The sequence below is a fragment of the Nicotiana tabacum genome, chromosome 10 (assembly GCF_000715075.1).
Source record: "Nicotiana tabacum cultivar K326 chromosome 10, ASM71507v2, whole genome shotgun sequence".
Taxonomy (NCBI): Eukaryota; Viridiplantae; Streptophyta; class Magnoliopsida; order Solanales; family Solanaceae; genus Nicotiana; species Nicotiana tabacum.
Genome location: NC_134089.1, coordinates 154,334,624 through 154,406,317, shown reverse-complemented (window position 1 = coordinate 154,406,317; position 71,694 = coordinate 154,334,624). Strand labels below are relative to the sequence as shown.

The window sequence follows — 71,694 nt, the reverse complement described above, 5'->3', positions numbered from 1 at the left end:
ATCTCATCAACAGGCAACCATCCCATCGTCCATTGTATTTGGCTAGCTGTAAGAGCTTGAAAGAACGAGGTCCATGCCAGGACTCCTTTGGGCAAACTGATCTCTTTGGCTCTCGTGTAAGATTCTTCTATGCAAGTCTTTTCCGGGGAAACATGGCTCAAAATCTCAGAGTGACGGCAGAGGTGCTCGGTCATCCATATCTGTAGGAGCAAGTTACAACCTTCGAAGAAATTTTCCCCAGCTTTACAAACTGTAAGAGCTCGAAAGATGTCAGATACCACCATGGGTGCGAGAGTACTGTCACTTTGCGTGAGTAAAGTGCTGACGACCCCGGATATCTTCAAATCAATGTTTCCGTCTTTCCTTGGAAATACCAGAAGGCCCAGGAACATCATCATGAAAGCTACCCGTTTGTGCTTGTCCCACTTCTGACGAACACCTTTGCTGCACAGTTTGTTGATTGGATTATTGAATCCCCCTTCATGACCGTACCTATCATATATGAAGCATGGAGTACAAAATCCGGCTGCCAGATCCGGGTTGTGGGCTGTTCTAGGTATCTTCAATGAATCTAGGAACCGATGTACCGTGACGACTCTTGGGGCGACCAAGTATTTTTCCCTCAAGGGAAGTTCAGTATTCCCGATGTATCCGGCCATTTCTTCCAAAGTCGGGGTGAGTTCAAAATCAGAGAAATGGAAAACATTGTGCGCCAGGTCCCAATAGGTAACCAAAGCTCTTATGATATCTCCCCGAGGCTGGATTTCCAACAAACCCACAAGACCTTTCAGACATTTCTTAACCTCATTTTGTCCTTCAACACCTAGATCATTCCACCATAGCCGTAACTTGACAGGGATTTTGGTCATTATTGAAAAATGTTCATTTTGCATTGTGCTCGTCCTGCACATTTATTAAGGTGATTTTAAAAAATGACTTGACTCAGAATATTTTACAGAGGGGATCAAGTTTTGAACACGGCCTTTAAACACTTTGGAGACGAAGATTTTAAGGCTGTGCGGGTCAACTGGACAAAAATGCTAAATAAGACCCAAAGGTGGCTGTTTATGCAAAGTCAGCCTCCCGGCGTCCCTTTTCGGAATCATTTGGCTATTTATGACAAAACAGCGTCACCTGACTTATTTACGACTTTTTTTTAAAAATTGGACACATCTTTTTTTATTTATTTATTGATTTTGGCTATTTTAGCAAAATGGGGGTTGAACCCGACGAGGGTTGCCTACGTATCTCACATCCGGTGAGAATCAAACCGGCGTAGTTCGGGTATATCATGAATAGAAAAAATCAAATAAACCTAAAAATCAAGAATACGTATTTTCATTATTTTTGAAAAGGGACAAAGATTAAAGAAAATATTATTATGTTTTTTTTTTAGGAAATATTTGGACTATTAGCCTGAATTTACAAAAGGGGTATTACGAAAGAGACAACATTTTTTTTTTTTTTGAATTAATGAATTTGCGTTTTTTTTTTACTTTTAAATAAATACCTTCTGTTTTTTTGATTTTGGAAGTGATAAAAAGAGAATTTTTATATTATTTTTTTTTTTTGATAATTCAAACTAAGAAGACAAATTTTATTGGGCGAGGCTCGACTCATTTTATTTTTAAAAGGGCAAGCCTAAAAGCAACTATGATTTTTATTTTTTGTTTTGTCTCTATCAAAAAAAATAATCCTAATTTATTCACTAAGATTATCTAGAGCCATTATAATCGGGTTACATGAGATGCACCCCCGAAATTTAGAAATTAAGCATCACAACTACGTCACGGGAACTGTACCCGTAATCACAATGATTTATTAATTGCACCTAATCAACGAAACTTGATTAATAACATCTACCAATTCAAACAAATCTAGCTTTCATTTAGTGACTTGAGAAAATAATTCTAATCAAACACACATAAATCAAAACAGAAACAAAAGAAACAATAGTAAAACATTTAGACAGATCTAAATCAAAACTGAAACATTCATCTAATGCAAACAAGAAATTAGAGGAAATGAACCTTTGATATGAATATTCTATCAATGGACTGAGAAGACAACCTTCTTCATGAAATGGATACAGCTCAACAATCGTTACTCCAAAACGAAATAAAGCCAAGCAAAACCATACGGACTAGAAGGAGACTCAAACGGAAACCTGGACTAGCGACTTTGACCGGCGACGAAAATCCAAACGCATCTGTTCCAATTTCTTTTAGCCGATTTCAGCAGATCTTTTGGCTCATTTTTGGTGGTGTTAGGGGTGGATTTTATGGCTGTTTGCAACAGGTTTTTGCTGCTATTTTAGAGGTCGTTTTGACTGAAGAAACGGAGCTATTTTCAAGCTTGTTTTGATGTGTTTTGAACTGATTTTGATGGCTGAAATACTGGAGCTTCAAGGCTGGTTTTGATGGTGAAAAGTTCGTTGTTTTCTGGTTTGAGAAGAAAGAAAGAAGGAGATACGTTAGGGAGGGGGTGTTCTGCCCGTGTATATCCGCGGTATATTGAGTGTATATCGAAGGTATACCCTGTCCGCGTTTTTGGGAGGGGGTGTTCTTTTTCCAGAAAAATGGGTAGTGATTTGTCGTTTTTCATTTAATTGTACAATATGGATCAAGATCCATGTCATTTTCGTCAAGTCAAACAGTACCAAAAGGTTTCATTATGAAGTTTATGTCTTGAAACAACAACAACAACAACGACCCAGTATAATCCCACAAGTGGGGTCTGGGGAGGGTAATATGTACGCAGACCTTACCCCTACCCCGAAGGGTAGAGAGGCTGTTTCCAGGAGACCCTCGGCTTAAAAAAGCCACAGGAGACGATATATTAGTACCATAAAAATGCATAATAAAATAACAGCAATATAAGAGATATGACATACAGAATACGAAATACGAAATAGATGGCTGGTATAGTAAAAACTAGCAGGTAAAGCCCTGCATCAATAGACGACCAATGACATTCTTAGTCTAACTCCTAACTGGCTAGTTTCACTCTATTGTGCTGTAGAAATATTAACAGTTTTCCCCTAACCTACAACCTTAATGCTCGACCTCCATAATTCCTTGTCAAGGGCCATGTCCTCAGTAATCCTAAGTCGCGTCATGTCCTGTCTGATCACCTCTCCCCAATACTTCTTAGGTCGCCCTCTACCTCTCTGCGTGCCCACTACAGCCAGTCGCTCACACCTCCTCACCGGTGCATCAATGCTCCTTCTCTGAATGTGCCCGAACCATCTGAGTCTTACTTCCCGCATCTTGTCCTCCATGGGGGCCACGCCCACCTTCTCTCGAATATCTTCATTCCTAATCTTATCCATCCTTGTATGCCCGCACATCCACCTCAACATCCTCATCTCTGCTACTTTCATCCTCATAAGTTTATGTCTTGAAACTGGTCGATTATATTTGTTCTCTTATATATTTTGATCTGACTATAAGCTTCTGCCGATATATATGGTGACTCAGACTGACTTATGTGTGCATGTGTTTACAGCTCCAGTACTGCAATGAAGTGGGAAAGAAACTAAAAGCTAGTGGTATTCGGGTCGAGGTCTGCAGTGGCGAACGCCTACCAAAACTCATTAGGAATGCAGAGAAGCAGAAGATACCATTGATGGCTGTAGTTGGGCCCAAAGAGGTAGAAACACAAACTGTAACTGTTAGATCTAGGTTTGCTGGGGAGTTGGGGAACATGTCCATTGATGAATTTATCAGTAGAACAAAGAATGCAAGTGAAAACCGGACATTCTTATGATCAGGATTCAGGAGCATGGTATTTAAAACGTTTGGGAGTGGCTCTCCTAAATTATAAGTCATTCTTGTATGATTTAAACATAGTTTTGAACCACAGAGCAATAGAGAGAGGAAAATAAAGGAATACAGGAATTCTACTTTCTACTTGAATCTTTTATTTTGTATTTCCTTCTTTTCAACTTATATCCCTACTGTTTTAAGCAGGTCATGACATTTATGTGACAATAAAAGCATGTCACATAAAAATAGCCTCTTACAGAAATACAGGGTATAGCGGCATACAGTAGACCCTTGTGGTCCGGCTCTTCCCCAGATCCCGCGCATAGAGGGAGCTTAGTGAACTGGGCAGTCTGGGCTGCCCTTTTTATATATAGCAAATTGAAAATTTTAAAGTTAAATTATTTCCAAATACAAGGTGTCATTCTTCTACTCATATATATTCAATTTTAACTAGCTAATTTTCTCTAGAAAAATATATTTAATTATTCAAACACAATTTCAACTATCACAAACTTTTTTCTCACTTCAACTTTAAAGTTTGAAATTTCTATCAACTTACTGAAGAAGAACTTGCCCCCCCATGTTGAGTTGGGGTATCTTTAGTGATAAATAAACTATTTCTACTTTAGTTGACCTCTCCAAAATCTCATAAAAAATGGGTTTGTTGAGATCTACAGTTACCAGTCTTAACAGCTCACTGTCTCTTTTGTTTTACTATCATTGTTTACACGTGAATTAATTAGATTAATTGGAGGCCATGTGATTCCAGTTGTAAGATTTTAAAGAAGTGGATGGTTGTGTGTACTCCCTCAAATTATTGTCTTGGTTTCTAAAAATAATTATCTTAAATTATTTGTCATTTTAAAAATTAAAGAATAAATAAATTATTTTTTTCTATACTATCCTTAATATTAATTGTTCTTGAAAACTAAGGGTAAAATAGTTTTAAAATAAATTCTATTTAATATTTTTTAAAGAGAAATATGACGGATAATTTGAGACGGAGGGAGTATTATTTTTCAGTTTCCCTGTCTCTCTCGTCACTCACATAGTCGCATAGTAGAGAAGCTGTATTAAAGTATGTTTTTTAAGATTTTGTCCTTCTCTCAAGCTATTAAAGAGGTCGGACATAAAATTAATGTCACCTAAGAGATTAACATTAAAAAATCCTGGGGATTGTAATCAGGCAATTTAATCAAGAAAAGACTAAAGATAAATTCAGAAAGGTTGTTTTGGGCCACTAAGTTTTCTGCATTCGGATTTGTTTCCACTGAATCTAATGCAATAAACACTTTGATCCCTACTTTTGTGTTTTAGAAGTAAAGTTCGATTTGTCACTCGACCTTGTGATTTTTTTTTTTCCTAATATTGCATTTGAGTGTCTTCTTTGACATGTGGGATTGTTATGAATATGATTCCTCCTAAGTCCTAATATTGGTGAAGTAGGGTAGGAAGTTTTTGGACATTGTATCCGATTGAGATGTGATACTCCCTCCGTATAAAGTAGAAAGACAGAAATATGAAATACGAGAATCAAACTGTCTAATTTCCGTATTATCTTATGTTTATTTCTTTAGTTCTGTCCGGAAAAAGATAGATATCCAGAAACTACAAAAAGTAACGTATACTTTACATTAGAGTAGACTACAAAAAGTAACGTATACTTAGACTGCCTACATCGCATACTCTTCCATGGATCCTACGTGAACACCCAAAGAGACTCTTCCATGGATCCTACGTGAACACGAAATAAAGAAAGCTGAACTGAAGAAAGCTGAACTGGCAGCACTTTGGAAAAGAATCCACAATGATAAAACTAAAGAATAGAGAAAGATTGAGAAAGAATATAAAGTATCAGAAATGAAAATGATACATGAATGTATACAAAAATATTGTAACTAATAACCAATACTAAATCACGAATGGAGCATAACAAAACCAATAAGAAACAGATGTACCATTTTCAACATAATTTAACAAAATTCCCCCATAAGATCATTTTCCTTACAATAACATCAAGAATCCACCAGCAATTGCCAAAACCAAATGATTCAATATACCCCAGCTCATCATCCTGTGAGAAGCCGATGGCGATGAAGAATCTGGAGAGGCTGCAGCTCTAGCTTTTCCTGTTTGATCAGCAGCTGGACTATCAGCAGTAGGGGCGATATCTGTTTCTGGCGCTGGTGCTGGTGCTGGTGCTGGCATTGGAGGTAAATCTGTTCCGAAAATGGCTTCAGGAAGAAGTACCTTGTCCACCTGATAAACAGCAACCGGAAAAGTGGCCCGAACAGCGCTACTAACTTTAGTTCTAGACCATCCTGAGTTAAGGTGAACGGTCCCTGAATCATCGGTGAAATTCAAGGAATATAAATTTCCTCCAGCAAAGGTATTAATAGGGCTCATGTCACTAAGGTTCTTGAAGTCAGCTAGACTGTAGTAATGTGGCAATGCATGGAAAAGGCAAAGGGATTTGAGTTGATCTGAGGTGAGGTTGGAAAGGGAAGGCTTCTTGAGTGAAGCAAAGGCGGAGTCTTTGGGAACAAAGAGTGTGATCCCTTCTTCTGTGTCATTGGCTTGGCTTTGGAATGTATCGATGACTTTTGTCGATTCAAGGTAGTTAAGGAATGTGTGGAAAGGGCCAGCAACAGAGAGCAAGTCTGTTAGGTTTGTGTATTCGGGGCCTGGTGCTGGTGCTGGAGCTAGGCTCGGAGATCCAATTATAGCTTTGCCTTTCCCGGCTACAGTTGACAATTGAAGGACTAAAAGTAAACTACAGACAATGAAAACAATAGAGTAGCTCATTTTTCTCTTAGTGCTGATATACACTGACCCCTACAAATTCAAGATCCATGATTAGAACACCAAAATCAGAGCAAATGGGCACAAAGTTAGCATCTTTAGTTAAAACTAAACCAAACTGGACCGATCCAAGTGAATTGCTGCTCACATTTAAGCTCATTTTTCATTTGAGATCACAAGAATATGTTATCTAGACAGGGGCGGATCTAGAGTTTGACATACAAGTTCACAAGAACCTAGTAGCTTTTGCATAGACTCTGTCTATATATTCCGAAGTTCACTAAATAACAACAAAATATTTGACCGTGAATCCAATTATTATTATAAATTTATTTAAATTCAATGCAAGAGCCCATAAGCTTCAAATCATGTATTCGCCTATGTATCTAGACACCCTTTTACTTAGATCTCAGCATTTCCACTTCAGAATTTCCTAAAAGCGTACGTTTTATCTACCCTTTTGGATGGATGGTGTGGTGCATTTTCACACTTACATTACAAAATCATACTAAAATTTTCTCGAAAAACTTGAGCATAAAATGATCACTAATTAGTAAAATCATAACTCATCAACTCAAGAACTAAATCAATAAATAATTGAATTCAACATAAAGTAGTAAGTACATACAGGTAACATGCAGTAAAAGACAAAGATAAAACCAGATATAACAGTAAAAACACCATTTAAAGCAAACTTCCAGATGTTACAATGTCAGTATATCAGCTTTAGATATCTTTGATGAAAACAATGCAGTACATCAACCTGACTAAACATGAACACAGATCCAGATCCAGTCATTCCGCCCCCCCACCCCACCCCACCCAAAACCCAACAAACTCCCACCACCCTTTTACACAAACATAGAAAAAGGACAAGTAAAATGCTTCAAAATAATGCAAATGTTAAGAAAAACAGAGAATTATGAGAAAGAAAATGCAAGGATTAAAAGGGTGATTATGAAAGAAAAATACCTGAACTGAGCAGCTCAGAGAGAGAAAGGGTTTGAGAGCAAAAGGGTATGAAGTTTGGTATACAAAGAGAGTATTTAAAGAAAGAGGAGTGTAAATTTTACAAGTTTTGCGCTGGCATCTGGTCCAAGGGAAAAGGGATTTTGCTTACGTATATGATTACTATGGGCTTTCTTTGTCCTTATTATTTTATATTCATATATGTTAATTTGTCTTTTGAGTGGAAATAACTTTGACGACAAGACTTTAAAGCAAAGAGTTGCTGTGCGTTGTTGGCCTTTCAATGTCGCACTTGTATTTCATCTCTAATTGTTTTCTTTATAATGTTTCCATGTTTATTCTTGTGTCTATAAATTTGTTATCTGCCTAAAATGTATAGTCTTAAACAATCATGTTATTTTTATAAGGGAGTTAATTGTATAGTCTTAAACATCCATGTCATTTCTATAGTACAGTGTCATTGAGGTTAGTACTGAGCATAATTTGGTAAATACCGAATTACCGTACTGAAATCAAAAATTTTGGTATTTGGTATACGGTATTTTGGTAGCTGGTATGGTATTTGGTTTAAGTTTTTAAAAAAATTAGTATTAGGTATAGTATTTGGTATTTTGAGATAAAATACCGAAATACCGATACCATACCGAAATATATATTATATTACACAAAACACATATTATCGGTGAAATTTTAATATAAAAAATCTAAAATTTTACTTTTCTTTATTCTCAAAGTTCATCAATTAACTCTAAACAAGTAACAAGATATTTCTAATGATCAAATATTCTTTTATGTACAATTTTCTATATTTGGGTCGATATTTGTTAGTTTTGGACAAAATATTTGTCAACAAACATTTTCAGTTTTGTATTTTTGAGTACTTTAATTAAGAGTATTAGAGTGTATGGCTATATGCACTAGTTAGTATTCAAACCGAATAAACCGAAGTTACCGAACCGAATAAACCAAAACCGAAAGGAGAAAAACCGAACCATACCGAATTTAATTAGGTACGGTATTGGTGTAGGATTTTAAGAAACCGAATACCGAAAATACCGAACCGAAATATCTAAATACTGTACCGTAATGACCGACGAATACCCCTAATTGAGGTTAAAGCTAAAATATTATGGCCTAGTGATCAATGAAATAGGTGAAAAACATGAGGTCTCGGGTTTAAATCACAGCCAGTGGCGGATCTAGAATTTAAAATAATGGGTGCTTGGCGATAAAGACTTCAAAAGAAAAGGAAAATGAATTTACTTTGGGTGCTCACTCAATATTTATCTAAATATTTGTACAATTGCCTATGTGAATTTACTAAATGTGGTCAAAGTTAATGGGTGCTTAAGCACCCACAAGTGCCCATGTGCATCCACCAGTGATCGTAGCGGAGGCAAAAAACATTAAGTGATTTTTTCCAATCTATCCAAACTTTAGTGGATAGAGTTACTTGGCATGGACACCACGATAATAAAAAAAAAATATTAAAATTAAGAAATTACTAAATATAGAAAGATAACTCATTTCAAACAGATTAAATAGGAAAGTAAAACACAATAATTAAAATCGGCGAAGTATTTTTTTTTATACTGGTACTTTTTAAGTCTTGACCCTTCTATGTTTTTACTTGTAAACCGATACAGTTAAATTTACATGTGGTTTATAGACAGACAAATCGATTTGGTACAAAAAGGATACAAAAATTAAATAAGAATACAAGACATAGCGTTCAAATCGAAATAAGACAACGGATAGCTTGGCTCCGAGAGCAAAGCTTCTGGGGCGGTAATAGCAATATTAATAAGCAAGAAATAAAATGTTATTGAGCTTTTGAGTAAGTGTATAATATAAATTTGTTAGAATATTATTCCCTTACAATGGCTGTTGAACTCACTATTTATAGTTGCACATAGGGAACAAGGCCCTATGATCAAGCCCATCTTAAATGACAATTACGAGGGTCATTGAAAAATATGTAATGGCAAGTTATGAATGTCATATTCTCTATAACGAACTATGCATTTAATATTGCAGAATATTCTTCATTGAATGTTATCGGGTAACAAGCATTCATGAGTAACATTCCCTTCCGGTGTTATCGAGATTGTTGCCCTCAGACTTGATTTCCACCCGTCTCCTTTCCATCTATCTTTGGTTTCACGTATCGCTCTATTATGCGAGAATTTATTATGAATATATTTTTTCCTATACGCTATATAGCTGATCATAATACCTATTTGTAAATTGTATTAGCTAAATAAATCTTATATTAGGGCTTGTAGATATATATTCTTCAAGGGAAATAAATACGGAGATATAGGTGTCATGCAACTAGATCGATCTCTTTTGATCTTACGACCATATTATTAATATATTACAGTATCAACTTTAATTATTTTTAGTTAAAGCTTAAGCAAACGACAAGGTTGCAAAGATATGATCTTACCTGAGCTGTTTTGAGCAAAATGACAACCAAATAGCTAAGAATATGGGTCCAACATGAATTGGCAGTGTCCTACTTTTGCTTATTGCTTTACATGATTAACAATCTAATGCTTGTTTAGCGGTAAATTTAGCTTAAAACATTAAGTAATGGAGTATATAGTTTGATTTTTTTAGTACTTAAAGAGTAAAGTGTAAGTTCAAAGAGAGAGAGGGGGAGAGTGTTGGTCTGTGTTTATTCACAGCTGTCGTATCTGATTTCTTCGTAACCAGCTAATAGACGTCTAAATTGGATACACAACAAACTTTGATTTTGACTAAGTTGAGATAATACGACAACCTACTCAGTGTAATACAATAAGTGGGGTCCGGAAAGATAATATATAAGGAAACCTTACTGTTTGACTCAAAAGATATCGGAACCTTTTTGAACAAATTAATCAAAGAAAATGAAAGGGTAAATCCTAGTTAAAGATAATTAACTCTAGATCCGAGATGAATAATATGAATAGAAAAATATAACCGAGTATAAATATTGGTCGTGATTATAGCCAGGTTTAATAGCATAAAGAAAGATGCATTAAGTAACATTAAGTGGCAATAAAATATAAATAAAGAAAAAGATTCACCCAATCTTCAATGAGACGGATCTCCTTTCATTTAATAAAGACGAATGATAGACAAATATGAGAACCTTAGGACACTTTTTGGATCCGATGAAGGTATGGGATCACAGATCCTCCAGAGAGGTGTGTTTACATATTTTCTAGAGAGAGAGAGAGAGCCTCCATTTTTGGGAAGTCCTCCCCTCCTATTTATAAGGGGGTATCCATAGAAAATCCTAAAAAATGTACAATTTAGAGGGAATATTCGGTAGAATATTCCTTTTGAGTATTCCAAAGCAAACTAGCTGTTTCATCACTGCCCGACCTCGGCCTTATTGGTGAGTGTCCGACTTCAGCCAATCGGTGACTGTGCGACCTCGGCCAATTGGTGATTGTCCGACCACGGCCTGTCCGACCTCGGCCTTATGTCTCCGCGTACCGAATTTCTCTGATCTAATTTTGACCCATATAATTAGTCCTTCCGCTTATCAAGGTCGTCTCTTGGTCGAGCTCGGTGAGCGGACTTTATTAATCATAGTTCGAGAAATTCGGATGGGGAAGTCGACTAGTATGGATTGCGTTTGAGGGTGCCGATGCCAAAGAGAATTTCTTGGAGATTGTGGTGAAGAGAGTGGCGATGGTGACGCCGAGTGAAAAGATAGCTGTCTTTTTTTACTATTGATCCAGGTCGTATGTAATTTGTGACTATTTGCGCGGTGACTTTGTATAAAGAAGAATTTTTCGTTGTTATTCGCCTTGTATTTTTCTATGTTTTTGCTTTTCGCGACTTTGGTGCGAGGTAGATTCCCGCATGGCGAGTCCCAGTCTTTCTTTCCCTTTATATTTTCAGACGGCACTTGGCCTTAGGTACATTTCGAATTCTCTTTGGCGAAGGCCCATGGCCTTAGAGCGTATTATTTCGATCTTGTCGAAATATTGACCCGTCATCGTTCGATCAAGGTCGAACTCTTCTTTTTAGCGAAGGCCTTTGGCCTTAAAGGGTGTTATTTCGAACTTATCGATATATTAACCCGTCGTCATTCAATTAAGGTCGAACCCTTCTCTTTGGCGAAGGCCCTTGGCCTTAAAGGGTGTTATTTTGAACTTGTCGAAATATTAACCCATCGTCGTTCGATCGAGGTCGAACTCTTCTTCTTGGCGAAGGTCCTTGGACTTAAAGGGTGTTATTTCAAACTTATCGAAATGTTAACCCGTCGTCGTTCGATCGAGGTCAAACTCTTCTTCTTGGCGGAGGACCTTGGCCTTAAAGGGTGTTATTTCAAACTTATCGAAATGTTAACCCGTCTTCGTTCGATCAAGGTCGAACTCTTCTTATTTGGCGAAGGCCCTTGGCCTTAAAGGGTGTTATTTCAAACTTATCAAAATTTTAACCCGTCGTCGTTCAATCAAGGTCGAACTCTTTTTCTTTAGCGAAGGCCCTTGGCCTTAGGGAGTTATTTCGAACTTATCGAAATGTTAACACATCGTCGTTCGATCGAGGTCCCGTCATCGTTCGATCAAGGGCGAACTCTTCTTCTTTGGCGAAGGCCCTTGTCCTTAAAGGGTGTTATTTCGAACTTATCGAAATGTTAACCGGTTGTCGTTCGATCAAGATCGAACTCTTCTTTTTGGCGAAGGCCCTTGGCCTTAAAGGGTGTTATTTCGAACTTATCGAAATATTAACCCTTCGCCGTTCGATTGAGGTCGAACTCTTCTTTTTTGGCGATGGCCCTTGGCCGTAGGGGTGTTCCCTGGTGGAGTCCCAGTTTGCTTAGCTTCTGCATTTCTTGGTGAGTCCCGGTTTGCTTAATTTTGCTTGCATTGGAGAATACGACGCGTTTCTCGGATGACTGCCCCTACTTTTATTCCACTTGGAGAAATAGTTAGTTAAAACAAAATAAAACATTCGTTACCTCAGTTTGATCATGTTACCTTCTCCGATTATGCTTTCAATGGCCACTACCAATTTGGCAAGGCCGTCTGTTTCGATGTTTTGTGCTCAGGGTATTTGATCGAGTTGACACTCGTCAAACTCGGGCAGTAGCTTATGAATTCCTACCTGATATTTTCGTAGCCTTTGTTCTTTTATTTGGAAAGTCCCTATGACTTGGTTGACGACGGGTTGTGAGTCATATCGGAGGATGATTCGCCGTGCTCCATACTTGAGAGCTAGTTTCAGTCCTTGTAAATGTCAAAGAAAAAAGTGAAGTTGGCATGGCAAAGCACACGAAGGCCTGAAAAGGACGCCACTGTGCAGAACCACACCTCTCAACCGTGGTAATTTAGCTGCCAAATGTAATGTTGGGCCACTGTAAAGAAGGAATAAACTAAAATTTGCAAGGAAGACATCAATTGTTATGGATAGTAGTGGAGTGTACTTAATAGAAAAAAGTGAAAAGTGTAGAGCATTAATTAAATGATAGAAATGTGTGTTGTTGTTAAGCTTTATTTCATTGACGTTTGCGGGGTTGTCCTTTCACATCATCAAAAATGGCCGAGGACTAGGAAAACAGTAGTAGTCGTACTGTAAAATTTGGGTTGTCATTCACAAATAAGCACTTATATATAGAAAGAAACCATCTTTTCATCTTTGCGAAGCGAATTCAAGATTTGGAATTAGTAGGATATATAACCTCTGCTTCTCTTTATAAAAATCCTGTCGTCTCCTTGATAATGCAAGAAGTCATATAAAAGTGTCTTTGTTTTCTCGTTCTTACACCCCGAAAATTAACAATGTCTAAAGTATGATGGCAACAAATTAGAAGTATGCTGTGACAGAATCAGGTTCATCACTTCTTTTATACAAGAAATACAAAATCTACCATATTTTTAGCCAAATCGAATGCACTCCCAACCAAAAAATATCACAATATTTAAATGTGTAGGACTATCAGCATTTCATGATACTTGTGTGCTAAATGCCCAAGAAATCCAGGCAACAAACCCTTGGCTAACGTAATATTTAATATATAATACTCTTTAGTATCTCATTTGCACAAGCACCAAATACAAAAACTATTTGGTGTATCAAATTCGTTTGGCTTCCCTAAAGACGCTCCATAGTTGGAAATGAATTTTAGATCTAAAGGAAACTAAAATTTTAACTAGAATATCCCCACAGATGGCGCCAAATTATTTGACTCAAAAGATATCGGAACCTTTTTGAACAAATCAATCAAAGAAAATGAAAGAGTAAATCCTAGTTAAAGATAATTAACTCTAGATCCGAGATGAATAATATGAATAGAAAAACATAGCCGAGTATAAATATTGGCTGTGATTATGGCCAGGTTTAATAGCATAAAGAAAGATGCATTAAGTAACATTAAGTGGCAATAAAATGTAAATAAAGGAAAAGATTCACCCAATCTTTAGTGAGACGGATCTCTTTTCATTTAATAAAGACGAATGATAGACAAATATGAGAACCTTAGGAACCTTTTTGGATCCGATGAAGGTATGAGATCACATATCCTCCAGAGAGGTATGTTTACATATTTTCTAGAGAGAGGGAGAGGGAGAGCCCCTTTTTTGGGAAGTCCTCCCCTTATATTTATAAGGGGGTATTCATAGAAAATCCTAAAAAAAGGTACAATTTAGAGGAAATTCGGTAGAATATTCCTTTTGAGTATTCCAAAGCAAACTAGTTGTTTCATCACTGCCCGACCTCGGCATTATTGGTGAGTGTCCGACCTCGGCCTTAATTATGACTGTCCGACCTCGGTCTATCCGACCTCGGACAATTGATGACTGTCCGACCTCGGCCAATTGGTGACTGTCCGACCACGGCCAATTGGTGACTGTCCGACCACGGCCTGTCTGCCTCGGCCTTATGTATTCTCGTGTCGAATTTCTCTGATCTAATTTTGACCCATACACTTACCCCTTGTGAAGGTAGAAAGGATATTTTCGATAGACCTCTTGACTCAAAAATAGCATAATAACAACACTTATACGTAGAAAAAATTCCTTCTTGTTTTTTTTTTAGGGTGCAGGTGAGCTTTTAGTGTTTAATATATAGCTCCGTCAATAATGAAGAGAGAAAAGTTCAAAGGAAAGAACTTATAAAAAAAGTATAATCTTACACTCAAGTGATACGTAGGACAAAATATACAACTTAATTTTTATATAACTAATAGTTTAGATTTTTTTTTGCATTAAAGGTATAATTTAATCTATTATAGTAGTTATTACTCTTTTTTTAGTTAGTATACCGATTTTGTTATAAAATTAATATATTAAATATTATACATCAATTGACCTAATAGTGTAAAACAGAATCTTATACACTATTAGCATATAAAATCTCATGACAATTCTTGATCTGTCGGCATAAATAGGAGAAGTAAAGTGTGTGAAAACGGAGATGTGGAGGTTGAGTTGTTGCTGTCGGATACAATAGAAACCAAATTCTTTGAAACGGAATATATATATTCTTTATGTAATATGTAGCACTAGCACCCAAATGAAATTTGGGATCTTTACCTAAATAACAAGTTGCATTCACGGTTTATTTTTGCGAGTAAGCATACATAAATTATATATTAATTAAATATAATTATATACAAGCTACAAATAAATTATATATTCATCAGTTATATTTAGCTTAAGCGGTTAGATGAACGATTATTTCGTGAAAAATCTTGTAACCGACAAGTCATTTGGCACTTATGTAAAACAAGTTTGGGAGCGTGATAAAGAAGATCCCATACATCACCAATTTGATGTATTTTAGGCATTTAGCTGATAGTTTTTTTCTCTTTTTGTTTAACCATTTTTTGCATAGTAAAAACTGACGTTTAAAATTTTTACGAATCCAAAACTGTTATTAAAAATGGAGCAATATTAATATTTCACCATCCTCCTTGGTGGTAAAAGAATTACCTTCCATCTAGGTTACTTTTAAATTTTAAACTTACGATATAAATTGTGGTCTTTTGAAGAGTAATTCAAATGAAATAATAATTTTCATTTGCAAACTTCAATTTTTCCCAATAAAATTTATACCCAAATACAACTTCAAATTCCATATACTAATATTATCATATTGCTTTCTGTCTCCTTTCTTCTGGCATACCCCTTTCATTTTCTTGTTCACATTTTTGCCAGTAAAGTTTGCGTTTTTTTTTTCACCCACATCTTTCCAAGCATTTTCTTCACTTCCTTCTGCTTTAGTTGAAGACAACGAAATTGGTAATAAACTTCCAAAGTTGGTCCATTTCGTACTTCATCTTTATTTTTTTTAAGAGAAAATATTTTAAAAAACATCCTCGAAAAAAGTCTGAAAGTAAAATTAAAAAGAAAAAGAAAGTGTAAACTGGGCTTATTGGGCCGTAAAGCTAGCGCGCTAACTCATAACTTGGCCCAATTTATGTGTAAAGGCCGAGGCCCAATGCAAAAGTCCCCCTTTAGGTTTTTGGCGCGAAGAAAAACTGGCGCGGGTTTGTGCATTTTTCTGCTCCTGCTCACAGTGATAGCTCATTGGGTGAATAGAGTAGAGTGATTGCATTCAATGAGCTTGCTAGGGTTTCGTCCTCCTCAATTCTCTGAGGTATGCCTTCCAATCCATCACTATTTTTTCTTTCTTTTTTTTTTTCGCGATTTTTTGAAGTTTTATGCATACTGAAAATTCAATAAGCTATGCCTATACCAAAATCAGAATCTATGCGAAGTTTCAGTTTCAATCACCACTCGCAAGCTCAATAATTTGAAAAGAAATCGAAATAAAGTGAAAAGGGGGATTAATTGACTTGAACAATTGATTGATGTAGGAGGCTGCTTGGCTTCCCGGCTGGCTTCAGCAACATGATGTGGAAATTAAATTATCTGACCAACATGTGGAGGTACTATCTTTAAATTTGTCTCTCTTTTTTTTCTAAATCAAAAAGGCTTATTTGTGGGGTTATTGAAAAATCAAGTAAAAGAAAAGTATCAATATATATATATATATATATATATATATATATATATATATATATATATATATATATATATATATATATATATATATATATATCTTGTGAAAATGATACAAAGTATTATTTTGATAAAAGTTCACGAGCTGAGCTTGCCATCTAGAAGAACAATGCACTGCCTGAAATGTAATATTTTGGGTTAGATTTTTATATTACTGAGAACTTAAGATGGTTGGAACAATACTAAAGCTTTTAGCTTGTACCATATAACTAATGCATAAACATGGAGAAAAATGTAGATGTAGTACCTTTATCAGCATCATGTATTGCACTGTAAACTAAATGATGAACCAACGTGAAAGAAAGAAAGGTGCAAAAGTGAGGTGCAATAAGTTTCAATATTAAGCTGATGGTTTTGATCTTGTTTGCTCTAATAATCATGTTGTGAGGTAAGACAAATTGATTATTTGCTTACAAATTTACTAGAAGTGTATCATTAGTTGTCACTTCATATTTTTTACATGGTCTACAAATTTCTAATTTTCCCAAATAAGACTTGTGTGCCACAGGAAAAATCAACTGGCTCCTTGGTCTATTTGTAGGAATTGATCCAGCAACATAATGCAGTAGCGTCCCATCCACAAACAACACAAGAAGGTGGATATAAGAGTTGCCATCTATTCTTATCCGGAGATGATAGTTCACCACTCAGTTTGGTTCAATCAATTGATAATGTAAGCTGCAGGGAACTCTTGATTTTAATAAATTGCTCGAAAGTTCTTTGCATTTAATGTGAGTTATTTCATGGTGTTAGTTTTAGAGACCTCCCAATTTGTCTTACAATCGGAAACCAAATTGGCCACAACTGGAGTGGAATGGATATAGAGTATTGATATAGGCGACCAAACTAGTCTGCAATTTGTGGTTGAGTTAGATTATTAGATTGATTCATATTCTCCTTCTCTCTTCAAATAAACAAGATAGTGAATGTTGCAGAATTGGTTTTTGGCACCACTTGCATGATGCTTAATCCAACGTGTTACCAATCCAGTCCTTAACTAGCTCTATGTTACTTTGTTTTTTAAGGTGGTTCAATTTCATCTTCATCTGTCATTGGATTGTAGCTCAAAGAACCTGCCAAGTACACTTGAAAATATATCTGAAGCAGAAGCAGAAAGGACTCAGTCCAATCATGCTCTGTCAGTTCAGTGTGTTCAAATCCCGATTATTCCTGAAGGGAAGGCTAAGGAATTGAAAGTGGACAACTTTGCTGCATTAGGCAATGGATCTAATGATATGAACAAAGGGGATGGGCAAGGGGGAAATGTCAGCTTATGCGAAGTCAATCACACGGATGATGCAGTTGAATTGTCGATTGCTGCATCTGAAGCACTGGTTATTCATGAGGTGTTCAAAACTGAATCATTTTCAAAAAGAATTCCGGCTTCAACTGTGTTGGAAGCTGCACTCCAGGTGAAACAAGCACGGCTGGAAGCTTGGAATGAGAGTCATGAAAGCTGTCATTGTGATACTGAGGAGACATCTGAAATTGATTTTCTTTCAGACTCAGAAGATTTGAGAATGGAAGCTGCATTTCAAGATGTGGGGCTATCTGCTAGTGATTCTGCTGATCTGCATTTCCACGACTTAAATGTGTCTTATGTTAAAGATACTCTTGCCTCACAAAATCAAAGACGTAATGGAGAATTCGGAGACGAAGGAGCAGTTCCTCATGGAATAGACATTCTTCAGCCAGGAGATGGCTTTATTAAGCCATACTTAAAAGATATTGAGAGTGAGTTCCAGTTGAAAGAGGATGAAAGATTTGGATCTTTTAGCAATGATGGGCAGAGAAAGCTAACTAGGGATCAGCATTTGGGTTTAGAGATCACCCCTATGGCACGTGGGAATGATCACTTGTCAGATAGTTTGAACCAGGTAACCCCTATTGGTTCAGCTTCAGCAGTGACAAAAATGGGAAACTACTTAATAAAGATAGAACATACCTGAATTTTGGCAAACTGACCTGAATATGCTAGTAAATAATTAATCACACTGCCGTAAGGAGAGTTTCCTATCTTCATGTAGTTTTCCATATCAATGATTGTTCCGTTTCATTTTACTTGGTTGATTTTCTTACTTTTTAGCTATGAATTAGTTTGGGCCTTGACATTATCTTGTTATGTAGATTGTCAATTTTCCTGTCTTGGAAAGACATGCATTTAAAGCATCTATGGATTCACCCTCTGTTAAGAACTATAATGTTGCAGGTAACATATTTTTCGTTGCTTCCTTTGCATTCCATTGGAAGCGTGTTCATATCTGATTATGCATTTCATCCTTACAGGAGAAGGTGATGAATTACTTAAAGTAGTTCCCAAAAGATTCGAAAGTCGTTGGTTTGGTGGTTGGACTTGTTTGAAGGTCAGTACATTCAAGTACATCCCGTATCACCGATTCCTTTGTCAACACTTTTTATGTGACATATTCTATAATTAAAGCAGCGCTTATTTTTTCGTAAATCCAAAGCCTCAGTGATCCTTCATCACTTGAAAGAAGCACAAGTATGCTTAAGAATTGTCTGTTTTGTTGCATAATTTAGTCTCTCTCTCTCTCTCTACATATTCTCCTTGTTATTACCAATGAATGAGTTGATTATTGGCGTTGATACAGATGCAACAGATTAAAGAATACTACTCTGATTCTGTTTCCTAAATTACTAGATTTTATGTCAGTTGCCTTCAATCCATTAGTCAATACTAACATTACTCATATAAATTAGGGTCACACCTCACTGCTGTAGTGATGGTCTAGGACACATCTAGATAGCAAAATTGAGTCTCTTTTTATCTTCTATTTCTTTTTATCCTTACGTTCTCAAATCAGATCACTTTTTGAACCCGATTTTCAGAATCCAATGGAAAAATGAGGGTATGATCATTGGACATGATAACATTGATAAGCATGAAAGACATACAGTAGCGAAAATTTTCTTTTTAATGAAATAAACCATAATAATTTTCTTAGTAGCATAGGAAAAGAAGAGCTTCACTAGTACTAGATGCCATGCCACTGCCAAAAGATATCATAGCAGTGCATGTCCTATCTGAATTTGGGGTTTGCCTTTCAGCATTGCATCTCATCTCTTGGTCTTTCTTTGTTATCTTGCTTTGATTGTTAATTTATCTTCTCTTCACTTTCTGTTCGCTTTTTCTTGATAAGTAAGATCTCTTCACTTGCTGTTCTTACCACTAATAGATTAGGGAAAGAAAGGAAAGAGGAAAACCAGGGAGAAGAGAAGAAAAAGGAGAAACAAAATTTAATTTAGCTTGGCTCAGGGTTCTACTGCACGATATTAATGACAAATTCATTTTTCTTCTTTTTTACGTTCTTTTTTCAATTTTGGACTGTAAAACCTGCTGACACGCTGAGAATTGCCTTGAGTATCCAGTCATTTGAAAGTTAATGCCCAAGGAGTGCTTTCCTTGCTTGTCATGAAGTATGCCTTTTCAAACACATGCAATTATACTGGGTTGTTTTACATAATTTGATGATTAATTAAAGTAAAATTATTTTTCTTAACAGTGGGAGTTTACATTATAGGTGTTAAACGGGTGGGCCGGGCCGGGCCGCTATTTTTTGGACCCATACGGGTTACGGTCCGGGCCGGTTCCGGGTTGGTTCTTAACGGGTTTAACGGGTTCGGGTTCAACCGGGTAAAAATTGAACCGTAAGGGTTACGGGTTGAGGGGGCCGGGCCGGGTTTAGTGTATTTTTAATTTTTTTTTTGGAATTTTGTATAACTATTGTAGGTTATATTAGTACAAAGTATTAACATAAAAAATACAAGGAAGATGAGAAAAAAATGCACTTGTTGCAAGTGCTACATTTATTTCATAATTTAAACTTACAAATTGAAAGATTTACATTTTTAACAACAAGTAATTCAAAGGTTTTGCATTGCCTTAGTACTTCATAATCAATATGAACTGATTGACCTTCTTCTGGAGTGTTAAATTCGGATGGGTTACCATGTGTTAATATATCTCCAAGTTCCTCGTCTTCTGGGCTATCAACATCTTCACGTCCTTGATTTCTTCGTTCCGATCTAATCCAATCTCTGAAACATACTAAAACTTCCAAAACATTGCTTCCCAAAGAGTGACGGGTGTCTCCAAGTTGTTGTCTTGCTTGGCTAAATGCACTCTCCGATGCAACAATAGAAATTGGCACATTCAGCACGTCCCGAGCCATAGCGAAAAGAACAGGAAATTGCTTTCCATTCTCATGCCACCATCCCAACAGTGAAAATTCCTTTGTGCGAGACTCTTTTTGCTTCTGCAAGTAGAATTGAAGTTCATCAATGTTCCTGCTACTGGTTTGAGTGTTAGAAAATGTAGAAAAAATATTAAAACTATCAAGGCCTTCTTCATCATCCACAGTAGCAGAAGTGGTACAGTGCATAGTGGGATTAACATTGCCTACAACACGAGCATCATCATCAATTACATTTGCATAATAATTATATAATTGTTGTAAATAATCATTTAGCTTGTTCATAGAGACATATAAATTTGGGGTTTCAATTGGTCCAATCTCCATATAAGTATATAAAGCATTCATTAATTGGTGACAATCAGACATCTTAATAGAAGGATTTAAAACTGCACCAATTAAGTAAATCGGAGGAATTGGAAAGAAATATTTTTTGAATTTTGCTTGCATTTTTTCAACAACATCCTTATATTTTTATTTATTCTTAAATTCAGAGAGTAGAAAAGAAATTTCAGCTATATGTACTAAAGCCATAGTAACAATAGAGTAATATGCTCCAGAAAACTCAACAGTAGCTGTATAAAATTTATGTAAAAATTTAACATCACTAATGACCTCCCAAGTACTAGTTGTTAACATACGGTTTGGATCAGTACAATGCGCATTAGCAACTTCAGTTATTGGGAATCTATATTTGTGGCAACATTTTAAAAATATATATATGTATAATTCCATCTAGTAACAATTTCGTCTGGCATGAATCTGGGTTTAAGGTTATACTGGACACACTTATTCTTAAATTCATTTATTCTAGATTGTCTATTATTTTCTTGAATAACACCAACTGCTCTTCTAACATGAGTAATCTCAGTTGAAAATAAATCAAGGCCTAACAATTAAATTATAAACATGACATGCACACCTAACATGAAAAATTTGATCAAGAGGTGGTTGCAAATGCAGTTTTAATATTGAAATTGCGGCATTATTGTTAGAAGCATTATCAAAAGACATACACAATACCATTTGCTTTAGATTATAAAATTCAACAACTTCACAAATAGTACTACTTATAAACGCAGCAGTATGACTCTGATCTTCATCATATCTAAAAGCGATAACGTTTTTGCATACAAGTAGTATCATCTATCCAATGACATGTAATTGTCAAATAATCATTTCCATTAACAGCATGGCCAATATCAGAAGTTAGAGAAACTCTAAAAGGAAGGTGGCTAAAAAAATAGCGTATGTATATTTGATATTGTCCATGAAGTCTAAAGATATTAGCTCTATAAGTACTTCTAGGGATACCTTTAAATAAAGGATTGTAAATCCTTTGAATATACATAATAAGATATGATGAAGAAGCAAAAGAAAAAGGTAGACAACCCAAAGCAATCATTTTTGCTAACTTCTCACTATCCTTCATTTTATCATATTTCACTAGACCTCCAGTAGTGGGGTTAATAGTTGTTTGATTTCCATCACCATCAGCGCCCCATTCTATGGGATGCTCAGTTCTCATATGTCTACTAAGCGTCCCAGTCCCCCCTAAATTTCCTCCAGTCAAATGTTTAAAATCACATTTACAAATTTTGCATTTAACTCTATCAGTACCTTCTATTATTTCAAAAAAATTCCAAACCTTCTTTTTCTACGATTAGTAGTCGGAGTCACAGATGGTCTACTACTAGTGGCACGACCACCACTCCTTGTAGCAACTCCAACACTACCAGCTCCAGCACTAGTAGGTGTAGCTGGTATCTCATCTTCCATTCCTATTTCATTATCTTCTATTCCAAAATCTTCTTGTAATTGTTCATAATCTATATCTATATTATCATTAGGCGATGTTTCGGAACATGTGAAAATGATAATGGGTTATTACTATTACTACCAGATGCTGAAGGACTACCTCTTTTTTTATTTTCCCTACCAGTAACTCTTTTACACGTTCTTTTAGCAGCATTAAATATATTGTAAAAATTAAAGTATAAGCTAAAATTAAATATGCAATTAAAATAGTAAATAAGAGAAAGAGTTGGAGAGAGTGCACCGAATTCGACAATAAATTGAGCACTTGATTACGCAATTCCGATGTTACCACGAACAAACATCAAACAAGTATTTCAATTTTGAACTTCAATTGTTCAAACTTCAAATTCCGAATGATAAAACACGATAAATTAAATTCAAGAAAAGAGAGCCAAATAAAATTAGAAGATGAATTGAAGACTTGAAGTCTTGCAAATTGGAGAATGAGAGAAATTGAGATTGAGAAATGAGTATTGAGTGAAGAAATGAAGAAGAGGGGGGGGGGGGGGAGGTATTTTTTAGAGAAGGTTAGTTTTGTAAATTGAAAAAGGGTTAAAAATTTAAAAAAAAGGCTATTTGTGCAATTTTTCCATTGGCCAACGGACCAATTCAAGGTCTGACCATTGCCAACGGTCAGTGGGGCCCACCTATTTCGATAATTTAAAAACAAAACAAAACAAAAAATTCTAGCTGTTGTACCGGGCCGGTTAACCCGGTAAGGGTAACTGTTCATTGGACCGGGTTCAACCGATCCGGTTACCCGTTTTAAAATTCTAAACGGACCAACCCCCTCTACCCCTCCTACCCAGCCCAGCCCCCTTTAACCGGGCCGGGCCAGTTTCGGGTTTAACCGGCCTGGGCCAGTCCGGAACCGGGTCAACCCGGCCCGTTTAACACCTATAGTTTACATTTGCAGGCTATAGTTTATGCTACATATTTTTGAGGGTCATCATTTATTTGAACATGTTCATGTAGATGTCACTTCTTTGTTACGGCCAATGTTTTACATTAGTGTCTTGTCTTTAATATTGTCACCAATCTTGTTATAATGAAGAACTCAGGACTTACATTATAATGGCTGCTTTTATAATGGCATGTTCTCGAAATTCTTATACTGCTATTGCTTGAGTTTGTGGATCTCATTATGTTATTGTTGGATCATACTCCCTAGTTACATTAGTCAGATGTACCTAATCTTCTGTTTTCCTTCTTGTCTTGCTCTGCTCTTTAGAAGGAAGTAAACTCCTCTAATCAAGCCAAATGCAAAGCTATCAAAATTATTCCTGAACCTTTTGTTGGCGAGACAAGTTATTTCTCTGAATCAGCTGACATAGCTCCAGATCAGAGCTCCTTCGTCGCACAAAAACAGGATGAAAGGGTCATCGTTGCTTCTCAATTGAGTATACCTTCTGAAGGTTTATGTAACAAAGGAAAGGAGATGATACTGCTCTCTCAGGACATTGCAAGATCCTCAAATCTATCCTTAGATGATAACCTATGTTCTGTTGTTCCGTGCAGTTTATCGTCTGACCATCTGTCTTCTCCTTCAGCTGCATACAATCATGTAAAGGATGAAAAACAACAGCGCTTTGGTTCCACAACTGAATGCGCTACAAAATTGCAGAAATACTCGGTTCTTGATAATCAGGTGGTTCATGGGAAACAGCTTACCACTCCGAAGATTAATAGAGAAGGGATGCATCTCCCAGTTCACCGAGAAGTAACCTCTCTAAGAACTTATAGCGTACTCCCTAGCAATGGGACTTCTTCAGAGAAAGCGTATTGTTTTGATACATCATTTTCATTGGGAAGAACTGATGTACCAATGCTAAAGCCAGTAGCTCAAATGACAAACAAAAAGGGAAATGGTGATGATACTCCAAGAGACATGAATGAATTCACAGTGGCTATGCCCACAAATACAAGCTCACCCTTTATATTGAACCCTGGATCACGGCGTCGTTTCCAAGTTTCAAAAGCATTTCAACATGATTTTGGGATGGGAAAGGATAGAAAGCAAACAAGAGAAGATCAAGCTAGTATAGAGTGTCCAAAAAGAAAGCGTGTTCGCTTTTCAGAAACTGAAACTGAGATTCAACGGAGGAAGGAGCCTAAAAAGTCACACGTTGCACTAAAATCTCGTTAGTAAATTGTAATTTGGAATTTGACCTAGTGTTTTCCAAAGAGAAAGGACACAAATTCACTTCTTTCTTCACCTTCATTTTTGCAGGTCAGGCGCCCAAAGCTGCTAGAAATTTGGGACTTCCAACTTCACATTTGGAGTCAAGAACTCAGGAACTCAAGAAGCGTCTAACAAATTCTTGTGTTAGAGTTGGTAGAAGATCGATGTTCAAAAATATAGAATTCTTAGTGACAGGATTTTTTAGGCAGCGAGAGAAGAAACTTGAAGACCTAATCAAGAATTATGGTGGCATAGTTCTCTCTGATATCCCCTCTCCTTCAGTTAATAGGGGTCAGAGATGCAAGGGACTTAAGACTCAGGCAGTTCCTGTTGTTCTTTGTTCAAAGAAGGTCGGTCATTTTCTATGCTTTTATTTTGGCATTTCAATTCATATCTACTAAATTAGAACAATGTATTTCTGTTTGCTCTTCATCCCCAGTAAATTGATACTACATCAAGGTTTTACATTGTTCGTATGTAAAACAATGTCCAATGACTTACTACTGCGTCTTGGCTGGTTTAATTGAATGACAGATATAGAGATGGTTACAATAAAGGAGAACTAGATGTCCTCAAACCGAAGAGAGTAATATTAGCAAACAAACCCCTCCCAATCTCATTAAAGTTCCACAAAAGAGTTCCTTCTTTCGTCGCAAATATAATTCTTGTAGATTCAGAGATCTATTTTCTCTCTCTATTGTCAAGCTCTCAGGCACACTCCCCGAGGAGCCTGGGAACAAGGAATTTTAGGTTTCCATGAACACCATTAGAAAGCCCACAGAATTCCGACCACTCCACTGAAATTTTTCCGACGAAGAAGCTGCCACGCGCCACCACGCGCGGCACCTACCGGCAACCTAGTCGCCACGCGCCGGGCGTGTGAGCCCTTTTCCGGCAGGGTTTCAAAAAATTTCTTTTGGACAGCTTCCTCTACTGATAATTCCGACCAAGTCTGTACAATTTTTTCAGATTTTTGACGACTTTTATTTTTTCCGGGGAGCAGGGAACCTCTGTTTAGTCCAGATTTCAGTATCTTTTACATCAACAGCTCAACTGTGATTACCATCAAACACTCCTTATAATTTCCATAACCTGAGCAGCTGGGTGGTACAATATGGGAGACAACCGAATTTATTTCAACGCATGATTCAAATCTTTTGACATCACCAGATGGAATTCCAACAAAGATGTATGGTTCGAATGGGTGGAGAGAAGCAGCAACATGATGAGACGTTCATCCATGGGCAGAAAGGCAATGGAATGGATTTGTTTTGTACTTAAAGAAGCATCGACAGATCAAATGAATTTAGTGAAGCGATGGAAGTACAAGGAACATATGACAGAACATTTCTGTACCAGGAAATTCAACGTTCATGGAAGATTCATGAGCATTCTGTTACTGAAGGGAGAAGGGAGGTCTGTTATTATAATTCCAGAGTTAGCTTTGAATGCAGGTTGGAAAGACATAGCAGCTAAGATAGAAAGATTCATACATCAGACCCCCAAAATGAATCCCACAGCCCCACCTAGAATCACTGTGGACAACTACCCTTATGTCAAAGCAATCAAGGAGAGTAAATGGCAATCCAATACCCTTCGAGAGGCAAAGGTCAGCATAAAGAATGGAGATATCTCTGTTGTGGAACCGACAGGTAGCGAGGATTCTGGTCTACTAAAAAGATGCATTGTCGGGTTTTTTGGGGAAGAAATCAACGAGAGACCCACTTTAGCAGACATAAGGCGATGGGCTTGTGCGTCATGGAACAAAGCATATGGAGTAAACATGTATGAAATGACAGGCAACATGTTTCTTTTTGAATTTCCAAACAGATTCATGGCAGAGCAGATTATGCAAGGAGAATGGAGTTGGAAAAAGTTCAAGCTTCATCTGGAATGGTGGAGTCATACTGCTGGATGCATTCCAAACTCACAAATTGAGGAAACATGCTGGATTAGAGCCATGAGGATTCCTTTACATCTATGGTCACAAAAGATCTTCAAAGAAATAGGAGATCTCTGTGGGGGATGGATAGCTACTGAAGAAGAAACTGATCTCAAAAATCATCTTAAGTGGGCAAGAATTAAAATTGTTGGTGATGGCAGAAAGACTCCCAATGAGGTTGGGATTGAAAGAGACGGTATCAAATTTTTCATTCCAATCTGGGCTGAAAGACAGACAAGATATGAGCTGAAGATGCAAGAAAACGAACAATGTTTTGAAATAGAGAGATATTTGAACAATCTAGTGGGGTGCACCATATTGCAAAACACTGATAAAGGAAAGGCAAATGTGCAACTTACACAAGGTTCGAGTTCGATGAATCAGAGCAGTAAAGCGACAAAAAACGAGCTGAAATCCTATGACTCCGACTTGGCTGCACAAGTCATTTTTAATGATCTCTCGTGTGAGTTTTCTGATGATATTAGGCTGAAGCCTTGTATTGAGGAAATGGGAGGACCTTCTTACCTGGGGGCAAAAGAGTCCACTCCAGGGGACCCAATCCCCAATGAAAACCTTGAAAGTATGCCAAAGGCAACACTTAACAGTTGTAGTCAGCTAGAAGGTGGAGCAGAGATAGCAAGACTGGAACAGAAGGCAGGGGAGCAGAGCACAAACACAAATATGGGGGAAGATCAAGTTGGAAGTGCTTTGGTACAACTAAAACACTTTAGCTCTATCTAAGATTAGGAAATCGAGGAGGTGAATCCTATAGCAGTTCAGCAACACAATCCATTAATGGATAAAGACATGGATGCAACACTATGGGTCCATCAAAATATGATCAAATTGGGGAAAATGTTTGGAGTAGATTTTCAAGGCCATGAAGAAGAAGCATTGGAGTTGTTAATGCAAATTGACAGTTGTAGACAAGTTAGAAGGGTGGAGACAGAGTTGGAGGTGAAGAAACAAAGATTCAAAGGATCATTGGAATTAAAAGGTTTAACTTCGTTTGATGTCAAATTCAAGAGTGACGGGAAAAGGAGTAGGGGAAGAGATCTATCAATCATTTCAATATGAAGATCAAAGTAATTTCCTGGAATGTAAGGGGATTAAACGACAAGAAGAAAAGGGAGATCATAAAAAGTCAAGTGCAGAACTGGAGGGCAGACATTATATGCATGCAAGAGACAAAAGTGGAGGGGGATATCAAGGAAATAGTCAATCAAATATGGGGTGGTAGATGGGTGAGGTATGCAAGATTAGAAGCTAGCGGCACGAGAGGGGGGATTTTGTTATTATGGGATTGCAGAGTATGGAAAAGGGGAGGTGTTATAGACTGGTGCATACACTTTGACTTGCAAGTTCGAGGCTCTTTTACAGAATTTTCAATGTCACATAACAGGAGTGTATGCTCCAAATTGTAGAATAGAAAGGAAAATAGTATGGAGAGAAATTGGTGCAGTGAGGGGATTGATGGAAGGTCCTTGGGCGGTTTGTGGCGATTTTAACGTTACAAGGTACCCTTCTGAAAAACGGGAATGTTCAAGGAGGTCCAAAGCGATGGTGGAATTCTCGGATTTTATAGAAGATATGGAGTTGATAGATCTACGACTTGAAGGAGGCTACTATACTTGGTTCAAAGGGGACAATCATACAGCCGCTTCAAGAATCGATAGATTTCTCATTTCAGAAGAATGGGATGAACGCTTCAGAAACATCAAGCAAACTATCCAACAAAGGTTGATTTCGGACCATTCACCTGTGGTTCTATACTGTGGTGAGTGGGAACAAGCTAAATCATACTTTAAGTTTGAAAATTGGTGGCTGAATGTGGAAGGTTTTGATGACAGAATTAGAGACTGGTGGACATCTTTTGAATTCCCAGGAAGACCAGATTACATTTTAGCTTGCAAGTTAAAAGCTCTCAAGGGCAAGCTAAAAGAATGGAGCAGAGTTTATGAAGGTAATTTGGGACTGCAAAAATCAAAATTGCTAAGTCAACTAGCAGGTTTTGAGACAACACAATAACTAAGAGCGCTGACAGAAGAGGAATCAGTGAGGAAAGCAACTACTCTAATGGAGATTGAGGAACAACTCAAGAATGAAGAAATTGTATGGAGACAAAAATCAAGAGCTCTATGGCTCAAAGAAGGGGACAGGAATACAAAAATTTTCCATCGTACTGCAAATGCACACAAGAGAAACAACAACATTGATCAACTAATGATTCGACAGGAAGTAGTCGAGGATCCAGACAGAATAGAGATTGAGATAACTGAATTCTACAAGGAGTTATACAAAGAACCTGAAGAGTGGAGACCAACGGTCAATTTCGAAAATAGCTCAAGAATTTCTGAATCAGAAAGGGAGTTTTTACAGAGTAACTTTGAGGAACAAGAAGTTTTGACCTGTCTGAAGATGTGTGCAAGTGACAAGGCCCCAGGTCCGGATGGATACACAATGGGTTTTTTCAGGAATTGTTGGGACATTTTGAAGGAAGACATCATGGAGGCCTTCAACAACTTTTATTCTCAGGAGATGTTTGAGAAAAACTTCAATGCAACATATATAGCTTTGATTCCAAAGAAGACAGGTGCGAAAGAATTGAGAGATTTCAGACCAATCAGTCTGATAGGGAGCTTCTACAAATTGCTCTCAAAAGTCTTAACCGAAAGACTTAAGAGGGTGGTAGGGAAAATTGTCGATGCTCAACAAATGACTTTCATCAAAGGAAGACAAATAATAGATGCTGTGTTGATTGCCAACGAAGCTGTGGATTCAAGAATAAAAAAGAAGGAACCTGGAATCTTATGCAAATTAGATATTGAGAAGGCCTATGATCATGTAAATTGGAGCTTCCTACTCAGAATGTTAGAACTAATGGGTTTTGGGCAGAAATGGAATAGATGGATGAAATTTTGCACATCTACTGTAAAATTCTCCATTCTCATAAATGGATCTGCTAAATGTTTTTTCCATTCGCACTGAGGTCTAAGACAAGGTGATCCTTTATCTCCCTTTCTATTCATTATAGCCATGGAATGATTGAACAACATGATCAAAACGGCTAAAGTCAGTGGATGAGTTAAAGGCTTTGAGGTAAACAGGAGTGGGGCAAACAATCTAGAAATCACACATCTCCAATATGCTGATGATACTCTAGTCTTCTGTGATGCCGAAAAGGACCAACTTAGATTCCTAAGAATCATTTTGGTCTTATTTGAGGGAGTCTCAAGATTACACATCAACCGGAGAAAGAGCAATATTTTTCCCATTAATGAAGTTAACAACATGGAGCAACTGACACAGATATTGGGAGGAGAAGTTGGGTCTCTACCAACTGTTTACCTTGGGATGCCTCTTGGTGCAAGATCCAAATCAAAAGAAATCTGGATTTCAGTCATAGAAAAGTGTGAGAAGAAGCTGTCAAGATGGAAATCACAATACCTATCTTTGGGGGGCAGGCTAGTTCTAATCAACTCAGTATTAGACTCACTTCCTACTTATATGATGTCTTTGTTCACAATTCCAGCAGGCATTTTACAGAGATTGGACAAACTACGAAGATCATTCCTTTGGCAAGGTAATAAGGAGAAAAAGGTCTTCCATTTAGTTAAATGGAAGACACTCACAATGGATAAAAAACAAGGTGGTTTAGGAATAAGGAATTTGAAGAATCATAGCAAGGCTCTTAGAATGAAATAGTTATGGAAGTACTCTCAAGAACCCCAATCTTTATGGGGCAAAGTGATCAAAGCAAAGTATGGTGAGGAAAATAACTGGGTGTCAAAAAAAGTCAGAACATCATATGGAGTAAGTGTGTGGAAATCCATCAGAGAACTTTGGCCTATAATGAAGAATCACTCCTCCATAAGAGTGAACAACGGAAGGAACACATCATTCTGGAATGATAATTGGTTAGGAAACGGAAGCTTTAAGGAAAGATACCCCGATATGTTTGGTTTAGCACAAAACCAGCAAAAGACAGTAGCTGATATGAGGAGTCATCAAGGATGGGAAATCGCTCTAAGAAGACAGTTGAATGACTGGGAGATAACAAGATTAGCTGACCTTTACAAAGAGCTGGAAGCATTTAAAGGATTACAGGAAGGTTTTGATTCACTTTGGTGGAAGAGGCATAACAAAGGGATTTACCGGGTGAAGGATGCATATAAGATTTTGAATCATAATAATCAACAGGTGGACCCATGGCCTTGGAAACATATATGGAAAACAAAGATTCCATACAAGGTAGCTTGCTTCACTTGGCTACTAGCAAAGGAGGCGGTATTAACCCAGGATAATCTCATAAAAAAGGGAATTTCTCTGTGCTCAAGTTGTTTTCTGTGCGGGGAAAATGCTGAAACTGTCACACATTTGTTTCTACATTGCAAGATTACAGACTAACTATGGAAAATCTTTATTAGTCTTAGGGGTATTTCATGGTCAATGCCATATAGGCTTAAAGATGTCCTTTATAGCTGGGAAGAAGCTGGAGTTGAAGCAACTAGTAGAGATAGATGGAGGACTGTCCCGGCTTGTATCTGGTGGACAGTTTGGAGGGAAAGGAACAATAGATGTTTTGAAGATAGAAGCAATCCAGTGCAAAAGATCAAACTCAATTGTATTCTTCTTTTTTGTTTTTGGTGCAAACAGATTTACATAGAAGATACATTGACAATCATAGACATACTAGGATCTTACTAGGTCTCGAATTAGAACATCTACTAATCCTCTCCATGTAAATCTGGTTTTCGGTGCAACCTATGTACTGATGTTTTTAATATATACAATAGTTACCAATTCAAAAAAAATAATGAAGCATTATGAAGGCAGGAAGGTTGATACGTCTTGGGCAGAACTTTGTTTTTTCATGTCTAGAGCATTTTGTGGTGACTGTTTAAGTTGTAGAACTTGACTTCCAAATGAATTTGAGCTGTTTTGCTCTTAAGTGAATTAATTGGACCTTGGAGCTTTAGATACTAAAACCACAACTTAGATTTGTATGATTTCCGCTTCTTGTCCTGCTGCCTGTATATTTCCTGTCATTCATTTAAGCTACTATGATCCTTGAATTTACTTGCGACAATCTAAGCTAAATTGTTGTTGTTATTTGATGTTATTGCAGCTGCAAACAATCAAGTTCTTGTATGGATGTGCAGTAAATGCCTTTATGCTTAAACCTAAATGGCTTACTGATTCAATTAGTGAAGGTCACATTTTACCACCAGAAAAGTAAGTTTTCTCCCATGCCCAAGATGGCACCAACAAATTTATGGATTTTTCAGCTATCACCTTTATATAAGTTATATATATGACGGAATGTTCACTTTTTCTGGCAATAATTCTTCTATAGAATCTTGATTTCATGTTGTCATTCTACAATGTATAGTTTAAGCAATCGATAAGGCACTGGTAACAGGAAAAACTATATTCAGTTCTGTAGTATCTATTAACTCTATGCCAAAAACGAAAGTTGTCTTTCCCTCTTTCAGAAGATAACTTTTCTTCCTACTTATCTAGCTTATAGCAGGAGACAATATGCTTCCAGATATTAGGTGTATCTTACTGTCTTTTGTGTCTAAACGTGCTTCTTTGAATGGCTTATAAATGATAACTTGTTAACCCTTTTCCTTTTTTGTGCATCTTCAAAAAATGAGTCATAGTTACCTATAAAAAGTGATTCTTAGGTTCAGTCTTCTTAGGGAGGATATCTGCATAAGAATTCAAAAACATATATATGACGTTGGGGATGGTTGCTACTGCTTAAACACAAGTCAGGTATTGTATTTATGTTTCTGAAAGCTCCAAATTGTTTGCTTAAGGATTAAGAGATGTTAAACTACGGCCCTCAAAGGACTAAATCTACTCAATTTGTTATCCTGAAGCAGTTAAAATCGGTTATTAAGTACTCAATTTCAATGATCATGCTGATTTGATTTATCAGAAAATAAAAAGATCCTGGTGATTTGAAAAATCTTCTGCATGCATGTTCCTTTTCTTTTTCTGTTAGTTCTATATATTTGCTAATGTTAATGTTATGTGATGGTTCTTTTCCTTATTCCATAAGAAAAGTATGATGAAGGGTGTTAGACTGCACAAGTTACATTTTCCTTTTGAGTAGTTCCAATAGTTGATTCTGGTTACTTGCTTATTCATGATCAGTTGCATCTTAACTTTTTCAGGTACATGGCTGTTAAAAAATGTGTTGGCAAACTGTGTGTTTCTGTCGAAAGTTTAGTAAAAAGCAATAGTCATAGCCCTATCTTTGACAATCTAGGCATCATGCTTCACGGTGAAAAGAATTTCTGCACTGACATGGCCAAAATTATCAAGGTAGTTATGTTTTTTAAGTCAATCAACAACTTTGCTGTCTTCTCTATTTTCTTGCAATTCTCTTGCTCAGTAGCTCTTACTTCACCATTTTTCTTGTACTATATCAAGTGCCAGGTTTCCTAAAACATAAAACAATAAGAGCAAAATGAAAAATAAAAGAGAAAATTATTCAGGTCTCTGTTGATAATAAGTCCATAACAGAAACCAAGTAGGGCAAAGTTCTCTTATGGTTGTGTTCAATAATCTGAGAATTTCTGTGTCCAAGTTGGCACCAAGAAAAGAGAGAAAAGAATATTTTGATTACTGTACTGTCTCTGAAAGATAAATTCATTGCTCGGGAGCTTTAGATTCCCGTCAAATTATCATGTTTTTCCATTTTGATTCAAGCGCCACAGCATCTCTGTTGATCAAATGTAGGGTCAAACCGTCAAACAGAACTTTCTTCTGACCAAAAAGACGTCTCTAAGCTCAAAGACCTGAACAAACAACATAAAAGAATATCAAATATTGATCTAATAGACACATGTAATAGGTGATAGTTTTTCTTAGATACATTATTCTTACTTATCTTAAGTATACTTCATTAGGTTTTGTGAATGATATGCTTTTACTTTGGTCCTGATTCCTTAGGGAGTTAATATTATAATTGCTAACACATAAGAAATTAAAAATAAAAAATTGATCAAACCCAATTGGGTGATTCTGCTAAAAGAAGTTGATTTATGTTTCGCTCAACCCCAGCTCACTAAAATCTTCTATGGGCCCCTACTTTTTACCCGTGGAAAAATTAGAGGACACGGCTTGATGTGAACTGATCGCTGTCAAAATTTTGCCAGAATCTAATATATCGCTTCCCACATCCTTGAAATAATCTGGAAATTTTGTTCTTTTAGCTTAGTCTATTGCTATTACTGCTTGTACAATTAGTTATTTATATGACTTCAATATCAATGAAGTGATCCTTATCAAGAATAACATTACAAAATTTCCTCTTGCTTGTCTTTGTTGGTCTTTAGTTTCTCAGTCAAATCCATGTGATAGTGTTCCTAGAGAGGCTATGTTGTTGTCATTCAAGCTTTCATGTTATGATACCCCTTTTTCTTCTTTCTGGGTCCCTCAGCATGGTGGTGGGCAAGTTTTCAAAACGCTTCTGGAGTTGGTTCAAAATCGTGACGATGAGAAGATTGTAACGGGAGTCATTGTTACTGAAAATGAGCGTAGCGCATCACGTCACCTGAAGCACTGCGCCTCGGAGGGGAAAATACCAATTACGGTTAGTTAGACCCTTCTTCAATTGCCTAGTTTTGCTGGTTAATTGAAATATTTAGCTAAAGTATCCACTTAAGCTCTAACTTGCATAAAAGTGAGGTATTGAGGGGCCTTGATGCTGATGGTTTGTAGAATTTTAATCTCTTCTTTTCAGCTCTACATTCCCACCTACACTTTTTTTTCTTTCACTTTTATGCAGTCAGCTTACTGGATCATAAGGAGTTTACATCTCGGAAAGCTCCTTCCCTTGAAAGAGAAGACGAAATCCTGCAAGTTACCAACTCTCAAGCTTCCAAATTTCCCTGATACTCTAGGTCTAAGTCAAGAAATATAAATGCTCTTCTTTGTGGGCACGTATTAGTGTTGTGCCAGAAGTTACTTAGTACAACCCCTATGAAGAGAAACTTCACGTTATCACCTCGCATGGGTTACTTCATTTCTTGACATATGAAACCCAGGTTCGCTCGGATGCTAAGTAGCTGTTGATGGTGTAGCAGCTTAATGTCTGCTCCTCCTTGAGGTGTACATAATTTATCCTCAGGAGTATGTGTTGATATTTGTTTATAGGCGCAAGATTAGTTCAAAAACATTAATTTAGGCAGATGGGCTGAGGCACAAGACAAGAACAGTGATCGGTGCTCAAGACAGATATTTTCATCCTAGCTTCTTTGAAGGGATATGCTGTATGTTGTATGCTGAAGACCAATCAAATATGTTAAGTTATATGTTGTTGTAAGTCATCCTCCTGGATTATGCTGTTTCTGCTGTAAGAAGCCTATATTACTACATGTACATGTTCTGTTTGGAAAATGTACTATTCCCGAAGATAAATAAAAAGTTCATTTTAAGTCTAAAAGCTACTTTATAGATTGATTTGAGGCTTGAATCTGTACACTCGAATATTAGCTCCATACACTTCCCTTTATTTTACTGTCGATTCGTTTTGTTTAAATTTCTTTATCTTGTTTAATTCGTTTGAATTTATTTTGAAGTGATACACAGTTGGTAAATTACTCCTGTTGACAACATTGATAAATGCAGTTTTTGATATCCCTATTATTTCATGCACTGAAAAAAAGTAATATTACCTATGAAACCGGTATAAAACTTATCTTGGCACCTATTTGTTTCTCATTTGTGATAATTAATGATTAACCATTTGCCTCTCTTTTTCTTTTACTAGTTAACAAAATCTTTTTCATTAGAAGATATATTTTCCTATTAGGAGAAATACTTTTGCAACATCCAAAATAATCAAATAGGAGGAAGTTCCGCTAATTTAATCTATGTGGAGAGGGATAATCTTTTCTGAGAGCTCGGACACGTAACGTAGTTCATTCAGTTTGTCAATGAGGAAAATTTAGGAGTGCATAGTGCAAAATAAGGACATTTCCTAGTAAAATTGCAGTATGGTAAATCAAGACTCTTCTTTCTTGGGATCCCTCTGTCTTTGTTAGTACCGAAGTGATTAGGAAATCCTCTGGAAAACTGAAAATTTCTGCTATAGATGCCAAGGTAGAGGTAATGTCTGCCTACACACTAGCCTCCCCAGACTCCGCTATGTGGGATTATACTGAGTTTGTTGTTGTATGTCAAGGTTTTCATGAGCCATTTCATGTGAAAAGTGCAGTAAACCTTATTCTTCATTTCTCTTTAATAAAAAAATTCTACTATATCCCATCTTTACTTTTCTTGGGCTGCAGTAGTTTTCAGTGACAGCAATGGCAAAGAAAGAAAAAAAGAAAGAGCCTTAGACAAAAGTGCAAAATGCCAACAAAAGAAGAAATGACCATTTCCTTTCATAGTCCTGAGAAACTTTAAGTAAAAATATCCTCTCCCCTTAAAATAGAGTTGTCTTCATCTAAAAGGCTTTTGATTTACATGGCAAGGACGCTTTTTCTATGCCATCTTTTTAACAGCTGATCGTAGACAGGAAATGAGAACAACTTCCAATTAAAGTAATAGAGAACCAAGATGGTTATGTACAAGACTAAACAACTCTATAACCTTGAAACATGCAGGCCAACCAGATTGCTGCCAGCTCACAAAAACTTGCATGCTTTGACTAAGAATATGTTTCGGCCAAGCTACTCTCTTCAAGTTGGCTTTATCTGTGATGATGCTAAATATATGCTTATAAATCAGAGGCTTCTAGCTATACTCGCGTATTTGCATCAAAATCAGATAATAATGGAGGAGATGAACCACTCCTTTTGCTTGGCAATGGAGTGTTGAAACGAGACTGGCGTTTTGTTGGGACGAGTGAAGGTTCCAGCTTCCCATCTTCACTGGCTGCATCACTCTCAATATCTTCTTCACCTTTGAAAACAGGGTGGATATAAGCATCCTGAAGGTACTCTTTCAAATTGAAGTTTGGCTCCCTTGTACGTTCTAGCGTATCTTTCATCACTGCTTCCTGATATTGATCAAGAAAAGTATGCCATAGGAAGAAAAATCATCAACTCCCTCAAGTTGGCCATAGATCATAAAAGGAAAAAGGAAAAAGCAATAGACAAAGCTGCAATACCTGTAATGGATATCTGATGAAAGCCGGCTCATAACGACCTTTGCAGAACAGATGGAACCAAATGGTTAGTACAGGGAGCGTAATAAGCAGTGGAGTTGAATGAGAAGCTCCCTTTGTACTTAACAATCCCATTAGAAGCAATTGAGAGACTATGAGCGCGGTTATGATGCGCCCATGCACATCAGGCCAGAATGCTGCAGCACTTTCATACTCCTGGTTATAGACATTTATAATCTACAGGTAAAACATAACATTATAAATCAGGTTTCCAAATGTCCACATAGAATTGCAAAATTATCTCTACTGTGCACATAAATTAGGGGAAGCAAACACAAAATGGCCACATTGTGGTGATATATAGATGCCTAACATACTATATTGTTAACCTAGAAACAACATGAAATACATGAAAACTGAGGAGAGCTGATCATGCAGTAAATGGAGTCCTATTAGAAGCCTCAAGACAGAGGCAGATGTACTTCAGAATTATCATCTTACAGCAGGCGGAGCCAGGATTTAAAGCTTATGAGTTCAGGATTCTAACCATTTTAAGTTACTGGGTTTTAAATTAATAATTTTTATATATTAAATAGATTACAGAGTTTGGACTAAAGTTACTGGGTTCGACCGAACCCCGCACCTCGGTCTCCCTGACAACTTACAAGTGCGCATAAAATCATGTATAATGTGCACCTAGAAGAAGTACCATGCCAAAATACAGGCAGAAACGTCACTAACAAAATACAAAAAACAGTAATGAAGTTCTTGAATTGATTTTTGTTCCACTGAAAGAAGTCCTTCTGAAAGAATTAACTTATCAAATGAAAGATCTCTTCAAAAAATAAGCTTTACCTGATGACGATATACAACATATGCCAGGCCGAAAAATACTATGATGAAAGGGAGCAGGATTGGCGACACAACAGCATAAACAAGGCCAAGCAAGAAATAGAGCTGTATCTGAGGTTCACCAGTGTTGAACCCGAGACTTCCTGGATCCATTGCCTCTTCTCTGTCCTTCTCAGTCTTCACCAGGAAGAAGTTTTTCAAGTGAAAGAAAATCAATGGCTTCAACCTAAGTATCTCTCCAGCGACTCCTGCCCATCCATCAACCATTATGTAAGTTATGAAGAAGGTTGCCTTCATCGGAATGGATACACCAACTGTCTTCGGTATTCTGCATCAGAAATCACTCAACCTTTAGTTGTATGATCTTTCATAATCAGCAAGCGAAACAGAGTGGAACATTTCCTGCTCTTCTTTATGACATTAGGATTAAAATGGGATTGACAAATGAAATAGCAGCTGTATCTAGAAGTCAATTTAAGAAGTGACATGCTGGAATGAGACATTCTGCATTAGAGAATTAAAGATGAAATTCTTGAGGACATACTCATTTGCTGACTGATGCATGAAATTATTTAGCTGCTGAAATGCCGTCCCAGTAATGATGCTTCCAAGAAACACATTAACAAACTGAAAAATATAATATCTTGTTGCAGATCTCCTCTCAAGAGCTGATATGGAGCTAAATCCTTCAAATTTTGACATCAGCATCAATATTGAAGGTAGGAAGATAAGGAAAATCTTCAACGCGATTCCAGGGAGGAACCCCTGGATGAAGGATTTTACAGCTTTACTGCATGAAAAACATCATTAGGATAAATACATACCTTCCAAGTTGCCAAAACTGGTATTCAAAAACTATATAAGTTGTCTCAAATGAATTGGAGAGGAAATAGTGTGAAGAAGAAGAGACTCACGCTTCAATCAATGATTTCAAGAAAGGTAATGCTTTCTCTATTCCCTCTATATTAGCAAGGGACTGTACAAATGCAATTGGGATCATGAAAAAGAAGGTAAGGAAGAAAAATGCCACAGCAACAATAAGCCTCCTGATTGACAGCGAAACATAAGGAATTGCCAAATTATCCCAGTAGACGTCACGGGGCTCCGGAGCCCACTCAGTTAACCACAGCGTTGGATTTCTGGCTTGTTGTGTTTGTGCACAAACAGCAGCTCCCCATCTTGTTCTGAAGGAAACAAATGCTGCTGGCATAATAGACTTGGAGCTCCCAATAATATTCGTTCTCTCATCAGATATCTGACATATGCACAATCCAAAGTGGTGATGCGTGAGGACCGTTATAAGGAATTTTACAAAATAATCATTAAATACTGACACCCGAGGATGTAGCTATCACTAAAATGCCAAAGAACTCTCCCTGTAAGTTGACGTTCAACCAACTCATCTGATTTACCTCATATTTTTATCTCATCTGATTTACCTCATATTTTTATAGTCTATCTGTCTTGATCACAAATTTCTGATAATTTTTTTAAGGTTCGGAATTCCCAATATAAGAATGCAAGAAAGACTCTTCCTCCTAAAAATGTTTAATAAATTACACAGTTGCAGTACACAAAAACGTCAACAATGTAAAAAAGATACTGTTGGTACTTACTTCTTTTGACAGCTTTTCAATTTCAGAAGTATAGTAATCAATTGCATCAACGGTCTTGCCGAATAAGCCTAGAAAACCAGTCTGCTTAATAGAAAAGATATTCCTCATTGGGCGTTAGTACTGAGATGTGAGAAACAGAAATTTCTCCTCAAGATCACTAGCTAATACCAAAGCAAAAATAAACTAATAACAATACCTTTGATGTGGGCCTTTTGGACAGATTTCTAGTATACTTGAGTTGATAATAATCAAGCCAATTCTGCTTTTTCTTCTTCTCATTGACTAGCGCTGTTAGCTTGTTGGCATTGTATACAACCTACACATTATTTAAGGGGAAAAGAAAATCATCATTAGACCGACTCCTCCTGCACTATCGGTGTTATAATCAGCAGCTCTAATAAATAAGGTAGCTAGTGCAGAAATGTGATGTAAAGGTAAATGGAAAATTATCTAGAATTTGATTCTAGATAAATGTGACCACCTCATCCCAGAACCAATATTATACTAAATGAAAATAAAAACAAAAAGTAGCAGAAGTTCTCTATATGTTCTATTGGTAAATAAATCTCTAATACGACTCCAAAACAAGAGATGACATTTATCATGCGCGCAATAGACAACATATTCTCAAAGTATCAGATAAACTAATAGGTGGTAAACTTCTATTCTCCCTTGCCTACATTGAACTGTCAACAACACCTTGTTCTTCACCTTCTAATTCATGCCATTATATTCCTTCATGCATATTGGTTATTCAACATGTTAAGAGCTAACACTACAGAGTCCTTTTTAGGGGTCATTTGGTACAATGGTGCGATGGGATAACTAATCCCACCATTTTAGTATAAACTTTATCCCGGGATTAGCTTATACCCAAATCAAACATGGAATAAAGTTAATCCCAAACTTTATCCCGGGATTATTATTCTTTTCCCATGTACCAAACGACCCCTTAGAGGTCAGTATGATAGCAAAAGAGAGAGAAACTATGCATAAACTTTGACAGACAGAAAATGTTTTAAATGAGAAGATAGGTGTTTGAATTGCAACCTGATTAGTTAAATAATGATCTTGATGGTTGACCATGAAAAAGTGCTCCACTAGCTCACTCACTGATTCATCGGGATCTGGTGGCACATTTCGGACAAGTACCTGGGCAGGGCATAGTAATCGTAAAAAACATGCATAAGTCATACTACACATCACTTTAACACATTAAGTTAATTGTTGTATAGCATTGAATGAGAAGAAATTAAAGGCCAAAATTGTTGGAAGGTGAAGTTTTAACCCCCAAAAAACTAAATGTTAATCTAATGTCTTTCTAATAAGGTGGTTATTGTTGACAAAGGGAGAGAGATGACCTTGAAAAACACCAAGCATAGCTCATATTAATTTACAGCGTCAAGCTGACCCACAATAAGTCGAATTCCTAGATGGGATATGCTGAACTTAAGTAGCCTTTGCATCTAAGCATGCCCAAGTTATCTAAGTCCCAGGATCAATATTAAGTTTTCGCTAACAAATACACAATTATATTAAAAATATTAAACTATATACTTTTCTCTTGCTGTAAAGCAAATTGATAGCCAACCTAGGCCTAAGAGAAAGCAAATACTACCACAAAGATTGTCATCATAATAGATCAACTAGGCTTATGGTTCTTACTGTAAATTGATCTGGTCGTCGACGTTCAGATGCAAGAAAATGCAACCTCATTGATGCAATTATCGCATACTCCCTTTTCAACACATAGCAAGTCCAGAAAGTAAAAATGTAAGCCATAACCAGATGGGTCCAGAATCTGCAAGCAGATGTTCAAATACTTAAACGCTAGAAAGTTATTCACTTAAGCAGGACAACAGCACCACACAAGTCAGAAAGAAACCACCTACACCACTCCCCAGAAAACATGCATGTGGAAGTCTAATGTCCTTAATGTGTACCTAAAAGTTGAAAGATATTTAACATGTCATCATTGTGTTTTATTGTTAGTGAATCTTTAGTTCCTCTATATTGACTCCCAGAACATGAAACCTTATTTTATGCATAATGGAGAATCCGACAACGGGCAATTACACTGGTAAAACAGCAAACTGTCAACTGGTAATTTTTCTTTTCTGTATTTAAAGGTCCCGTGTGACTTAGAACTTTCTTTTCCCCTTATAAAATTAAGACTTAAAACTTGTTTTCCTCAAGTATCGTATTGGATGACTTCCAAGGCTTAGTTCTGATAAGGATGTTGTACTTTCTCCCATTCCGCAGTCACTGTTATTACTTGTAACCAATCTTACGTCATCAAAAAAGAACTTTCTCTATTTCCGCAATCAATAACTTCTACAAGCATGATAAGTCCTATAGTTTTTAGTTAGAGCAGAAGATAATCAATATAAAATGTACATAATGAATTGTTGACCAATGAAAGTACCCAGACTAGTCTTTTTGCGGCCATCTGTAGTGAGATGTCTTAAAGATCTTTTGATGCACACAGAAGGAATCTCATTCTGCTAAGACACCTTGATATCTCCATACATGCATAAACTGATGTAGACACTCTACTTTATGTGAATACGATATGTTAAATATGGCTAAGGCTCATATGCTGCGATTTCTTTTCTTCTTTTACTGTATGCTTCCATGTCAAGTGGTTTCTCAGCTCTTACATTTGACTGGTTTTGGAAGTTTTAAAGTAAATCTCCTACGAATCCCCTTCAAATTACATTTATTACAAGATTACGATACTTTGAATACTTTACAGATGGAACCAAGCAATGAGCAGCTTCCTAATTTTTAAGGGCTTGACAAATATCAAGGAAACTGAATGACATTGGTACACTGAAAAGGAGCATAAGACATAAGTGAAACCAGGAACATCTTTAGAATTCTCAAAGAAAACTAACGGAAAAGTTAAAAGGAAAAAAAAGCCTGTGAATTTCAGAAAGAACAATTGCAAACTATACAGCAATGAGTATTCTGCTTACCTCTGTGATCCCAGAGGAATATTTGAAATTGAAAGCTTGTCTAAGTCACTGTAAGTCAAATTAGAAAGCTCCAATGTACGGTTGGTCCAATTAACCGGAACCATGACTGAGAAAGCAATAAAAGCAATTGGGACAAATATTTTAAGCCTGCATTAAACCAAAAGGAATGTACAATGAAACCCAGAACGGGGCACGAACGAACAACTACTCATTAAGCTATTAAAGACATATATTCTGGTTTTTTTATTTCACAAGCCTTGGGATTATTGATATTAAGTATGCTAAAAACAGAGATAAGAGACAGACGCTATTGGTTATCTAAAAGGACTCTGATATGGTTCCTAAAAAGTTGAAACAATAGCCACATCATTAGGCAGAATTCTTCAATGCCAAAAGAAAAACTGTTATGCTAATTTGAATTAATTATCTACTCAAATTGTTTACTGGAAGTACATTTATCAGCAATAGGTTACAGCATTACTCATTCCTCGAGGTATGATATATGATTAGCCACGCAATATCGTAGTTGCAGATATTGATCTGTGCTAAATATTTTCATTCAAAATATAGAACTATTACATTTTTAAGTGTTCCAAGTGCTGGAGGTCTATTTTCGAAATGATTATCATCATAAAAGACTATTATAGCAATTTCTTGAAAAATAAGTAACTTCTAGATATTTCTGTGACCAAAGAAAAATGTAAAAAAAAAAAAACTGTTATATGGCATAAGAAGACATATTTATGACTTTTCGTAATAAACATGGAATATAGAAAGGAACTATAAGCAAGTCATAAGCTATCTAAAAACTTGAAACATGGTAATCATGACTCAAATAAGATTCCAATGTACAGGGGATAATTATAATATACACAATAATGGTAAAGTTCAAGGTTCATGAATCAAGACTCAATAGTATGTCGGTAAAAAGAGGTCACTGCCTAAAATTCTCATCATCATATTCCCTAGTCCGTGCTCACAGTTAAGATTGGAGTCCTGGGCATAATGTGACAAAGATATGCTGCTCCATAGTTATACCCTAATACAGAAAATGCAAAACAAGAAGAGAAAGAGCCAAGTGAAGATACCCTATCAAATAAATCCTCAAGTAGACGGCAGAGTCCAATCCTGCGTGGTCAATAAGTTCTGGTTCTGGCATTTGCAATGCAGCAGGCATCCAATTCAGAAACTTCAGGTATGCGCGAAAGTCCAAGTTGACAAACTTGTTGACAATTGTACCCGAGTGCAAAGGACTGCTTCTTAAACCCTTTAGGTACCATTTTGGGAAGTATACCCTATCATTGACAGGTTGTATTCGAAGGATTGCAAATGCAATTAAAAAAATACATGCACTCAGAATGTTAATAGCAGCTGCGACACCTATATCACTTAGAGTGGCCATGTTTCTGCTTCAAAGTCTTGTCTGCAATATTAGAACTCTTAGTGAGATAAACATGTCAAAGTGGAAACCTATCAGAAACAATACATAACATATATTTGAATCAATTTTCAACAATGGGATTAGTACAGTACACATAGTAAATGAGAAAACCTTCATTCCAAACAAGAAACTAAGCTATCCCCATGTTCAATTATTGTGGAGGAAATATTTCACGAGGATAAAATTGCAGTCCAACAGCCCACTTTTACAGTTTTGAGATGAGATGCTTGGTCTTTAGAGCAAACTGTCCCCCTTTTCATTGATAACAAAAGCAAGATCTCTACATTGATTCTCAGTAAAATGCTTTGCCAACAGCAGATTGAGAAAAATAATAGAGGTTTCAATGGGACCTTAATAAAGAAAGCCAAAGGAAAGCGCAAAATTTATGAATGCACAAAGATAACTCATGAAATCCCTAAACAAGGGCATAAAACTCATAGCCAATGCATGAACAATAGCCAAGGAACTCATGGATGAGGCATGAAAAAACCACTGCTCTTAAAAGTAATCACCATAACAGTCTAGCCAACTAAAGTTATGATCACGTTTATTTATAAAAATAGAATTGGATAAACCTATACTAGCTCCTTTTGCTATCTATATTTTCACAGCGATCCTTCTTAACCCTCACTCATAGTATCTGAAAGGAGTGAGTAGTTTGTGTCTGTGTACTCACATTGTATCGTATTTGACAATAACCAACCATACTACAAGTAAACCACATTTCTTGAAACAACTTGTTTAGTCAAACTTTCATGAATAACATATACATATAACTCTCCTTTTCTCACATGTTGCAAAGTAGTTGGTCCTGGATTATGCTAATACATTCATAAAAGGGGAGTTATGGTTCTTCAGTCCAAGGAGCTAGCGCTAAGCTTTAAGTTAAAATTTACATAAGTTTTAAAGAAGGAACAATAGATTCATAACAGCTTGAGATGGCAATGACTGCCACTACCTGTGATCGCTGTTGGATCCATCACTGACTAACTACTATATACAAACATATAGAAATGGATCAACTCAAATTGACCAATCTAGGACTTGCTTCAGTGTCATCATACACCCGAAATATACGGGCCTCTCAACACACTGGATGCCTCTCAAGGTTCAATTGTGTCATGAACCTTGTGGCAGTTATCTAAGCATATTTCCAATTGTGAGATGAAGCAATTCACCACTAAAAGAAACAGCTTAGGCAATGCAAATGTCACTCTTATTTCCTTTGTGGACTATTCGTAAACTTCCTGGATATCCAACCCACTTATCTTCATACACTTCCCTTGGCATTCAAAATTGAGACCTCATAAATCCACCTTTCACACCTCATCCAATCGAACCATCGTAGATCAACATCCTATAAGGTCATGAATCAAGACTCTTCCTCGAGTTTACCATCATGTAAATTTAGAACAAAACACAATTAAAATGTACATGCCTGAAAACTGAAACTATCTTTCAACTGTCAATAATTTCAAATTGTTCTATCCAATGAAGTTTTCCTACAAGAATTAAATATTAGTTTTTCCAAAACAATACAAAAGGCCCCCTAGCTAACATATTCCAGGACCAAAAGACATTCAATTGAAAGTTGACTATCACCAAAAAAGAATCCAGCTTTACAGTATTTTGTTTTGCTCCTATATTCTTCTATTACCCCATTGGTACTGAAAAATTCTAATAAGTAAAAAAAAATGAACAATGTGTACAACAGAAAAATCTGAAACAAAATCAACCCAATTCTGGAACTAATACGAAGTGGCAGTATTTTTCATAGCTCCTTCAAAAGATGCAATCTTGGCACTACACATAATGTACACATAGACAAGCTAAAAATAGAAAAATGAACAAACAGACCATGACTTAAAACTAAGAAAAGGGTGTAGAGATTCGTACTCAGTGACTGATGAAAGTACTTCTTGGACTTGCCAAAGGAGAGAGAATTCTTTCTTATCAGAAAATGGAACTGTGGATTAAAGAATTCAAAAGGACAGTTGAATAGAAGATCAACAGTGTCTGTTTTAATAATTAAAGAAAGATGATAAAAGCAGAAACTGACAAAGAGAGGTACATGAAAAAAGAAACATCTGAAACAATGGCCTATTATGGGGGCAAGGTGACTTGAATGTGATCTGTTTGTAAAGGAAGTATATTAATGGAATTGTTTAATGTAGTAAGAGAGATTTTCTTGCTTTTATTGGGTTTTTTCCCGTTTCTTTTTTTCATCTTTTTTCTATAAAACTTAATGTACCATTGGGACCATGTGCAGTAACGGCTACTTTCATGAATTGCAGCAAACTTCTATCTCTAGATACTCCCCCTCCCCCTTTCCCCCCACCCCAAAAAAAAAAATCAAGAACAATTAACTTAAATAACCGTTTATTTAAGCGCCACACTTAGAATGCGTTTGGATTGACTTTAATAAGTGATTTTTCAACACAAATAGCTTTTAATTATTTTTTCAACTTATTGCTTTTAATGACTTGTTAAACAGTTTTTAGCTTATTTTAAGCACTTTTTGACTTTGCCAAACACTTAAAAAGCTAAAAAGAGCTTAAAAATTGATTTGACCAGCTTAAAAGTCAATCCAAACATCCTCTTAAAATAGTTGACGGATGTATAATATATGTATATATAATATATGTATAATCATATATAATTTTTGTATAATTTATATATATTGACTAAAAGAAAATAGTAAATTCGAATGACTATTTGTGTAAAGATCCTTTAGAAGAAAAACCGCTTACCTATTTAAGTAAACTTGTTACAGGTAATCTGTATAATTAGGTGTAAATAATTTCATGAAATTTGGATCTCTTTATTAGGAAAAAAAAAAAGGCATTAACTTTTCACAAATCTAGTACATGTATCTATTAATATGAGATTCATTGGAGAGTTACATTGTAATGCGTTACAATTTTTAATATCATCATAATTAGTATTATTGTGATCAAATGGTATCGAAAAGTTTTATTTTAATTTTTTTTATTAATAGGGGTGACAATTTTCATAGTTAGACCTTAGTCATCAAATTATTGTTCATGTATGCTTTTTGGTCTATTAGAGTGAGTTCATATTCGTGAAACACGTGTATGTAAATTAGTCATCAGCTATTGTTTGAGTATGCCTATAAATTTACTAAAAGTTGACATTTTTGTACATGAAATGTTGACTTTTATTTTAATTTTTTTGGTGTGGTCAAAACTATACCTATATGTGCCTCTAATATTGAAATGTATTAGTAGATGTGATGTATTACCAACTTTTTCATGCCTTTGGCATACTAATATTAAGTATTAAATCCACTTTTAAACTTCTTACACATGATAAGAAAGTTTTAAGTGAAAAAAAAAAAAAAAATTACTGTCTGACCAGATTTTCGTCGAATTTTTATTATTTTATTATCAATTTAACTAGTGAATTAGTTCGTGCTTCGCACGATCCATTAATGAATTTTAAAAATAATTTATTTTTAGAATTAATTAAGACAGAAGAATTAACTTTTTCATGTGTATGCATATAAAAGTCAATTAAGTAAATTGATAAAATTGCAAATATAAGTAGTTGGAATTGAGGACTAACCTTTACAATTGAGGAAAACTGAATATTGAGTCGTAAACTGATAAGACGAATATAACAAAAGTTGGAAATAACCATCGTCAAGGTTTTATTAGCTAGTCAGCTATCTTTTTGGTTTTAACAGTTTCTTTTTAATTAAAAAAATAGCATCTAAAAATTCAATTAAGATATTCAAAGCATTTGAGATTGCGTAATACACTGAGGGGAAAAAAAGAACTTATAATTAATTTATGAAAATGACCAATGTATAAAAAACTCTCAAAACAAAGAGAACAGTTTAAATAGTTCCAACTTCCAACATTATACAGGGACTAAAAAAAGAGTAGTACTACCAAATAAAAAGAGGCATTTTTCATCTAGTCAGAACTTCTTTTTGTTTTCCTTTTAGACAAATTTTTTGCTTATTCAAAAAGCCAAAAAAAAAAAGTAAAAAGGAGCAGTCTGGTGTTAATTAACTATTTTACGCTTTAAGACTATTTTATAAGAATGGTTAACTTATGTGAGTTTGTTTAAGCGTTAATTAGATGGACTAGTTGTTTAGTAGGTTAATGACGTATAGATATATATAATTAGGAACTTTTTAAAACCAAAAGGTCAAAAGACAGAAAAGAGACAGGTCATGGGCCATGTGTCTCCACAGCATCACAATCAAATCGATGCTACAATTGTCTCTGTACAGATATAGTCTTCTACGTAGACATGGCTTATGTAAATTATTATCCTTGTAGTTTGTTTTATTTATGATTTAACGTATAAACGAAGACATACACAACGGACAATATACTGAGGGTGAATACCACAACTACAATCAGTAGAATGAGTAAAATGTTCATTAGGTGACATTCTACCTATTGAGACGTTAACATCAACAATATAACATATCGGGGGCAGAGGTAGATTTAAGATTTCTTCAACAAGATTGCACCACTAAAAAAAATTAGAAAAAGAAGTTTAAGCGGGAATCAATTCCTATTCCTCAGGATAAACAACTCAATATTCAACCAAGTGTACCATTTAATCTTTTTGAAGTATAGGTGCCAACGGATAATATTACACTAATTCTAGAAAATATGTATATAAAATACCTAGTTTGACAGTGAGACCATGAGTTCACGTGCGCCATAATTGGGGCTAATAAATCCGTCCCTGATCTAGTGTAATCTCACAAGTGAGATCTGAAAAGGGTGGAGTGTAAGGCTGGTAAACGGTCCGGGCCCGGTCTCAAACGGGCTTCGGGGCCGGGCTTAAACAGTTCGGTCTCAAACGGACCTGATCTTCGTGGGTCGGGCTTAAACTGACCCGGACTTTATGGGTTTTTGGGTGTAACCAAACCGGGACCAGGACCGTGTAGTAATGGTCCGGGGGTGGGCCGAGCCCGGTCCTAAACGGGCCTATGTGGGCCTTGACTATTTTTGTTTTAAATTTTTTTTATCTAAGGCAATTTCTTGTAAATTATATAGGCTTATATATATATATATATATATATATATATATATATATATATATATATATATATATATATATATATATATATATATATATATATATACTTTATACATTGCTTAAATGTATATATACAATATATGTGGGGCTATTTATTTGTTTAAACTTTTTATTTAAGGCATTTTCCTGTAAATTACACTATATAATTGTGATTTAAAATTTTTTAATTCAAATTTAAAACATAAAATATTGTAAAAAGATATTCAAATGAATGCGTTATAATTTTTATTATTATAACATTAAGAAAACATGGTCCAATCTTTCTTAGTCTCCCCTCTTCCCTCCCCCAATGGAATGAGCAGAACCAAGATGCTAATACCACCATTGAGAAGAAAAAGAAACTAATCAAGATGTGCCAAAATACAAGTTACATATTAATTTTACATGGTATCTCTTACAAATTTCATAAATCCATCAAGGTTCGGAGGAATTTCCGTTGGTGGTGGTGGAAAAGAAGCTTGTTCATCACTGCTTCCGACGAAGCTGTATCCTCTGCAAGTTCAGCTAGCATTTCTTCGTAAGCTTCGTCTACCTCTAGTTGTGATTCAGCAAGTCCAAAATTTCTTCGTTCCGAACGGATCCAATTTCTGAAAAGTACTGATTTTTCCAAGCTCTCCCTCATAGATACTCTATAATCACCGAGTTGTAGTCTTGCTTGACTGAAAGCGCTATCTGATGCCACTGTTAAAGCTTGAATGGTTAAAATATCTCGGGTCATCCTTGAAAGGACCGGAAAGTGTTTTTCTTTGCCATTCCATCATTCTAAAAGATTAAATGAGCCGTCGGGATTTACCTGCTCAAGTCCCCGTGACAAATAAACTTCAAGCTCATTTAGTTGTGAACAATCACTAGTGGTACAACCTTGAGAACCCCTAAATTCGGTCCAAAAACTAAGTGTTTTTACTCATGTAGTTCTTTTAGATAATTGAGAACTAGAAGAAGAAGGAGTTAGAATATCTGGTCTAGCATTATCTAGTGCAATTTAATACAACAACAACAACAACAACAACAACAACAACCCAGCGTAATCCCACAAGTGGGGTCTGGGGAGGGTAATATGTACGCAGACCTTACCTCTACCCCGAGGGGCAGAGAGGCTGTTTCCAGGAGACCCTCGGCTCAAAGAGGCAACAAGAGACACTATATTAGTACTATCAATAGACTCATAATAAAACAACATAAAGTACCATAAAATCCATAACATAACATAAATACCATAAAAACAAAGTAACAACAATATAAGAGATATAGGAAATACGAGAAAGATGTAAGGTATTAATACACAGGAGATAAAGCCCATCATCAGTAGTTGATCAATAGCATCCTAAGACTACTTCCTAACTGGCTAGTCTCACTCTAGTGCGCTGTAACAAAGACATCACAATTTCCCTAACCTACCACCTTAATGCTCGATCTCCACAATTCCCTGTTTAGGGTCATGTCCTCAGTAACCCTAAGTCGCGTCATATCCTGCCTGATCACCTCTCCCCAATACTTCTTAGGTCTCCCCCTACCTCTCCTCGTACCCACCACCGCCAGTCGTTCACACCTTCTCACCGGTGCATCAGTGTTCCTCCTCTGAATGTACCCGAACCATCTGAGTCTTGCTTCCCGCATCTTGTCCTCCATGGGGGCCACACCCACCTTCTCTCGAATATCTTCATTTCTAATCTTATCCTTCCTTGTATGCCCGCACATCCACCTCAACATCCTCATCTCTGCAACTTTCATCCTCTGGATGTGTGAGATCTTCACCGGCCAACACTCGGTCCCATACAACATAGCAGGCCTAACCACTGCCCTATAAAATTTACCTTTCAGTAACAGTGACACTTTCTTGTCACACAGGACTCCCGTCGCTAACCTCCATTTCATCCACCCCACCCCTATACGGTGTGTGACATCCTCGTCGATCTCCCCGGACCCCTGAATAAACGACCCCAGGTACTTGAAACTACCCCTCTTAGGGATGACTTGAGAATCAAGCCTCACTTCCACTCCCGCTTCCGTCGGCTCTGCCCCAAATTTGCACTCAAGGTATTCCGTCTTCGTCCTGCTCAACCTGAAACCTTTGGACTCAAGGGTGTGTCTCCAAACCTCTAACCTCTCGCTGACGCCGCGTCGTGTCTCGTCGATTAGGACTATGTCATCAGCAAATAGCATGCACCATGGCACCTCCCCCTGAATATGATGTGTTATAGCATCCATCACCAGGGCAAATAGGAAAGGGCTGAACGCAGACCCTTGATGCAATCCTGTAATAATCGGAAAATAATCTGAATCGCCTCCTGCTGTCCTAACCCGAGTCTTAGCTCCATCATACATGTCCTTAATCGCCCTAATGTAGGCAATCGGGACCCCTTTAGCCTCTAAGCATCTCCATAAGACCTCCCTAGGAACCTTGTCGTACGCTTTCTCTAGATCGATAAACACCATGTGGAGATCCTTCTTCTTATCCCTGTATTGTTCCATCGTCCTCCTAATAAGGTGGATAGCTTCTGTGGTAGATCGCCCCGGCATGAACCCGAACTGGTTGTCTGAAATAGACACCGTCCTTCGCACTCTCATTTCCCCACCCTCTGAAAAATGAGCAAACAAATTTGCAAGATCTGCAGAATAAACTAAACAATTCGAAATAGTAGGATAATATTGCCCAGAAAATTTATTTGTAGCAACATGAAATGTTTCTAAAAAATCTACAAGAATTTTAACATTAGCCCAATTCGCATTTGTAAGGTGCTCTTCATCATCACTTGCATAAGCATTAAATGTTGAGTTTATGAGGTTTCTATATTCATATGCAACAACTAAACTGTCATACATGTAATTCCATTTAGTTGAATAAGGTTTAGGAACCTTTCTTTCTCTTAGGCCAAATTCATCGCATCTTTTAAAATATTCTCTAAGTCTACTTCTACGGTTTGAATAAAAAAGCCAATTAAGAGCCATTTTAACCTTTTCAATTTTAACATTTAAAATTTTCATACCATCACCCACAATTAAATGGTAAATATGAAAAATACATCTAACATGCAAAATGTTACTAAATGCAGGATTTCGTGTAGTGGTAAGCAAGGCTACAACATTAGTGTTACTAGTAGCCTTATCCATTGAAATTGACATTATTTTATCACTAATGCAAAAATATCTACAAATATCCGTGTCCGTGCTAGAAATAAGCTGTCTTGTGTGATGTGAATTAATTATTCTATAAGCAATAATGCACATTTGCATTATACACTCCTCATCAATCCAATGACTTGTAACAATAAGATAATCACAGTCATTACCACTTCTACTATCAGTAGTAAGCAACACGAAAATTAATATGAGTAAATAAATAATGCAAATATTGTTCATATTCATGTTTATATTTATAAATATCGCTCTTTACGGTTGTGCGAGACCATCCTTTATAAGTAGGATTAAAAACTCTTCTAATATAATGCACAAAGTAGGGGTTAGACGGAAAACTATAGGGTAAGCACATAACAGTAATCATTTTTGACAATTCTTCCCTATCTTTTCTTGGGTCATAATATAAAATATCATCGGTAACAGTGTTAATTTTCGATTGAAATTGATTTGACCCGGTACTAGGGTCAGGCTGACTAGTTGGACTTGCCCCCGACCACAACTTTTATTTGAAAAAATTTAGCTTTATCTTGAGGGTATATCATTATGTGTCTCCTCAAACTTCCCGTCCCCCCGATCAACATAGTTAAAGGCTAACCCTTTGCCACAAGTTTTACACTTATCTTTATTTTTTTCTCTTATTTGAATAAAAAATGGGCAAACAAGAGATGTTTTGGCCCATTTAGAAGATTGTCTAGAAAAAGTTGGGGTAGTAACATGGGGGTCATCTGGGGCATCATTTGGATTAGTTGGGTTAATTTGAGCAACATGACTAATGGGTGTATCATTATGCGGCTGCGTTCCATCTAAATCTATTTCCTGCTCATCTTCTTTATCTATAGTTGGATTACCATAAAGATTGTTCATATATTCATCATCTAAGCGTTCACCACCACCAACATTATGCACATATTGACTATCCGTAAATTGTAATAAAGTATTATCACTATCAAGAATAAGAATAAGTGAAGGGCGAGTATGCGGTTTGGGTAGAGGAGGCCGGGGAATTAAAAGAGGAATAGATTGGCCACTAGATTCACCATTCTTGGATTTTCCCTTATTTTTACTAAACATTTTTTTAAGAAATATGCCATCTTAATTATAATTATACAAAGTAATTAAATAAAACAAACAAAAATATAATATTAAAACTAAAGAGTTGGAACGAGTTTACCGAGTTGACGAACAACTTGTTGAAATTAATTATCGTTGAAGACTTGAATACTTCAATTCACTAACTTCACAATTTTTCACACAAGTTGCAACAACAAAGTAACCAATTTTAGAAGAAAATTAGAGAGAGATTGATGATTTGGTGAAGAAAAATAAAGGAATGAGGGGGTATTTATAGTTGAAAATAGGGAAAAAGTATAATTATAAAAAGTTTGGGATTAAAACAAAGTTGGGGGGTTAAATGACTATTTTATAAATAGCCAACGACTATTTTGGCAGCCACAATGGCTATTTTTTCAATAGCCAACAATTAGATTTTTAAAAGAGATTTTTTTTAAAATTTAGCTGTTGGGCCCGTTTGGGACCGGTTGAACCGGCCAACTTAGGAGCCGGTCCCGGGCCCAAACGGTCCCGGTCCTAACGGGTACTTTCTTTGAACCGGCCCACATGGGCATCAAACCTCTTTGGTCCCGGGCTTAAACGGGTAGGCCAGTTTAGGCCTACTACCCATATGGGCTTGCGGGCGTGGGTCAGGCCTAACCGACCCACTTGCCACTCTTAGTGGAGTGTATGCAGACCTTATTCCTATTTTGTGTGAGTAAAAGAGATTGTTTCCTATAGATTCTCGGGTCGAGAAAACCATAAGTTTGAAAAATACAAGAGTAAATGAGATATTAACTATCACGAGACTTTAATTTCTATAGTTGTTTCGAGGCGCTTAGATACTACTTTCACCGGAAACGCCTATAGCAATTCCTAATTTCATCATTATAACATTGGCCATTAGCTCTTGATAATAAGTTCTTGGTTCTTTCTAATTATTCCTAGTAAGAGTGGGCTTATTTATGGATTGGTGTCTTATTTAATTAACCTTTGAAATGTGCCAACAAATAGTACACTTCCCAATTCTTGGACCATTTTATAACTCTTCTAACTCACCACTAGGAAAAGTATTATTATCATAATATGGCAATCGATTGTCCTAGGAATGTTTTGATCCAACTATGCAATAAATAAGTTCGAATTCACAATCGCTGAATCCACCACATTGCTAGTGAAAATCATAATTGATTTCTATAAATTTAACACAAAATATTTGAAGTCATCGATTGAAAGTCCAATCAGAACATCAAACCGAAAGAGCCAACTTATTCTGAATTTTTTTTCAAAAAATCACACTAATTTCATTATTCAAAAATAAATTTAGTGCAAAATACTAAATTGGCCGGTCAGCCAAAACTAATTTTATTTGTTAGTCAAAAAGTATATAAAATTTATATATTATATATATACACAACACACATACATATATATAAAACTTTTTTTGTACTATTGTTTTTGGAAGCGGCTAAAATATACATATTTTTTATTAATTTATTAACGAATCTACCAAGACACGAACATGAGATAATTAATTATTGAAAAAATGACACTGTATAACCGCTCTCAAAATGATAGCCGAAAAATATATTTTTTTGATATATTTTTGTATATATATACATTATGTACAAAAATTATATAAATTTTATACACATTTTCGGCTACAGAATTTAAATAGGTTTTAGCGCAGTCTAAGAGTTAAAAAAACCCATAATTATTGGGCCTGATTAATATGTTTGGGCTAGCAGCCCATCAAATTCGGGTCCATCCAGAAAGGCCCAGATTATCTCGATCTTTAGAAAGTTTAAGGTTAGAGAAAAGTTGCCTTTTCCATCAAGACATCGGAAAATCAAGGAGGAATTCTCCCATTTACACATTCACTTGGACCGACCAGTTGTCCTATATATCAGAAATTATACAACAAAATCCATCACATTGCAAATAGAAGAGAAGTTGGGAAATTTCGTACAGCAAAAAACAAAGAATGGATTTTGAGCTGAGAAGAGCGAGAGAGAAGCTGGAGAAAGAGCAAAAGGATAGAAAGCAGAAAGCTAAATTAAAATTAGAAAGAGAGAAAAAAGCCAAACAAGAAGCCGTTCGTCAACGTGAAGCTATTGAAGCTGTTCAACGTGCTCGCCGCCTTGATGCTGCTCAAGCCCAAGCTAAGGTATAATTTTATTTGATTATATTTTTATGGGGTTGCTTTTATTTTTGAGTTATTGATTGATCTGGGAATTGGGTATTTGTCAATTTTGCAAATAGTTCTTAATTTGGTGTTAGTTTGTTGATCTTCTTAGACATAATTCTAATTTAGTTATTCATTAAAAAGAAGGATGTTTTACTTTGATGTAATTGTTAGGTAGTCCTAAGTTGCTATTTATTATGTTAAGTTTGCATTTTGAGCTACTAGTTCCACTAAACAAGAATACTTTAACAAACAGTAGACTTGAGAACGTGTATTTTTTATTAATATATAACGGAGAAATTCATGAGGCCCAGAGGTTCACGATTCGAAACATAGGTGGATAATGGGCTCGTCCCTCTGCCATCTCCACTTAAATATCAGGCTTTTCAACTCGCAGCGAGCTGCACTTTTGCCACTAGATCAAAGCCTTGGGGGCTTGAAAATGTGTACTTTTACCTGAAAGGGGCTTTTGCACTTTGCATCATCTCATGTATCAAATTTAGTGACTCGTGAATTCTGTAAAGATAAAGTTTGATCTTTTTTGGATCTGCCATGGATTGGCCTTCAGTAAGATAAGATACAGAGGGAGAGTGAGGTTCATAGCATGTTTCCTTCATGTGAAATTTGTTTGCTACAAAGCTAAGAAGATGAAAAATTTGAAAGGTGCCTAATAGCCTGTTTGTCCAAGCTTCTTTTTGGCCAAAAGTGCTTTTCAAATTAATTAGCCAAACACAATTAAAGGTGCTTTTTGAAAAGCACTTTTGAGAAAAAGACTTTTCAAAATAAGCTGATTTTAGAAGCTTGGCCAAACAAGCTATAAATGACCTTATAAAGGGTTTTAGGAGTGTGAGATTTTGAAGATAGGGATATACGGTAGTGCATGAAGGAATCCCTAGGCATCAGGATAGGATTTAAAAAGCGCGTTATTGTTGGAGTTGTCTTTCCCAATTATATTAGGTTTGAGGGCATGAAAATATCTACAGGACGATATTGGCGAAGTGGGAAAGAAAATCTCTTAATTTTGCGGGTGAGAAGCAGGATGATGCATGGTTTCTAAAGGATACGTTTGGAGTGAAGTTATCTTTTCTGTGTTAATGTCGTTACCAATGGAGCAATAGTATATTGTAGTTATTCCTGCTAGGTATGTTTCTTAAAACTGAAACTATTTGGGGTGATACTTCCACTATGCGACCTTATGTTGGCAAAATAGCTTCAATGACTTCCTTGGTTTGAACTCTATTTTAGCCGAGTTGTTGCAAAAAAAGATGAGTTAACTTGTGGGTAAAGGGTGGGCCTATTCGCTAAGTTTGTTACACAAAATGATGTAAAGCATTATGGCTTAAGGGGGAGCCTGATGCACTTCAATCATTAAAGAATTTGTGGAACAACCATTTGATCTAAGGTTGGATAGATATATGTCTAATTTTTTCGTCGTAATCACTTTAAAGGTTGTTCAAGTCCCATGCTTGAGTTACTATTAATAAGTCAAGAATGCAATTTCCAACATTTAGTGGCTTCATTTAAAAAAAGAGAAATAACTAAGTTGGGATCATGAACGCACGAAAAATAGGTGTACAAGTAGGGTATGAACTTTGTAAGGTTTCATGGTGTTAGATACAATCTTGATGAACATAATATGCATATAGGATTGTTGCCTTATGGTAGAGTGTAGACCCGCTCCACGATGCTGTCATGTAATAACCCGATTTTTATTATATATACCTCTTAATCATGAGATTGAAAAATTAACTTTTATTTGTAGTTATTGGGGCAAATACTAAGCTAGTGGAAGATAATAAATATTTATTATAATATATAGGATAGTGTACTAAATAAGTGGATAATAGCTAATTTTTCATTTCTACTTATTTAGCTGGCTTTGGTTAAGAGTACTAAACCAAAAGGAGCCGGGCAAGCCGATCTTTTGGTCTGATTGCTGTCGTATTTAAGGACTTAGGAATTTAGAATAGGAAAATTTTGGTTTCTTAGTTCATTATACAGTGAAGAATAATAGAAAACACTTACAATAGAAAGGGACAAGAGATTTGTTATGATTTGGCCGGATAGGTTACTAGGTGGAATTTTTTGTGGAGGAGCTAAATAATTAGGTATTGCATCAATTTTTCTATTACATTGAATTTGCAGATAAGAGACTATTGTTTATACTTTTATGTTGATTATGCCAATGATTGACACAAATTATTATAATGATTATTGAGCTTGTAAAACTTAATATAAGATTGAGATTTAAGAATGAGTACACATGTATTTGATTTAGCATTAAATAATTTGTTTGCTCAAGCTACTGTTTCGACTTTTTTTTTTTTTTTTTATTAAAGTAATGGTGATGGCTTGATTAGGAAAGAAATAATCATATGGTAATTATAGGATTTAGCATTATTGAGAAAGTACGGTATAGGTCAATGTGATGGCCTTTTGAAGCCACTGCTTTGGCAGTTTCACACTGCTAAAAGTATCACGTTTGACCTTAATTTGTGCACATATTTTGATTAATTTGATTGAGTGTTGACTTTGATTTATACTTGTTCGAAAATTGTTCACCTAGACTAGTTAAGACGTATTATTCGATATTTTGGATAGATTGAGGCTATTAGGGGCCCTCTTGGTTTGGCATTTCAAGATAGGTGAAAGTTGTCTAAATAAGCGAGACTTTAAGCTTTGATGCCTACTTTTGAAAGCCCGTTTTGAAAGTATATTTTGTCTGTCTAATCCATGTGTTGGGACAAGCCTGTGCTTAGCAGAAACTGGTGGTCATTGACCAATCGGAAATGTATTATTTTGTGAAAAATACTGAACTTATATATTTAATAAGTGATTTGTCGTGTGTCGTGGCTTCGTGTCATGGTGTTGGGAGATATATATACTTTTGAGACATACAGAATGCCCTAAAGTATACTATGGCAGCATGTATAGGTCCCTAATATATTACAACAATATATGTATGTGTCTAACATATTATGGCAGGGTATGTATGACCTTGATATATATATATATATATATATATATATATATATATATATATATATATATATATATATATATATATATATCTATCACTTGGAATGAATGATACGAAACTCCCCAACGCCGTGGCACGAAGCCACGTCACACCACAAACTTATTAAATACGTTCAATCTTTTTTACAAAATAATATGTTTGCGGTTAGTCTAAGATCACCAATTCTGCCAAGCACATGCTCGTCCCAACACTTGGATCATGCAAATAAAATATACTTTCAAAACGGGTTTTGAAAAGCAAGCATTAAAGCTTAAAGTCTCACTTACCAAAATATCGAATAATGCGTCCTAATTAGTTTAGGTGAAGAATTTTTGGAAGGTCAACCCTCGGTCAAGTTAAATTAAAATATGTACATGAATTAGGATCAAATACGGTACTTTTAGCCGTGCAAAACTGCCTAAACAGTGGCTTTAGAAGGTGATTACGTTGGTTTATATCACACTTTCTTTAGAATGCTATTAATTAACATATGATTATTTCATTCCTCATCAAGCCATCATCATTACTTTAATCGTAAGGTCTCTTCATTGTTAAACAAATCATTGGTTAATCATTATGTCTTATAATAAAAAAATAGAAATCGAAATAGTAGCTTGAGCGAATAAATTAGCCAATGCAAAGTTAATACCAGTGTACTCATTCTTAAATCCCAATCTTATATTAAATTTTACAAGCTCAAGCATTACTATAATCATTTGTGCCAATCATTGGCATCATCATCATATATAAACAATGGTCACTTCTCCGCAAATTGAATGCAATATACGATTGTAGGAAAATTAATGGAATATTTGATTATTTAGCTCCCCACAAAAGATTCCACCCAATAATCTCTCCAACCAAATCGTAGTCAATCCCTTTTCCCTTTCCACCGTAAATGCTCTCCGTGATTCTCCACTGTATAATAATGAACTATGAAACCAAAGTTTTTCTATTTTAAAGTCCTAAAATGTGGTAGCAAGCCAGCAACTAGATCAAGAGAATGGGCTTGGCCCACTCCTTTTCGTTTAATACTCTTTAACTAAAGTCAACTAAATAAGTAGAGTTGAAAAATTAGCCACTTATTTAGTATACTATTTTATATATTATAATAAATTCCTTTCCACTAGCTTAGTATTTAACCCAATAACCATAAATAAAACTTGATTCTCCAATTTCATGATTAATAGGTATATCAAAAAATCAGGTTATTACAAGTTACCTGTTGAATTTGTTTATGTGGTTAGTTAAACTACCACAAGTGTATTATGCTTTTTTTTTTTTTTTTTTTTTTTAAATTTATTTAAATACCAAATACTTCTTATATTAAGAGGTCATTTGGTTCGCCGACACACTTATCCCGGGATTATAATCGTGTGATTAGTAATCCCTGTATTATTTAGTGCTATTGTTTTGTTTGGTTCATTGGATGAAATATGGGATATACGGTCTATAATCCAAAGCATATGTTTGGTCTGAAATTGGATAAATTTTTAGCTTCCAATTTTAACCTTGGATAATTTAGTGATTTAAATTTAAGTGAATCATTTATTTAAAAAATACATACGAATATTAGCAAGGTCCAGTGACAAGTTTGGCCGTATTTTTTTGCCGGCAGCGAATTCACATCCAAATTCTGTAATGAACAGAATCCAAAGTATCAACAAAGAAGGGAATGATTCCAAATCCAATTTAAAATCCAAATCAAAATGAAAGAATCCTCAGAATAATCCAATATGCAATTGGTGTAAATAAACCACTTGTTAATCCTATACCAGAATTGTCATGCCATTTCACTATTTTTAGAATCATTAGTAAAGGGCTTGTGCGGTAACATGGTCATTTTACAGGTGGAATAAATAATCCCAAGTCATATGGTATAAAATTATAGCTAATACTGACAACCAAACAGGGGCTAAATTTTATCCCAAATTCTATACCAGGATATCCCACCTTACTCCTGAACCAAACAGCCTCGGAGAGTTTTCCATGTTAAGATATAAAAGACATGGCAAATTTGTTGGACATCTGTTCAACAATGAAGTAGAGTAGATATTAGCAGGCCTATGTAACCACGTCATTTATTACTTATTAGTTTTTTAATTGATGAAGTATGAAAAGCAAGCACATTTTACTAGGATTCTTAGTAAGTGTAACTACTTTAGTTCCCACTGGGAGAGCCACTTTATAATCTAGAAATTTGTTTTTTTTTTTAGTTCTACTTGTTAATTGCCGACATGGCAAGAATTGTTACACTTATGATTGTTATTTGTTTTCTGCTTCCTTTATTCAGCTGTGAATAGTCTGCCTTTACAGGAAAAAGCTTTTTATAACACGTTATCTTCTCAAAACTGTATCCTGACTTCTTTCTCACTTCTGCTTAGTTAAGCCACATGATGAAAGCCTGCTACACGTATGGATATTTCAAAGTGCCATGTGTACTCAAACCAGATTGCTAGTCATGCCTTAACTTCAAAGAAAAGCAATATTTTCAGATTCCTAGGTCAATGGCACAATGGGCTCCATGTGTGTTATATACAAATAAAAAATAGAATCAATCCTTTCGGGGGGCGTTTGGCAAAGATGTGTTTGAATCAATCAAGTAAGGATTCGCTCCTGCTTCATTGGCTTTACACTTGGGGATTTGTGTAAAGTGCTGCACCCAATAAATTTAGCTGGAATCTTCTGAATACCAGTGCTCTTATGACGTCTGTTATTTCCTCGCCCCAGAAAGTTGTAAGCTCTAAGCATTAGCTGATTCTCGAGTTATCCATAGACTGAGACTGAGAATAAATGCCCTGTTGATGTGGGTTGTGAATACAGACAAACTGATTCATTTCGTGTATGTTATATTTGTTCTCTTGTTCAAGTTGTATTCTTTTTGGTTGAGGGATCATGGGGTTTTAGCTATTTGCTATGTTTATTCTATCTGCATCATAGAGTTGCGATAAATTTATGAATGTTGGGGCCAGTTCATGCATTCATTTCATTTTCTTGATTACATATCTAGACCATTGCAATCTGTTGTCAAATTGGGTTCTAAATAGGCAAGCTCTTCTTTTCTTGGCTTTCCATAAGAAGAAATTAGCTGGCTAAATTCTGGTGTAGTGGTAAATGTGATTAAAAAATTACTTTTCCTTATACAAAGAGAAATTAGCTGTCTTCATCATCTCTAGTAAAACCTGTCGTTGATGCTCAAGCTGTCTTAAAGAAATTAATATTGGAGAATGCCTAACTCTTGGATTTTTTTTCCAGGCAACCCAGCAAATTGAAGAAGAACTGTTAGCTGGACGAGGAGTTGCATTTTCCCGTATTTTGGAAGCTGTACCTTATGAGGGTGCCGGAGATAAAATTAAATTGCCACCATCTTGCTTCACTGAATTGTCTGATCAGGGTGCCTTTGACAAGGGACCCCTACATTTCAGGGTTTCTGTAGTTCACCAATCGTCTCCTTCGGACTTGAAGGATACAGAGCAGAATAATCGGACAACACATGCTGGAGTCCTGGAGTTCACTGCCGACGATGGTGCTGTAGAGCTTCCTCCACATATATGGAATAACTTATTTCCTACAGATTCTCCAATGGCTCCTATGGTTGAAGTGTGTTATGTCTGGCTACCAAAAGGAACTTATGCAAAACTTCAGCCAGTTGAACCAGGATTTTCTGATATCCCTAATCACAAGGCAGTTCTTGAAACAAGCCTTCGTCAGCATGCCACGCTTTCAGAAGGCAATATACTGACTGTTAATCATGGTGTTCTGGCGTACCATTTACGTGTTCTTGAACTAAAACCTTCTTCGAGTGTATCTGTTTTGGAAACGGATATAGAAGTTGATGTAATGGGCGCAGATCGGACAGCTGAGAGCACAAATCAGTGTGTATTGCAACCTCTCATATTTGGGGAGGTAGATGCTGGGGTGGTCACAGAAGGAAGCTATGTATACTACAAGTTCATACTAGACGAAGTTAATTGGGGATTTATATCTTTGGGGGATGTTGAAGTTGAGATAAAGGTAGAATCCGATACCCAAGATGGAGATACTGACCTCTATGTTTCTAAACATCCATTACTGTTCCCCACACAGCACCAGCACGGTTGGTCATCTCATGACATTGGTTCAAAATCTTTGGTCCTTAGCTCCAGGGATCTGGGCCTTGGACCAGGTACATACAGTATTGGCATTTATGGTTTCAAGGGCACAACCAAGTATAAGGTGTCTGTTAACATTCGGGACACATATAAGTCAAAGAGCGGACAGCAACCTGTGTCTTCCACATTATCTGCTGATGCAGACACTGTAGAATGCCGGAATTGTAAGCATTACATACCTTCCAGGAGTATAGCGCTGCATGAAGCCTACTGTAGCAGGCACAATGTTGTATGTCAGCATACTGGTTGTGGGGTTGTTTTAAGGAGGGATGAGGCCAAGAACCATGTCCATTGTGAAGAATGTGGGTTAGCATTTCAGAAAGAAGAAATTGAGAAGCACAAGAAAGTATTTCATGTGCCGCTGCATTGCCCTTGTGGAATAGTCCTTGCAAAAGAAAAGATGGTAAAGTTATCTTTTGTTTGATATACACTATTTTTGGGTTTCCATTACTGCATTTCTTTTCAACAATGCTGTGACTATGCCTTTTACTGAGCCGAGGGTCTATCGGAAATAACCTCTCTACCATCACAAGGTAGGGGTAAGGTCTGCGTATACACTATCCTCCTCAGATCACACTTGTGGGATTACACTATTTTTTTTTGGTTGTTGTTGTTGTAGTTGTAGTAACTATTCTTGGGTTGTTAATCTAACAGTTTTTTGTAACAGGTTCAACACCAATCTATGGAGTGTCCCTTGCGGTTGGTAACATGCCGGTTTTGTGGAGACATGGTGCAAGCAGGGAGTTCCGCAGCAGATGCAAGGGATCGGTTAAGAGGACTTACAGAGCATGAGAGTGTCTGTGGATCAAGAACTGCACCTTGTGATTCATGTGGGCGTTCAGTTATGCTGAAGGATATGGACATACACCAAGTTGCAGTCCATCAGAAAAATTGATCATGAGTACAATCTTTTATTTCTCCATGGTTGACTTTGGGTTCAAAATGCTGCTTGAAGTGTAAAGCTCTGGCGTTGTGCTTATCTGTTGATTCATGTATTCATGCAGTTGTATATTTAATGTTTATTTATGATTCTCAACCGCGTTAAGGGTTGCAAAGGCAAAGGGAGAGAGGGAGAGGGGAAGGGTGTTTGACGAAATGTAACTCTTTGCAGTGACTTCAAATATATTATCATCATTTTATATTCCTTTCTTGATCAGAAGTTGCATTTTGGTAGTCATAAATGAGGTTTGCACTGGTGGTTGAGTATCTCCACCTTCAATTAAGGGAAAGCTATTGATCCTCTTGGATGGGACTGTGTGCGATGGATTAAAAAAGAAAATAAAAAAAGTGATAGTGATGTCCCAAAAGGTCATCTCTTGTTTTAGAAGTCAAATTTGTGTTCCGAGGCTTTAAAAACCTCCTTTTGTCTTTCTTCGATTTGCGTGCACATTTACATTTCTATTGATGCATATGGTGATGAAGAAAAATAAAACACGAATGGTGATGCCGTGCACATTTCTATTATTCATATGGTGAAGAAGAGTAATAAAGCACAAAGGGTGATGCTGTGCACATTTTTATTATTGATTGCATGGCGAGGATTGAGAGTAAAAGCACAAAGGGTGATGCCGTGCATTTTATGTTTGTTGTTATCGGTTAAAGTGTTTTAACTGTTTAAATTCCTTTACTGCTGAAATTCTTTATGTTGAGACCCCTATAGTATGTTGCCCCTTCCCGTTCATTCCTGCTTAGTTTTATTACTTGTTACTATGTTATTATACTGATTAACTGCACAGGTTTATGTTGGTTGTGGTGTCCTAGCCTTGTCACTACTTCGCCGAGGTTAGGCTCGGCACTTATTAGTATATAGGGTCAGTTGTACTGATACTGCACTCTGTACTTTTTGTGCAGATCTCGGTGCCGGACCTTGTGAGTAGAGCTTGGGTGGCTGCCTTCAGTCCAGTGGAGACCCGGGGTAGTCCTGCAGGCGTCCGCAGGCCTTGGCGTCCTCTTCTATCCTATTTCTTTTCTGTTTATCTACTTTCGAAACAGATGTACATTTCTTTGTTCAGACCATTGTTTGTAGTATTCGTAGACCGTCCGTGAGTTGTGATACCAGTTCTGGGTGGAGTTTTATTACGGTTTCGTTAATTGTATTAAGATAATCTGTTAAATTCTGTTCTTCCATATTTATTCCGCTGATTTACTTTTGTTAACTTGTAAATTGTTAAAAGGCAAAGGAAAAAGGTAAAATATTCTGTAACGTTGACTTGCCTAGCAAGTACAATATTAGGAGCCATCACGGTCCCGACGGTGGAAAAATTCGGGCCGTGACAAGTTGGTATCAGAGCTCTAGGTTGCTTAGGCCTCACAATTCACGGATAAGCTTAGTAGAGTCTGAGGGATCGATACGGAGACGTCTGTGCTTATCCCCCAGAGGCTATAGAGTTTAGGAATAACTTCACATCTATTCTTCTTTGTCGTGTGATTTGCTTTCTCAATGCTCATTGAACTTTTAATCTATTCTTTCGCAGACGGCGAGAACACGTACCGCTTCATCAGCTGATCAGCAGCCCGAGCCCCCAGCGGCAGCTCCTACGAGGGGCAGAGGCCGAGGCCGTGCTAGAGACCGAGGTAGGGCTCAGCCTAGAGCAACAGCACCAGCGACAGAGCCTCAGGTAGAGTTTGATGATGGAGTTCCAGCCCAGACCGTTCCAACGGGCCCAACTCAGGTTCTAGAGGGGTTCATTGCTACCCCGATACTCCAGGATGCTCTGGTCCGTCTAGTGGGCATTATGGAGAGTTTCACTCAGGCAGACATACTTCCTGTAGCACCAACCGTCTCTCAGGCTGGGGGAGGAGCACAGACTCCCGCTATTCGCACCCCGGAGTAGATGGCTCCCCAGTTCCAGACTCCAGCAGCTCAGCTAGTTGGGGTAGTTCCACCGAGTGTTGTAGCTCTGACAGGTGATGGAGCAGCTATGTCTTCTGATGCTTTGTGGAGATTGGACAGGTTCACCAAGCTTTCACTACTACCTATGACGGTACATCTTCAGAGGATTCCCAGGACTGTTTGAACAGCTGTCATGAGGTTCTTTGGAACATGGAGATAGTGGAGACCAATGAGGTCGACTTTGCTGCTTTTTGTCTGTCAGGTTCCGCCAAGAAATGATGGAGAGATTATTGTTTGGCTAGACCAGCTGGGTCACCAACTTACTTGGGACCAGTTCTCGCAGCCATTTCTCAAGAAGTTCCTTCCCGTCACCTAGAGAGAGGGGTAGCGCAGGCGGTTCGAGCGACTTTAGCAGGGTTCTATGACTGTTACCTAGTATGAGATGAGGTTTATTGATTTGGCCCGTCATGCTTTTCTTATACTCCCCACCGAGAGAGAGAGGGTGAGGAGGTTTATTGAGGGACTCGCTCAGCCTATTAGATTGTAGATGGCTAAGGAGACAGGGAGCGAGATTTCTTTTCAGGATACGGCCAATGTGGCCAGGCGGGTTGAGATGGTTCTAGCTTAGAGGAGCGGTCAGGGGTCTGACAAGAGCCCTCGTCATTCTGGCAGATTCAGTGGTGCCTCGCTGGAGGCAAGGATTCTTTTGGTATAGGCCATCTTCCTAGGCCGTTTCATTCAGCACTTCAGGCTTCTCACGGTGCTCCAGGTGGCCGTGGTTCTCATATGCAGTAATTCTGATCAGCTACCCTACAGTGTACCACCAGCTCCTATTAGTGCACCTCCGCTCCAGAGTTTTCAGGGTTGTTACCCAAGCTGTCAGGGTCAGTTTCAGGGTCATCAGTTTCAGCAACCGAAGTCTTGTTATACTTGTGATGATACGAGGCATATTGCTAGATTTTGCCCTCGAGCCTCGAGCAGTTCTCAACATCAGGGTTCTCGAGCCATGATTGCGGCACCGGGTGTTCCACCGCCCGCTCAGCAAGCTAGAGGTAGGGGTCGAGGTGTTAGAGGTGGAGGCTAGCGAGCATGAGGCCGTCCTAGGGATGTAGTTCAGAATGGTGGGGCCCAACCCCGATGTTATGCTTTCCCAGCCAGGCATGAGGCTAAGTCCTCCGACGTAGTTATCACAGGTACGATTTCAGTTTGCAGTAGAGATGCTTCGGTTCTATTTGATCCAGGGTCTACATACTCCTATGTGTCATCTTATTTTATTGCGTATTTGATTGTGCCTCGTGATTCCTTGGGTGCTCCTGTATATGTGTCTACACCGTTGGGTGATTCTATTATTGTAGATCATGTCCTATCATTCGTGTGTGATTGTCGTTGGGGATCTTGAGACCCGTGTAGATCTCCTACTCCTCGATATGGTGGATTTCGATGTCATTTTGGGGATGGATTGGCTGTCACCCTATCATGCCATATTGGATTGTCACGCCAAGATCGTGACCTTAGCATTGTCGGGGTTGCCTCGATTGGAGTAGAGCGAGACTCCTGGTCATTCTACCAGCAAGGTTATCTCTTATATGAAGGCTCAACGTATGGTCGATAAGGAGTGTTTGGCTTATTTAGCGTATGTTCGTGATTCTAGTACTAAGGTTCCTTATATGGATTCTGTGCCAGTTGTTCGTGAATTTCCAGAGGTATTTCCTGCAGATCTGTCGGGGATACCACCCGATAGGGATATTGACTTTTGCATCGATTTGGCTCCGGGCACTCAGCCCATTTCTATTCCGCCATATCATATGGCTCCACCAGAGTTGAAAGAATTGAAAGAACAGTTGCAAGACTTGCTTGATAAGGGCTTTATTAGACTTAGTGTCTCACCCTGGGGTGCGACGATGTTGTTTGTTAAGAAGAAGGATGGGTCGATGAGGATGTATATAGATTATCAGCAGCTGAACAAGGTCACTATCAAGGACAAGTATCCATTACCGAGTATTGATGATTTATTTGATAAGCTTCAGGGTGCTAGGGTGTTTTCGAAGATTGATTTGAGATCTGGCTACCATCATTTGAGGATTAGGGCATCCGATGTCTCTAAGACAGCTTTTCGCACTCGGTATGAGCATTATGAGTTTCTAATGATGTCATTTGGTTTGACAAATGCCCCAATATCTTTTATGGATTTGATGAACCGAGTGTTCAAGCCTTATCTGGATTTCTTTGTGATTGTTTTCATTGGTGATATTTTGATCTACTCCCGCAACCGGGAGGAGCATGAGCAACACCTTCGAGTTGTTCTTCAGACTCTGAGGGACAGTCAGCTGTATGCTATGTTTTCGAAATGTGAATTTTGGTTGAGGTCAGTAGCATTCCTGGTTCACGTCGTATCAACAGAAGGTATTCAGGTGGATCCTAAGAAGATTGAGGCGGTTAAAGACTGGCCTAGACCCACATCAGCTATAGAGATCCGGAGTTTCTTGGGTTTGGCGGGTTTTTACCGTCGGTTTGTGGAGGGGTTTTCATCTATAGAAGCCCCGATGACCAGGTTGACCCAGAAAGGTGCCCAGTTCAGGTGGTCGGACAAGTGTGAGGCGAGCTTTCAGAAGCTCAAGGCTTTGACTACGACGCCGGTGTTGGTATTGCCCACAGGTTCATGACCATATACAGTATATTGTAATGCATCTCGTATTGGACTTGGTGCGGTGTTGATGCAGAATGGCAAGGTTATTGCATTTGCTTCGCGGTAGTTGAAGATTCACGAGAAGAATTATCCAGTTCAGGACTTGGAGCTAGCAGCCATTCTTCACGCGCTGAAAATTTGGAGGCACTATTTATATGGCGTGTCATGTGTGGTGTTCATGGATAACAAGAGTTTCCAATACTTGTTCAAGCAGAAGGAGATAAATTTGAGGAATAGGAGGTGGTTGGAGCTATTGAAAGACTATGATATTACTATCTTGTATCATTCTGGGAAGGCAATGTAGTGGCCGATGCTTTGAGTAGGAAGTTAGCCAGTATGGGTAGCCTTGCGTATATTCCAATCGGTGAGAGACTGCTTGCTTTGGATGTTCAGGCTTTAGCCAATCAGTTCATGAGGTTGGATGTTTCTGAGCGCAGCCGTGTTCTAGCTTGCACAGTCGCTCGTTCCTCATTATTTGAGCATATCAGAGATCGGCAGTCAGGGGCGAATCAACCCCTTCAAGAAGGGGTGGCATGGCACCCGGTAAGATGATAAATATTTTATATACCTATGTTGAGATTTTCTTAAATTAGGTTAATTATCTGATCTTGCCACCCGCAACCGTAAACTAGACAAAGGTGCCATGACTGATAGACCTTTTTGAAAGCTTTTCTTGTGTGTAAAATTCAAGTTGAATTTATCTTGAACCTTGTCTGACTTTCTCTTTTCTTTGTGCTTTTATTTCCTTTTGTCCTAGTCATTTTCCTTTTCGGCTACCACCGAATTTTTAATTGTCGTTTTATTATTTTTTTTTTATATTTTTTTTCTCTATTCTATTATTTTGTATGTGATCTCTAGCAAGAACACTCAAAAAAGAGACTCCTAAACTTTAAAATTATATAAAATAAGCAATCCTCTTAATTAAATTTATGAGTTTTCTTCTTTCAAATCCGAAAAACTTGGGTCTTAATGAGAATTTTGGATTGAGATCAATTTTTTTTTTTATCTTTTTTGTTATATCATAAAAATTTGTTTTATGCAATGGTAGATATAATTTAAATCACTTTATAATAATTTCGTAAGAATTACTTAAAAAATATGTGATTTATGATAAATTGTAGTTTATCTAATTTATGCTTATGGGGTATAATTTATCTATGAAAAATATTTTTTTAAATTTCTTATTCTGATTGATGTAATTCTCTTTCAGATGTTATCTTACTTGTGTAAATTAATTTTTAATATACAGAAAAGATGTAATTTCCTAGTGAAAATATTGATTTTACTTATGTTGTTATAATAAAGGCGTGATCCTATTTTAAAATTCTAACCACGTTTGTTTTTTTATATTTGAGATGTAATTTTTAAATAAAAAATACCTATTAGGTTGACCCAAATCAACTCAAAAAAATCGATTAAGCGTTTCTAACAAATTTCGTATTAGTCATTACAAAGTATACATTAAAGGAAATTATGGCACCCGCCAACCTCAAATCCTAAATCCGCCTCTGTCGGCAGTATGATGATCCTCATTTGATTGTCCTTAGAGACATAGTACGACACAGAGGTGTCAAGCAGGTTACAGTTGGAGATGATGGAGTTTTAAGGACTCAGGATCGAGTTTGTGTACCTAATGTGGATGGACTTCGTGAGTTGATTCTAGAGTAGTCCCATAGTTTCCGGTATTCTATTCATCCGGGCGCCGCTAAGATGTATTAGGACTTGAGGCAACATTATTGATGGAAGAGTATGAAGAAGGATATTGTTGCGTATGTAGCTCGGTGTTTGAATTGTCAGCAGGTAAAGTACGAACATCAGAGACCTGGTGGTTTGCTTCAGAAGAATGAGATTCCTGAGTGGAAGTAGAAGCGTATCACTATGGACTTCGTTGTTGGACTCCCACAGACTAAGAGGAAGTTTGACGCAGTATGGATTATTGTGGATAGGCTGACTAAGTTGGCGCATTTCATTCCTGTGGAAGTTTCCTATTCTTATGAGCGGTTGACAAAGATTTATATCTATGAGATCGTTCGTCTTCATGGTGTGCCTGTGTCTATCATTTCTGACCGAGGTACGTAGTTTACCTCGCATTTCTAGAGGGTAGTACAATGTGAGTTAGGTACGCAGGTCGAGTTGAGCACAACATTTCATCCTCAGACGGACGGACAGTTTGAGCGAACTATTCAAACTTTGGAGGATATGCTCCGAGCATGTGTTATTGACTTTGGAGGTTCTTGGGATCAGTTCTTGCCATTAGCAGAGTTTTCCTACAACAACAGTTATCAGTCGAACATCCAGATGGCTCCCTATGAGGCATTATATGGTAGGCGGTGTCGGTTGCCGGTTGGTTGGTTTGAGCGGGGAGAGGCTCGGTTGTTGGGTACAGATTTGGTTCAGGATGCCTTGGAAAAGGTTAAGATCATTCAGGATAGGCTTCGTACAACTCTGTCCAGGCAGAAGAGTTATGCCGACCATAAGGTTCGTGATGTGACATTCATGGTCGGGGAGCGAGTGTTGCTTCGGATGTCGGCATGAAGGGTGTGATGAGAGTTGGAAAGAAGGGCAAGCTAAGCCCAAGGTTCATCGGGCATTTTAAGACCCTTGATCGAGTGGGAGATGTGGCTTACAGACTTGCGTTGCCGCTAGGTTTATCAGCTGTGCACCCAGTGTTTCTTGTGTCTATGCTTTGGAAGTATCACGTGGATCCATCTCACGTGTTAGACTTTAGCACTGTCCAGTTGGACAAGGACTTGACCTATGAGGAGGAGCCGGTAGCTATTCTAGATCGGCAGGTTCGTCAGTTGAGATCGAAGAGTTACCCTTCGGTTCGTGTTCAATGGAGAGGTCAGCCTGTCGATGCAGCTACCTGGGAGTCCAAGTCTGATATGCGGAGCCGATATTCCCATCTTTTCACTGACTCTGGTACTTTTCTATGTCCGTTCGAGGATGAACGGTTATTTTAGAGGTGGAGAATGTGATAACCCAAAAGGTCATATCTTATTTTTGAAGTCAAATATGTGTTCCGAGGCCTTAAAAACCTCCTTTTGCCTTTCCTCGATTTGCGTGCACATTTACATTTCTATTGATGCATATGGTGAGGAAGAGAGATAAAGCACGAAGGGTGATGCTGTGCACATTTCTATTATTTATATAGTGAGGAAGAGTGATAAAGCACGAAGGGTGATGCCGTGCACATTTCTATTATTGATTGCATGGTGGGGATTGAGCGTAAAAGCACGAAGGGTGATGCCGTGCATTTTCTGTTTGCTGTGTCCATTTGCTGTTATCGGTTCAAGTGTTTTAACTGTTTAAATTCCTTTACTGCTGAAGTTCTTTATGTTGAAACCCCTATAACATGTTGTCTCTTCCCGTTCATTCCTGCTTAGTTTTATTACTTGTTACTCTGTTATTATACTGATTAACTGCACAGGTTTATGTTGGTTGTTGTGTCCTAGCCTCGTCACTACTTCGCCGAGGTTAGGCTCGACACTTACCAGTACATGGAGTCGGTTGTACTGATACTGCACTTTGCACTTTCTGTGCAGATCTCGGTGCCAGACCTTGTGAGTAGAGCTTGGGTGGCTGCCTTCAGTCTAGTGGAGACCCGAGGTAGTCCTGCAGACATCCGCATTCCTTGGCGTCCTCTTCTATCCTATCTCTTTTTTGTTTATCTACTTTCGAAACAGATGTACATTTCTTTGTTCAGACCATTGTTTGTAGTATTCGTAGACCATCCGTGAGTTGTGACACCAGTTTTGGGTGGAGTTTTATTGCGGTTTCGTTAATTGTATTAAGATAATTTGTTAAATTC

General features: G+C 37.0%; 5 protein-coding genes across 9 annotated transcripts in view; 3 read left to right on the top strand and 2 right to left on the bottom strand.

Moving 5' to 3' along the window:
* Positions 1–3,917, top strand: part of LOC107788827 (threonine--tRNA ligase, chloroplastic/mitochondrial 2) — a 19,174-nt gene extending 15,257 nt beyond the window's left edge. Inside the window, exon 8 of the mRNA XM_075223418.1 lies at positions 3,508–3,917. Coding sequence (XP_075079519.1) covers positions 3,508–3,768 — 261 coding nt within the window. The 3' untranslated portion in view covers positions 3,769–3,917. The remainder of the gene's footprint in view (positions 1–3,507) is intronic.
* Positions 3,918–5,601: 1,684 nt separating this feature from the next.
* LOC107807962 (fasciclin-like arabinogalactan protein 7) lies at positions 5,602–7,685 on the bottom strand. Its single transcript, XM_016632443.2, has 2 exons — positions 7,542–7,685; positions 5,602–6,602 (listed from the first exon to the last, which is right to left on the bottom strand). Exon 2 carries the CDS (start codon positions 6,570–6,572, stop codon positions 5,772–5,774), a length of 801 nt encoding a protein of 266 aa, XP_016487929.1. The 5' UTR covers positions 6,573–6,602; positions 7,542–7,685; the 3' UTR covers positions 5,602–5,771.
* Positions 7,686–15,990: 8,305 nt separating this feature from the next.
* LOC107807960 (uncharacterized) lies at positions 15,991–35,181 on the top strand. Of its 2 annotated transcripts, none has more exons than XM_075223417.1 (12): positions 15,991–16,139; positions 16,360–16,431; positions 17,106–17,237; positions 17,590–18,441; positions 18,692–18,773; positions 18,851–18,927; positions 23,831–24,737; positions 24,827–25,128; positions 31,849–31,955; positions 32,906–33,056; positions 34,177–34,329; positions 34,525–35,181. In XM_075223417.1, the coding sequence occupies exons 1-12, from the start codon at positions 16,101–16,103 to the stop codon at positions 34,657–34,659; spliced, it is 3,009 nt and encodes a 1,002-aa protein (XP_075079518.1). In that variant the 5' UTR covers positions 15,991–16,100; the 3' UTR covers positions 34,660–35,181. The 2 variants fall into 2 exon arrangements, with proteins under 2 accessions (XP_075079518.1, XP_075079517.1); XM_075223416.1 differs by having other exon boundaries at positions 23,828–24,737.
* A 920-nt stretch (positions 35,182–36,101) lies between these two features.
* LOC107813181 (hyperosmolality-gated Ca2+ permeable channel 1.5) lies at positions 36,102–45,952 on the bottom strand. 4 transcript variants are annotated; one of them, XM_016638410.2, is made up of 12 exons: positions 45,633–45,952; positions 43,384–43,718; positions 42,296–42,442; positions 40,983–41,118; positions 40,368–40,469; positions 39,514–39,633; positions 39,318–39,398; positions 38,616–38,956; positions 38,246–38,491; positions 37,705–38,029; positions 36,853–37,086; positions 36,102–36,741 (listed from the first exon to the last, which is right to left on the bottom strand). In XM_016638410.2, the coding sequence occupies exons 2-12, from the start codon at positions 43,695–43,697 to the stop codon at positions 36,481–36,483; spliced, it is 2,307 nt and encodes a 768-aa protein (XP_016493896.2). In that variant the 5' UTR covers positions 43,698–43,718; positions 45,633–45,952; the 3' UTR covers positions 36,102–36,480. The 4 variants fall into 4 exon arrangements, with proteins under 4 accessions (XP_016493896.2, XP_075079514.1, XP_075079516.1 ...); XM_075223413.1 differs by lacking the exon at positions 45,633–45,952 and adding an exon at positions 44,695–44,834; XM_075223415.1 differs by lacking the exon at positions 45,633–45,952 and adding an exon at positions 43,848–43,981.
* Positions 45,953–54,841: 8,889 nt separating this feature from the next.
* Positions 54,842–63,517, top strand: LOC107813183 (uncharacterized). The gene is made up of 3 exons (XM_016638412.2): positions 54,842–55,176; positions 61,469–62,767; positions 63,032–63,517. The coding sequence occupies exons 1-3, from the start codon at positions 54,994–54,996 to the stop codon at positions 63,257–63,259; spliced, it is 1,710 nt and encodes a 569-aa protein (XP_016493898.1). The 5' UTR covers positions 54,842–54,993; the 3' UTR covers positions 63,260–63,517.
* Positions 63,518–71,694: the final 8,177 nt, after the last annotated feature.

What these genes read in the sequence shown, in the direction of transcription:
- LOC107807962 (XM_016632443.2), bottom strand. Translation starts at nt 6,572, where the DNA reads ATGAGCTACTCTATTGTTTTCATTGTCTGTAGTTTACTTTTAGTCCTT.
- LOC107807960 (XM_075223416.1), top strand. Translation starts at nt 16,101, where the DNA reads ATGAGCTTGCTAGGGTTTCGTCCTCCTCAATTCTCTGAG. An exon ending in GTCCTCCTCAATTCTCTGAG is followed by an intron (nt 16,140 to 16,359) that starts GTATGCCTTCCA and finishes TGATTGATGTAG; the next exon opens with GAGGCTGCTTGGCTTCCCGG. An exon ending in ACATGGCCAAAATTATCAAG is followed by an intron (nt 33,057 to 34,176) that starts GTAGTTATGTTT and finishes TGGGTCCCTCAG; the next exon opens with CATGGTGGTGGGCAAGTTTT.
- LOC107813181 (XM_016638410.2), bottom strand. Translation starts at nt 43,697, where the DNA reads ATGGCCACTCTAAGTGATATAGGTGTCGCAGCTGCTATTAACATTCTG. An exon ending in TTGAGGATTTATTTGATAGG is followed by an intron (nt 42,443 to 43,383) that starts GTATCTTCACTT and finishes GGTTTAATGCAG; the next exon opens with GCTTAAAATATTTGTCCCAA. An exon ending in ATCATTATTTAACTAATCAG is followed by an intron (nt 39,634 to 40,367) that starts GTTGCAATTCAA and finishes AATAATGTGTAG; the next exon opens with GTTGTATACAATGCCAACAA.
- LOC107813183 (XM_016638412.2), top strand. Translation starts at nt 54,994, where the DNA reads ATGGATTTTGAGCTGAGAAGAGCGAGAGAGAAGCTGGAGAAAGAGCAA. An exon ending in CTGCTCAAGCCCAAGCTAAG is followed by an intron (nt 55,177 to 61,468) that starts GTATAATTTTAT and finishes TTTTTTTTCCAG; the next exon opens with GCAACCCAGCAAATTGAAGA. An exon ending in TCCTTGCAAAAGAAAAGATG is followed by an intron (nt 62,768 to 63,031) that starts GTAAAGTTATCT and finishes TTTTTGTAACAG; the next exon opens with GTTCAACACCAATCTATGGA.